Here is a 72089-nt window from a genome sequence, read left to right as displayed (position 1 = left end):
TAAGAATAATATGCTTTATGGTGGTGAGTATGTATTGAATTCTTCATTGCTTTCATTTTGTTTGATATATCATTTACCCTAAAAGAAATTATCCTAAATATTATTCATGTTTTTTGATAAAATTAACTCAATGTTGCAAAATCAAAATTTGTGAGAATAATAAAAGAACAAGGTTGTGTAAGAAAATAAAATAAAATAAAAATGAGATGTTATTGCAAAAGATGAATGTACCAAATTTTTAATGTCTATCAAAACAAGGAGGAAGTCACTTTTTCCCATTCATTAAAAAAGTTCCATTGAGATGGAACCCAGTGCCAAAACTACCCATCAACCTTCACACCACTTCACACCTCTTGGTAGATTTTCTTTAAAGTTCGTGTGAAAAACTTGGACCATGGTATGGATGCAAGTCCCCCAAACCTGTGCACACTTCAATCCAAGCGTACACGTTATTGCATAAAAAGAATCACCATCTTTAACACGGAGGGGTCAGTAGTTTTCTCTGGTGCAAATTCCTCCCATCCGCAACTGTTGTCACCGCCTACTATTGAGTTTTATACAATAGTCAAATACAACAGTGTTGGTTAAAGAGGAGATGCATTTTTTAAGGCACCTGGACAGGAAGCAGTTTGGTAAACACAAAAGCCACTAGAAGCCGATTTTCGCAACACGGCATCGTCGATCGAGGGATTGCTAAAGTAGGGTTCAAAGGTAAACGGAGTAATTGTGGAGGGAGTCAACTTCATCATTTGGGGGGTGCGTCATCATTTTAAACCAGTTTTGTGGCTGTTAAGATCATGGACCTACAAAAAGTTTTATTTAGTATTTATGCCATTGAACTCCGGCGTGAAAGACAGCTGTGTGTGATGGTTTTAAAGTTGGCAGCAATGATGGCCTCCACGTAGCAGCATCCGCATCGCTGGCAATCAACCGCATATCGACAAAGGAAATGCATTGCTTCGCAAAGTGAGAGTCTAGCGGTGTTAGCTCAGCCTCCCACGAGAAACCCAACTCGTCGTGGGCCACACTACAATCCCTGCCAACCTTGTGAGATAACACCGCAGCACCTGCCTTCGCTGTGTTTTTTAGTCTATAACCTGACCCCATATCTCACGCTGCTCATTGTGACCCCAAAAGTGGCCCGGTGTCGCTTTACTGTTAACATTGAAATCGACAGCGATTAGTTGAGGGATTGGAGTGGTTGTGATCATACAGGCAGGATCCTTGTTTTTGTGTTGTACGTAATTGATTTCGGGTTGCTTACAGCAGGGAATCGAAATATGGTCTTCGTTCTCCCTGCATAGACTGGAGTTTCCCTGTTTGCAGACAGAGTGTCATAATTTAGATAGGGGAAAAAACAAAACTTTGTGAGGGGTTTCAATCTGTGGGCACTGAGATGGGCACTGTCGTCGTCGTCGTTATCGCGTAGTTTCTGTTAGGAAAGCATGTAGGCACCATGCTGCAGCGGTTCAATTCCCTCATCAAGGGGGTTAAGGCGCAGGTGGGTGAAGATGATTTCGAAGAGCAATTGCATGTGTCGCTTCGACCAGCGCGGTCGGTAGATTCTTCCTTGTTAGTGACGCACCAGCAGCCGCGCGGTGGCCCCGCTCTGCCGCTTGCGCGTACGCGCACAGATGAGGGCTTAGTGCGAGCCCGTCGCCGCTCCGAGATCGGCCAGACTTCTAGATTCACTGGGTTGTCGCAGCATGAAGGCGGAACTGGCTTTGTGATTGATCGTGTGCCCGAAGAGAGGTTGCCTGAGCATTATGATCCCTTGGAGAAGCTCTCGCATATTGGCATCGGAAGCTCCACAGATCACCGAGAGCAATCGAACTTAGCAGAAGAGAATCATGACCAGGACGCTGTGACTGCAAGGCCGCTGTTTCTCCCAAAGCCTGTGGCAAGGCCACAACCTGAACGTCGGGGTATATTCAGGACGAGCAGCGATGCCGTTGCGCAAAGCCGACAATCGGAGCCTTCGGGAGTTTACAGGACAAGCAGTGATGCGATAGCACAAAGCAGACAAGCGTGGCTTCCACCGAGAGTCATGGGGGCGAGCAGCGATGCTGTGGTTGCTTTGTCCCGTCGTAATACCCCAGCGGACCTCGGTCACTCGGCGGTGGTCATTCCGGATGCGCAATTAGCCAGCAGTGTGGACCTGGAGACGGTGCGAACATTCGTCTTTGCATCCGGGCCTGGGCGCACCATCAGTTCGTGGAGCACAGATAGTGCCGCAGAGCACTGCAGGTAACTGATGACTTGTGGAGACCTCTGCGACTATGTTCTGGAGAAAGAGATTTAGGTTATTAACCTGGTCCTTATCTCGGGATAGTGTGACTGATATTTATGTTGAATTCTGTGCGTGACTAGAATTTGTCAGCAGCGATCGGAGGAGCCGCTCATTGAGCTGGGATGCGCGTGTCGAGGAGAGATGGCGAAGTCGCACAAATCATGCATCGAGACATGGTTTAAGAATAAAGGGACTAATAAGTGCGAGGTTTGCCAGTGAGTTCCAATACTTTCTACCGCTATTATCTGATATGGAAATGTTCTTAGTCACGGCCGTCCTACAGAGTTAAGCGAGTCTGACAAGAAAAAGAAAAATCATTTTGTTAAGAGTTCTGATGTCACTAATGCCTTCTGCGATTTTATTTTGACATTTCTAGGTGTGTTGCGGAAAACATTCCAGCGCCAGGGACAACACCTGCGGTACGTGGAACTTCCATTGACCGTGATTGCATGAAAGTATTGGTTCTTTCTTATGATCATGATTGCCTTTGTATTTCATTTTTGTGAATTGATTGAATGCTAAATTGCTGAAATGTGGCTTTTATTTGCAACAGCCGCATTTCTGGGTGTGGCGACTTGGAGGACAGTCTGCCATTGGCGGGCAAACTCCGATGTCATCGCATGCGGGAGGAAGCAGCCAAGCGGGACTTGAGAGTGGACTGATGTTAAACCGACCCGTGCTTCTTACAGTTGTGAGGAGGCATCCGTTGGTTCTAGTTTTATGGTTGGGCGTTCTTGCATTCATGACTTACCTCTTCGTGGATTCCATCAACAAATCTACAATTGGATACGCTGCAATTCCGATAGGTTTCATCTTTGGTAAGACATTTTTTTCCTCCTTGTTCTTCACCTTTGTCTATCTCGGGGGTTCGGCTCGACCTTGCTTCCATTCTCCGCGCGCATATAACCTCGTGACCATTTGTCCACACTCTACCATTTATGCCCATTGTTGGACGTTGTAGCTTAACCCTAGTGTGGTGATGATCCCTGTATAGGAGTTCTCGTGGTACTTGGATTGGGCACGTTTATTAGGTTGGTGTTGGAATGTTGTCAAGAACGTAATGTGCAACGCAGAATCCAGCAAATGGAAATGCTGCCTTCGGTGGGGAATACGGCACAGGTATGGCCTTGACCTTATACTGGTATGTTAGCAATATTTCATTCAAGAGTGATTGATTGTCTTGTTGGCAGAGACAAAGTTCCACCGCCAGACCTGTTCTCTCAACTTTCTTTCAGCACAATAAGACAGTTGGAGTATATTTTCGTGTCCGATTTTAGTCTGCTGTTAATTTTTGGCCATATGATTGCAGAGTTGAATGCTTCCTGTATAAGGCACACAAAACAATGAAATCTAATCTATGGTGGCAACGGAGAGAGCCTTCGTTGGGTGAAAGCTCGAAACCTCTTTTCTTTTTCAAAGTGGTGAATCCTGCTGCAGTGGCTTCAGCTGGCGGTTCCTTCAATCCCGGTCGACTGATTCACGGGTTATGATTGAACCGACAGACACCGATGTTGATGTTCTTTTGCATGCTCGTTCCTCGCACAAATTTCTTTTTTGGTAACGTTGATCTTAGATAAAATCTGTTAGTCGGTGGTAATTGTTACAGCCGTTTCTGCATTGGGAGCACACCGACAGAGCCTTTAACCTCATGTTCTATGATCTATAAGAATCAAATTGTATCATGTTGGCAACAAGTAGGGGTTGTTTTTGACTAAGGTGTCTTACATTGGTATATTATAGATTTGTACATGGGGTGAGCCCTCTCTCTCCTGCACCGTATACCTAGACAAGCTTATTGGGGCAGTCTGTAGCCTTAGTTTGTGTGGATTGTATTTATTCGGCGATGGTGTTTGGGAATTCTGTTTCATGTGCTGAAAGCCCGTCATCGAGCTTCATGATGTACACCCTTCTGATTGAATTCTTAAAGTTAGTATAATCCAGTAAATAACATTGAGCCCTAGACAACAACCTTGTACTCTTCATGCTCTAACTTTAAATTTCAGATGCACAACATTTTACAAAGTCTGGATCAAAGAATGATTTCCTTTGAATGCATTTGTATAAAGTTTGTTTGCTCACCATGAAATTGTCATTGCCACAATTTTCTACTTTATCTCTTCTATCTATTTTAATGTTTGGCATGGGTTTTTGTTCGTCTTCTAATTTATGACATCATTATTTAACTTTCTTGATTATATCAAAATAATTTTTGGTATTTTTAGTCATCACATCAAATCCCTTAGAATATGGTGCCTGACTGTTGTCATATTTTTTGATGTATCTTGTTTTTGTTTTTCAATCTTCATAAAGATATCGATTCTTAATTTTATTATAATTTTTCTTCCCAATCCCAGTAATATGTTTAATTTTTTTTTTCTTATATCACATGATAATATTATGCAAAATCTTATGAGATTTAATTGGTTATATATTTAACTATGTCAGGAAAAAGCCTTGTACTATAGATCCAGAACTAAATGCATTTATGAAAATCTCTGCTGCCAAAACGGCTCCAAGTATCCAATTACACAGCTTGCATACCTTGCCACCATGATGAGCCGCACAATTAGGAATAAACGTTATTTCAATTACTGATTTGTAGCTCAAATTAAAGATGCACAATACACAACACTGCAGAATCCTGAACGTTCATGTTCACGAAAACAAGCAGGAATACACTCTTTTTCTCAACAGCATTTCCACCTGAACTACGTTCCCAAACAAATAGAGCTCTCCAGCAATCAATTCTACCGTAATGATATCCATAACGTCCCTACAGCAAATCCCATTGCCAATCATGCTTCGTTGAGCATCCTATTGGCTACACCTTGAATCCACGCTGCAAAATCTTCAATGACGTTGCACACTCATCGTTATGATGGACGAGAATGTCTCCATAGTCGGAATCTGGAGCACCTTGCATGAACCATCATCAAGAACACAAGCTGGATGAGAGGAGTCTGCTGACAGGAGCCACTGATGATATCAAGTCATTTTCCCTACCAATTAGAGTTGGAGCAGATAACATTTTTGCTCAATTGGGCTATCGCATCGCTTCCTTGATCTTAGACACTGAGCGTGAACTTTTGAAGTGCTGCATGGGAGCTTGGTGGCGGAAAACTGGCTGGCACCACAGTGACCGTTCGCCTGTGTATGGGTATAGCCGACATTGGTTATTGCTTCCTCAGCGCAACTTTGGAATGTGACGTTTTCCCTTCGCTTTATTACATGCCCTTGATACTGTATCTTGCTGCTTCGGTGTGAACCATCTACAGGGAAAATCCTACAAAGCAGCCATCCAGTTAGAGTGATGTCAACTTTGTTTTGATGCTGTCAGTCCTATTATTTAATTGTGTTTGCAGTCATCGGTGAAGCCTCGGAATCGTTCACCGAGTTTTTTTTCAAGGTTAATTATGAGCCGAATGAAAATATCATCTAGTTTCTAACGAATTTTCTCAGTGTTTTGTTTGATCTCACTTCATTCAAACTTGCTGTTGTTTGAGAGTCTGTTCACGCGTAGCAACCTGTCATAATGTGTCTATGTTACTCAACGCTTGCAAACATACCCAAACTAGTGTTGAAAGTCAACGTTCATAAATAAGCTGATATTCTGTGTGTTTTGACTAGAGGATTGTGCTGCCTTCGCAAGCAATATTGCAAGTCAACCTGCGTTGCTTAGGAACTGGTAGTGCTATCGATCTCCTTAGTCACCCTCACAAGCGCAATTAATGTGCATATTGTCACGCCGCCTCCCTCGTAGAACTGTGTCCTCGAAACCTCCGAACTCAATCGACTGGCTCCGCCATCGTGGGCCGTCGGATCTCGGTTGCCGCGCAGATTCAATCGCAACCGCCGATCTGTAATATGGGAACGAAGGGAGGGAACGTAGGGAAACCAGCCGGGGGAGGAGCAGGTTGGAGGGCGGGCAGGTTTGAACGATTCACAACTCTTACCAAAGTATGTTTCCACTTAGGAAACATTTTACATCTCCTCAGTTGGGTTGCCTTCCGCATTTGGCCCACACTGATCCACACTCTATACAGAGTGTGCTGAAGTTTGTTCAAGGGCTTGCGTCTCAATCCCAAATCCTTCAATTCTCTTTAGTATACCCCCCAAATTCCTTTAACAGCCATTATTATCACCACCACTACTTAGTAAAATCTGCTCAAGTATGTCATGTATAGCTCAGAGCTTTATTTTATTTATTTATTTGGCTTCCCAATCTTGTCTTAAGAGCTCATAGATAAACTTTCTTATGTTACGTTGCATAAGAAAGCTTTGCAAAAATACTTTTTGACCATGTTATAACGTTTTGAGACAACCATTTGTTATGATTTTCAACCATCACTCTTGCTTCAAAGAATATTTTTCGTATATAACAGCACTGAAAGTACATGACACTTTTGTTTCCAGGAAGAACTTCTACAACTCAAAAAATTAACTCGTCAATTTTTTCTTCAACACGGATATTTAATAAACAAGGATTCAAAATTGATTCCCCATGGGAGTGGTGCGCAGGGGAGGGTGGCTGGTACTCGTGGCCCCCCTGCTCTGCGGGCTGCGGGACCCTGGCGAGCTCCACTGTGAGGATCTTTCAGACTCTCTAACAGAGATGCATCAACTCGCAATGGCAGAAGCAAGTGCCCCTCCACACATGAACTAATTTACCTTCTCCCTGTGAACCCAAATTATAGTCTCTTACTATATTTGTCGACATTTTGTTCACCTTCAGACAGGTAGGCAACGACAAGGTAAATTACTTTGTTGCCATGTTGGGTGGATTATGCTTGTGACATGACAAGACCGACATGATTTGGCATTCGAAGAGAGCTTGGTCTTCAGACAGGTCTGTGATATCGTTTCTAAACTGCGCCATGAGACGATAATGAGGCAAATAAACGCCCTATGTGACGTCACCAACGAGACTTCATATTCTGGTTTTAATTTCTTCCCGTGGTCACCTCAATAGTCCTTGGCTTTGCAGGTTCTGGTGGAGGAATCTTAGCAACTATAAGTGTGAGCACGCCATCAACGCAGGAAGCAGTGATCTTGTCCAAATTAGAATTCTGAGGAAGCGTGAATTTGCGCATAAATGTGCCGGAGTTTCGCTCCATTCGGATACATTTCACTTGAGGATCTGTCTCCTCACGTTTTCGTGTGCCACCAATGACGAGGACATTATCATTCTCCATTTGTACCTGCACAACCCGCATATCGTATCAGTTCCTCTGATCTAGGGAACACTAAGTCGCAAACAACAAGTCATACCAAGAGATGATGTCCAGGATTGCTTCTAACCATGTGTTGAAACTTCATATATGCTCAGAAAGATGCATTTTCTATCAATTAGCACTCCAGTCTCGTACATGGAGTCTCGGATTATTGTGGAACACAATCTGTCTTCCTTCCGAGCTTAAAATAAGTCTCACAGTTATAAAGATAAACCACTGAAATAATTTTGTCGCGCACTATTTTTTGCGACTGCGGGTTCAACGATTTCTCCAGCTCGTCAGGGAAGCTCAAAATCTGAAACAGAGGGAAATCCATTTTTCCTCGATCCGGTCCACGAAACTCTTGGAACACTCTTCAAACCAAGCACTGGAGATGCTCAGTATCACACTCTGTCTCCTTGTTTGCCAAAAAATTCTAAACAGCTGCTCAAACCTTTCCGATGGTTAATCACGAGTAGAAGCCTAGATAATCAGTCTACAATCAACTGCAGAGAAGAAATTTGTGACAACTTCAAGTTGGACCGATGTCCTGCAAAAACCGCGAGTACTTGCTGCATTTTCCACAAACTGCTGGAGAATTAATAAAGCGACTCATAGGCAAGTCTAGAACCCCCTAGAAATCCCAAGACCCCCGCCACCCAGGTCTTGAGAATTCTAGAGTTTTCCAGAGACTTCTGAACAGAGAGATCTAGAACTTCTCGGGCCCGATTCAGGTGGCATTGTCCAGCATTCATCTGGCACGCATTGAGTTCTGAGCACAGATGGTGACGAGCATTGATATAGTCACGGATTTGCAACGCCATCCAACTTGTAATGAATTGTTTACATTTATCCATAATTTTAATAATTTCTTTTTGCTTGTTTTGGAAAATACGATAATGGGTATTATGATTGATTTTGAGTTTGTGAGATTGAAATTAGAAATTCAACATAATTTAGGCTAATTAAAACAAATTTTTATAAACTACCAGCATTATTGCAAGAACTTTTCATAAATTTACAAAGTATTAATTACTTTATTTGAATCCAGAGTAAAACATTTCCCATCCAGTTGGGAAATATTTTACATTAAGGGGATCCAGACTTAATGTTTTTGGGCAACCAGATATCATGTGTTTTTGGTTTTTGGAAACCCAAATATCATTGATCATTCAAAAATATTATCTCCTCAAATATCACCATTCAGACTTGAATACCCCCTTCAAGTTTTTGAAGCATTACTTGGTATCTTGATAACATATTAAGCAATATGAAGCCGGCCTAACATGCTGACTTAACATTTAAGAACAAACCTTTTCACTCTTTTGAATTAAACATTATACCTCCCTAGAAGGTCCCAAATCCTATAAACACTTATAAAAGAGGTCATTTTTGTATAAATGAATATATTGCTATTGTCAATTGGTTGGAAAATCCATCAAATTTCAAAAAATTATACAATTCTAATAAGACAGAGGTATGCAAGAAGCAAATGAGTAGGAATAAGCTTTGGTACAGCTAGTTGCCTATGTGAACAAGTCATCAAAGGGCAAATTCAACCTTTCTACTACAAATATGTTAGGTTGATTGCATACTTTCAAAGCCAAATTTGTAGCCGTGTATAAATGGTCAAAGGATACAAGCATTAGCATCAATGATAAGGATTAGAAACAAGGTATACTTATGATGGCTGTGAAGTTGGAGGACAATTGTCTACTCTTTGACATGATGCATGCTTTGTATAGTACAAGGCCAAATATAACTCCATTCTACAAGGATTATACTACAATAATGGATATAATGCCATTACAAAACTCTATGGTAGTGCCAATGACCAATTCACTAGATGAATTGCCAAATTTGAATCTATTGCTCAAAGAATTGCTCTTCTAAGATACTCAATAGGTTTTATTACAAGAAAAATTTGATGAATTAAAGGAAGTGTATAAGAAAGAGCATAATTTTTTGTTCACTTCTATTTTTTCCATATTCTTATCCATTTCACCAACATTGCCTTCTATGCAACATACATCACTTAGCAACATCACTATCATCATCCCAAAAAAGAAGGGTCACCTATCACAAGTTTCAAAGTCTAAAGGTAAATCTCCAAACAAGTTCTATTCAATAGCTAATACGTTTGTGGAGTGATTACGACAAAAAATTATCGTAATAATAGAGTACTTGACTTTATTAAAACAAGAAAGTAAGAGAATCAAGGTTAGGTTACAAAAAGAACTCAAAATGAAGGAGAGGCTGAAAAAAGATAAGATGACATTTAAATGAGAGAAATTGGTTGTAGAATAGGATAAGAAAGAGGTGATTTGAAAATGCAATAGAAAAGACAAGCTCTTTGATCTTATCTAGTCCAAGTTAATTCAAAGAAAAAATATATAAGAAATTAAATAGATCTTAGTTCTTTTAAAAAAACATGTGAACAAAATATTGGTTTGCAAGTTTATAATTGTATTTATTGATTTATGTTTTAAATTTTATGATTTATACTACAAGGTTGCACCATTGTCAAGCTTGAAATATGATACATTGGTCTAAATTTTAGTACATGGAATTAAGATAGAGAGATTTAAAGAATGTTTGTGAAATGGATAGAGACAAGGGAGAAACATGTGCAAGGTTTTAAGGTGGCCTCTACTATGGTGCTCAGATATTCTATTTTAGGTTGGCCTTATATTCAAGATTTTATAATAGCCTTAGGTGTAAGGTTTTATGGTAGATTTAGATGTAATATATTAAGGTGGCCTTAAAATTTAAAGAACACGTTCCTTGTAAACTATTGTTCAAGATAGTGAAACTCAATAGATTTTGTTATGTACATTGGAATAACACATTTTATTTTGTATTAATTTTCTAGTTATTCAAAAGTGTCATATTTTATTTAAAAAATAGCCAATCTTACAAAAGAATCAATCTTATAAAACTAAAAACACTTAGGACCTTTCTTGCATACAATCCAAAACTCAGCAAAAAAAAAAAAAAAAAAAAAAAAAAACACCTTTGTGGCTAGGGTTGAATTGTCTTGCTTGGCTCTAGAAATAACTTTGCATTGGCAAGTTTTTTGAAAAGCTGAAATTTTGCTCCGATATAGCCAAACACTTAAGGAATGCAATCCTTCCAATTGAGATATATTCCTAAAAACCATCCTTTTTGAATTGCATAAAACTTTGTCACTATAAAATGCAATTAAGTTATTGATACAAAGTTAGTACTATTTGAATTCTCTTTTGACATGGAGTTGGAGCTATTTAGACTTTCTTGAGAATTTGATGCATTGACCAATGACAAATGATCTTAGTTGGATGAAGAACTCACTCTAACCAAAGACATAGGAATATTGTATTATAATGGAGGTACATCAAGCAAGCTCTTGTATTTGCATATACACTTTGTCACATTGTTTTTTATTTCACAACATTACATAGAATCCACAAGATGGGAGATGTCCCTTGGTTCACAATGCCATACAAAATCTACAAGTCAAGAAAAAGTATTAAAGGACATTGTCTTACAAATCTGATGAAAAATGATGGATAGAAGCTAGAAGATGAGAAGAATCAACTCCACTTATGTTAAAGGATGTTAATCAATTCTGTAACTACGATCAAAACTAAATTACATAAGTAAAAGACAAAGTAATTTCTCACAACTAAAAACTCTTTTATAATTAAAGGCATTTTATAATTTCCATGTTTGCTAATCAATAAAAAATTTAGATATAAGCTACAACACTTGATAATATAAAGAGGTGTTGAGTTGAGAGGAGAGGAGAGGAAGGGGGGGAGAGGAGTGTGTTGATATAATCCTCCAAACACCTTATGAATTTTAAATCCTACTATATTACATCCACAATTTTGGTCTACTACAAACACTTCTTTCATATTAAAATCACTAAATACCAATAAATTACTTCTTTCAACACTTTTAATCCATATCCTTTTATATTAATTTTATACATTAATTTTAATATAGAATATTCTTATATATAGATATAATATACAAGATATATTGGCCATATAGAAATAGATAAGGTCTAGTTGTCCATTCCCTTGTTTTTCAATGTACTCTATTTTTTACAGTTCTAGAAGCCTTAGAATTATAAAATTTATTACACAATAATACAAAGACAACTAATATTGTAGGAGATTTAAAATATATATTTTTAATTTCAATTGCTCAATATAGAAAGAATACTATATGTTCAAAATCTTAGTAGTTGAAGACAATAAATCCTAAATATGGTTGCAATAAACTAATATAAATCATGCTTTGTTAAAATACCCAATGCATAATTATTTGCCACTACTTTATTCTATTTTTTTTTTAAAACGTATCGCTGCCCTTGACGTAGCACCAAAATTCTTTGATGGTTTTCAGCTAGCCTTCATAAATTCAATTGTCCACATGTTGTCCTAACTAGCTAACATATTATGAAAAATTGAACATGAAAAAATCTAGTTGACAATAAACTTTATATCCATATTACAAATGAATTAGGTATAAATTTCTTTAAGCAAAGTTCACTTATCTTTTAGAATCCCAATGCAATGTTCATTTGTAACCCATGTTTTTGCCAAATAATAATAAAACTCCTAATTTATCAATTATTCAGTGGTTGGAGACTTATAGCCAAGAATTATCATCTAGCTCACATTGTGTGCTGAGTCTTTTGGTAGGAATTGATTGTCCCATCAACTACCACAAGTTCTTTCGCATCATCAAACTCAAATAACTTCTTCTCAAACATGTTTTAAACCTCCTCCTATTATTCTTCAAACATTTCATTGAATTCTTCAATAATTGAGAAAGTAAACAACATTTCTAAGTCATGAAGGATTTGTTGTTTTTGGAGTACTAAGACATCGTGAGGTTGTCGTGTGGTATGTAGTCCAAATTTTTTAGGATTTGTTGTTATGGGAGCACAAAAGAAGGGCAAAGTTGCGGTGTGGTATGGAATGAAAGAAATTTAGAGTTTGAAATTTTTGGAAGCATAGAGGCTTGGTAAGTTAGCATAGAATCAAAAGGGGTAGAGAGTTGACGTAAGCCATATAGTTTGTGATATTTCATGCATCCCTTTTGTGATATTTTGATTAAAAAAATCATATACCTCACCATGTGGGTGATTTTGAATTATCAAGTGATATTTCAAAATATTATGTGATACTTTGAGATATCATCATAGGTGCAGTTACATCCAAAAACCTCAAGTCTGAATCCACTTAGTGGAAAAATTTAGGGATTTAGATTGCAATTTCTTTATCAAAAAGATGTGAAACGATCCTTTCATAATGTTACCGAGAAAAACTTACAATCTACAGAATTCAAGATGGTGGATTCAAGCCTGGTAATGACGACAGATTGTGAATAGTGAAAGGTGTTTTTCACATGAACTAAATCAACTTTTTTAAAATAACACATAACATATTAATAAAAAAATCCCCATGAACGACGTTCAGAATAACATTCATTTATAAATGAAATTATACAATGGTCTGACAGGGGGATTTGTTTATTTGCTTTTGATTATCTAAAAACAACACATATAACTGTATATCATTGAGATCCATGACGTAAATTTAGATAAGCCAGGCTACTTGGATTCCATAGCGGCCAGATTTTAAGTCGCCGAGCCCAATTAGGGTTTGATGCTTGTGTTTTTAAAGCTTCTGCTTCGTCACCGATTTGTGCTGCTAAAGAGGAGAATCGTAGAATCGCAGGCAACCAGGCGGACCCGCAGATGCTTCACCATGCCGCTTCGAGCTGTGCGAATCTTGGCCGTCACACCATCAATGTGAACCAGGTGATAACAGGAGATCCATGGTAAAAGTCAAAGGATGCAGAATGTAGAATTTGAAAACCAACGGACATCCCGAGGTTGGTATCCAAAAGCTTCGGTCGACGTCGCACTCTGGACGCCCTTTTCACCCGTGCTCTGGGTTTCCTACCCCTCCCTGAAAAGTCGTAGCATTTTCACATTCGCTAACCGGCTGTTGAGTTTGTCGAGAACCGCCGTGAATCATCGGACAATCTCGAAATTTTTGTGTGGGTTGTGAGAGCAGTGGCATCATTCCTGAAATAGCTAGGACGATGCTGCCATTGTCCACCAGTTCTGCGTGCTGACTTTGGCTGCTAACTCTCAAGCCCGCTCTTTGCTAAGTGCAAGAGTCGGTTGATAATTGCTCACAAACTGGGTGAGTTTCGTTGTATGGTGTTGATTCGATCAGGAGTAGCGGAGATATTGGAGGGTGTGAATGCATAGACTCACAAGTGCAAGATTGGGTACGTGAACCTTCCTTTTTGGCGTTTAAAGGATGGCCGTTGTTTAGCAAGTGACCGATTTGTGCTCAATGAGCCTCTCGAGCATGTATGTGCGCAGGGCAGCAGTATCATTGGTGTGATTTTCGGGTGGGTGGGTTCCAGGTTGTTGCCCAGCAGCTGAGCATTAGGGCTCATTCAGTTCTTTCGTGCAGGAAACCGGAGGGCATTGTGATGGGTCTAAGTTTAGTGGTTTATTGGACTTTTTTGTAGCTGTCGGTAATCGGTAGCATATTAGGAGCAGCAATAGTCAAAATCGACCATCCCTTCTATTCAGGCGGGATGATAGCTTGGGCTCCAGCGATGTGAGGAGATTGTTTCGGAGTCCCTCTTATCGTTTCTCTTGTTTAGGTTTCCTTCCTCTTTCGTTGACCTGCTGAAGGCGGATTTGAGCGCTCTATTGATGCATCAGTGTGGGCTCAGAATGCCACTCGCGAATGTGGAAGGAGAAAGAAATACTTGAATCGCAGACTAATCGCGTGATGAAGGTTCAAGGTCAGCAGCTGCAGTGACATTGTAGTGTGATGGTGTGATTGACTAATTCTTCGTGTAGCTTACGGTTTCTGGATTCAGCTGGTAGCAGTGCCTTATGGCATTGCCTGCAAATGGGTGCCTTTTATTGTTCTTTTCACTGAATAAATGAATCTTATGATGCTTGTGGGTGTTGCGAAACGTTTTGAAATTTAATGGATTGCTTTCTATGTTTTCAGAGGATGGGGGAGTTCGGTAGTTTTTCCAAAAACTTGGACGAAGAAAACGTGAAGCACGTTGTTAACGAAGAGCGGAGCTGGTTGCGAATCACTTCTACCCATGAAGTTGCGGTGGACGCCCCTGAAGATGAATACTATACGGGTGGTCCCAATTTTGAATCGGAGCATTCAGCTTACAGTTACAGGAAGAAGGAAGTAAGAATAGAACGTCCAACTGGACCACAATATAGCCATAGGCGAGTTCGTTCCGCCTCTGGTGGTCATCGAGATGTCTTGTTCGTGGATGGAGCTGCAAGCAGTGAGGAGGATGAATACATCAAAGTCGATGCCGGCCCTAAGTTAAAGGCTCAGAAGGGCGTCCGTCGGCAGTATGATCATCTCCGGCAAGAATCTTTAGATGCATATTCCGATCCTGGTTATGGCAATTGTAACGATGACCCTGGCCTCGCTTTGAAAAGTCATAGTATTGATCGTGTTAGCAATTGGTTACAGGATACTAGTTTGGGACGGGACACCCAAAACTTCGAGAATCCTCAGAATGCTTTTGGTCAGCCGTCAAAACGTCTTACACCGCGTCGTCCTCACCCTAGGACCCACGTTGCTGCCATGTACAGTTCTCCTCGCTCTGAAACTGATGGTGTCTATTACGAACCCCATGAAACGAGTACTCGTGGTTCACAACGCAACGGCATGGTGCAACGTGACCTTTTTGTTGATCAATATTCTTCTAATGCCCAGGATAATGAGGACAGCAAAGTAGCAATTCATAATATATCTGGATTCAAAACTTTGTCGCCGGGAAGCATCTATCGAGGACCAGGCGATCAAAGGCCTCTATCCTCCAAAGCATTCGATTTTGTAAAGAAGGGTGCAGAGGGGATCGCTAGTGTATCCCGAACGGCGGCAGTCGAGATTGCCAAGGTTTCTCGAACCACATCGAAGCAGGTCAAAGACAAATCCGTGGAGCTCAAGCATCTAGCAGCTCCTGTTTTGGGTCCTCTTTTTCAAGCCGTTATTGATGAAAGTCGGGAGCAGCTAAAGGAAATAGGAGGTGAGCGAGAGCATATTCAACGCGAAGCACCAACTTGTAAGTCCTTTTTGTACCAGTTCTTGAACGTAATGGACACGTAGGTTCTTAAGCTAGAATTTGTGGTGCAGTCTGGCTGAGATCATTGTTCCAGGCCTTTTGACAGCATCAGACTTTCCCATGATATCTTGAGTCGCGCAACAGAGGCCTGAAAATTACTACAATTACTGAAGTTGACTTATCTGGCTAACAGCAGCGGATTTGGAGCGCATGGCCACCCCATATGTGCAACTCATTGGAAAACATAGAGGAAGAGGAGTAGGCCTAGGACCAACGCCACAGCGACAAACGCAGCAGCCGGCTGTGGGAGGTGCTCACAGGCCCGCAATGAGGCCCATGGCGAGTGGTCGAGCAGGGAGCATGCCGCCTCAAGTTGGAGTTTCTCCCATGGGAGGTGTCCACAGGCCCGCAATGAGGCCCATGGCAAGTGGTCGAGCAGGGAGCATGCCGCCTCAAGTTGGAGTTCCTCGCATGGGAGGTGCCCACAGGCCCGCAATGAGGCCCATGGCGAGTGGTCGAGCAGGGGGCATGCCGCCTGAAGTTGGATTTCCTCCCATGGGACGTGCCCACAGGCCCGCAATGAGGCCCATGGCGAGTGGTCGAGCAGGGGGCATGCCGCCTGAAGTTGGAGTTTCTCCCATGGGAGTTTCTGCACCATGGGATTAGTTAGCCGCAATGAGAGATCACCCACAACTCTCTCCTGAGGTTATTCACCAAGTTCTACTCTTGGTCCTTGTTCTCTGCAGGACCGGACCCTTGATTGCAGCATGCAGGTCAGGAGCTTCCATCCCGTGTTCCAATCCTTCACAGCGGCAGTATCTAGTATTCGAAGTACACCATCTACAAGTAATCATCTTGTCACTCCTAGAACTTCGCCACTGACCATAGAGTAACACTCAAAATGTGTCATTTGTATTCCACATTCTCTTGTTTCATCACCTATCTCACTCTCATTGTCAATAATTCCTAACCAATTCAATCTCAGTACATTTGTTTTTATGAACTGGGCCTTCATTAAAAAGCGTTTTCTTCAGAGTTTTGTTAAGTATCTTTATGTTGGTGCTGTTGGAAATTTCTGTCGGTAGATATGCTTTGGCAATCATCATGACTCCCTTCTTGAATTTTCTTCGTATTGTGGATCACTAGATTGAGCGGTCATATTTGAAGGAATTCTATTGAGCATTGCACTTGTTCTGTTAGTATAGCTTCATCTTTGATTCTGATAGGTGTGGCACCTGCCCTGAAGCTCAAACGCATTTTGCTAAGCTGATAAATATTGTAAGATCTGTGAAGCTTGCTTCAGGAGCCCTTGAATCCTGTTTTTAGAAAAATTTATAATCAAAACTCATTCCTCTCCTTGACCATATCCCAAATGAGCGCAGGGTTGTCAAACACATTCACAGCTATACATGTATGTCCAAATGATGCATTTGGAATTTCATATTTAAAGCCATTTTATCTGGACACTTGTTTTTTACAAGAAAGCAGGTGTGGGGATGGCCAAAGAAATGGCAATCAATCGCTTATTCAATGTTCAAAGAACAAAGTTCGTAACTAAATATTTACTTCAAAAACAAAATTACATTTTAATAGGTAAGATTAATATGTGAAAGTAATGAGTATCTAAATAATTAGCAACCTTTAACAACAATGCTGTCTTAAATAATGTATTATTAACTCAAAATTTTGTCTGATAAAACACTAAACTTTTGATTCTGACAAATATAGAAACTTAGTATTTCTACACCATATTCTAGCTATTTCTACCCCAAGATGTTGCTTGACAATGCTAAATTCCATTATAATATGTCATTCCTTCACTCCACTTCTACCAACACCTAATATTCTTCCAATAATTCAATATTTGTTATCAATATGTATACAACAATATTTATTGATTAGCACCAAGTTTGTAGCTTGTTTGTTAGAGCTTTGGTCAACAAATATTTTTCTCCTTGATTTTTCTTGGTGAAGCCATTGAGGTTTGATTGGAGACAAAGAGACATTACACTAAAGTAATTTGAATTGCCAATGGATTTTCTCAACTTAAAGCATGTAAATCTCCTTGTTGCTAATGGTTGTATTATACAACACATATATAGTGGTATTGCCTTTGTCATCTAATATAATAACAAATCATTTAAATGCAATTGTTGCCAAAATGACATATTTTTGTGTAAAGATTTAGTTTGTCAATGATGCAAATTAATTAACTTGCCAATTAAGTTGTAACTATAATATGATGGTACTTCTCTTACCATCTATATGAAGCAAATTCTTCCAAATTTTTCTTTTATCTTTAATGTATTAAATTAAATTTACACAAACTAATATCAAAAACTATTCAAAGCTTGAGCTTGTAATGAAGAGCAAAAAAATCAATGACATAAAAATTACAATTTTTGTTTGTTAATATATCTTGAATACTTGCAATACAATGCTTCTACAAAAGTGGCAATATTAATTCTAATCCTTGTTTGCTTTGCTATGGCATGTTTGTTTATCATAGCCAATGCTATTACAATTATCAAAATATAGCAAGTTCAAATGCAAATAGCTTGTATGTTGTTAATAACTTAGCTTTATTCTTTGCTTCCATTGGCCTATTCTTTGGCTTTTTTAGATGTGGATTAGTAATCACCAAGATCTTTCTTATATTGCAATTTTTTATTTGTGCACATACTACTATTTGTTGAGTTAATAATCATAACAAGTACTTTTCTTCCAATATACACAAGTGCTATTGGAATTATTTAATCTTGTTGTAGTTATCATTATATAACATGACATTATATAACATAGCAACATATACAATCTTCACTTCATTTAAATGCCAATTTTGATGCACCAATATAAGATCATTGATACCATCAATTGCCACTCTTATTATTTTATAGGTGCAAGGAAGATCCATCATATTGCAAAAAATATTATAGCATAGCTATAATAAATTGTTGGCTGTTGCTTATACCAAAAGCTCATAATATTGCTTCAATAACTTGATTGCTTACATCAACACTTATCTAACCAATTGTCATAGACATATATATTTACTTCAATAGTTACTTATACGATTAAGTAGAAGTAGATAAATATAGAATAATTTCATAAAGACTTTTAGAAAAGCTTCCTAGAAGCTTCCTAGAAGCTTTACAGAGACGATTTTGACTTTAGATGTGTTTGTAGGTTAGAAACTTGGCCAAAAAGCTAACCATGTATTGGTAGCTTGTGGAACAAGTTATCTTTGTGTAGTAGCTTGTGGAACAAGTTATCTTTGTGTAGTAGCTTGTGGAACAAGCCAACTATGTGGCGCATATATAGATAACTTGCCTTGCAAGAGAAGACATGTGGCTAGAAAAGTCAACACATGTTGGAGGTCATATAGGACATCGCTATGTAGCTTTTAGTTAGATAGTATATATGGAGGTAAGAGTGAAGCCTTCTTCACTCTTGTCAACGCCTTTGTAGTCTTAGTCTTGTTTCAAGACTTTCTAGTCTTCTTGTTTTTGGCAATAGCCATTCTAGTTTTTATTACATCACCTTTTGAGTGACTTTTTAGTTCTCTTCAATGATAGAAGAGTGTATTGAGGATTCTCTTTCTTCGAAATTCATGTCTTTGATAGTTTGACAAGAGTGCTAACATATTGTTTCTATCTTGTTTTAGAAGTGAGTAGATTACTCCACTTCTATTGTTTTGTTTTTAGAGGTTACAGATTAGCGTCCTCTAATTTAACTTTTGAATTTGTTTGAGTTGTCTATGGAAGGAAAGATTATGGATGCTACTCTCAACAGAAGTGAGAATAGATTTGCAACTATGACAGATCTTCATGAGCTTGTCAACACTCGAAGAGTAGAACTCTCACGTATTTCCAACGTGAATTATGGAAGTACTATGCCTATGCTTATGGAAGAAGTTCAGAGTCTGCGGCAAGAAATTGTGCAATTGAAAGAAGCAAGTAGATCAACGTCACAACCAAATCCAGGGAGTTTTTCTTCTACAAATATGACAGGGATAAGGATTAGTATGTTTGAGAAGTTTGATAGAACAAGATCAAAATTTCAAGGATTTTCCAACAAGTCAAGCTCTATCTAAGATTGCACTCTTTTCAATATCTTGATGAATTTATCCAAGTCAGATTCATATACACACTACTATCAAGAAGTGTTCTCTTTTGGTTTGCACCTTTAATTGAAAAAGATTCACGACTCTTTTATGATTTGAATTCATTCCTACAAGTATTTACGACCACATTGACAGAAAGTGATGGAGAACGAGTAGTAGAGACCAAGCTTTTATCCTTACGATAAGGATCACGATCAGCCACTATATATGTTGCTGAATTCCAAAACCTTGCTTGCAATGTGGACTAGAACGACAAAGCACTTATCAACCAATTTTGATATGGGTTAAAGGATAGCGTCAAAGATTTGTTATTAACAATGCCAAAAGTAGAATCTTTGAAATAATTTATTACTCAAGCCATTGCATGTGACAATCATTTATTTGAAAGATGTCAAGAAAAAAGATTTGGTTAGAGAGGAATAAGTCACGTAATGGCGATAGCTCCCAAGTTTTTTAAAACGTATTTGTCAAAGCCAAAATCAATGCAAATTGATATGATATGTTTTAAACCTCTCACAAAGCAGAAAAAGACTCGACATCGCCAAGAGGGATTGTGTTTATATTGTAGAGAAGCTAAATACACTGCTCAACATTGGCTAAAGAAGCAACACAATTATAAAATGAGGAGCATAATTACCAAAGAAGATAATGTGTCGAAAAACGAGTTTCTTCAACTACAATAGGAACCGTGCGGCTGGAATCATGTATAATACCTAATAAAAGTCTTATCTTCTCCTCGGACCTCTCATCTTATTTTATAATAGAAGTATATTTAGGACCTAATAATCACAAAGTCTTTGCTTTGTTAGATTCAGGAGCCTCAGCATGTTTTATAGACAAAGATTTTGCCAAAAATCAAAAAGTATCTTTAGTGAAGAAAGTTAAATCCATACATGTAGAAGTCATAGATGGTCGTTCATTATCTTCTTGAAATGTTATCCATGAAACTATTCCTTTAGATATAGCAATTAAAGATCATAACAATATAATAGTATTTAATGTAATAAAACCTCCCTCTAATCTGGTTATTTTAGGATTATCATGGCTAGAAAAATATAACCCTCAAATAGATTGGATTTCTCGTAACCTTAACTTTTGTGATAGTATAATCCAAGATCTTATTAGTAAAGTAGAAGTACGTAAGTCTAGTACATCCAAACCTTTATTAGTAGGTACAAAAGCTTTCATTTATGCTGCAAAAGAAGGATCATTTTTTGCTATATATACTACATCCATTTCTAATGGTGAAACAACGTTGACTGGTATTCCTAACCAATATCAAGAATTCCAAGATGTTTTTGAAAAGAAAAATGTAAATATTCTTCCCGAGCATCAATCTTATGATTGTTCAATTGATATATAAGAAAGAGCTCAACCACCATTCTGACCAATCTATAGCTTATCGCAGAATGAATTGGCTGCATTAAAGGAATACATTGATAAGAATTTGGCAAAGAACTTCATATGCCATTCTAAATTTCCAACCAGGGCTTCTATCTTATTTGTGAAGAAGAAAGATAAATCTTTGCGAATGTGTGTGGATTATCGAGGACTCAATAAGATCACCATCAAAAATAGGTATCCTTTGCCTTTGATTTTAGGACTTCTTGACCAACTCAATCAAGCAATGATTTATATCAAAATAGATCTACGAGGAGCATATAACTTAGTTCGTATCATAGAAGGAGATGAATGGAAGACTGCTTTTCAAACTAAGTATCGACGTTTTGAATATAATGTCATGCCTTTTGGATTTATAAATATATCGGCCGCTTTTCAACATCTTATGAATGATATTTTTTGTGAATTTTTAGATGATTCTATTATTTTCTATTTAGATGACATTCTAATCTACTCTAAGAACACATAAGAACATGACCTTCATGTTCGTCGCATGTTATAGAAACTTAGAGATGCAGGATTATATGCCAAGTTGGAAAAGTGTATATTCCACACTATTCAAGTTGATTTTTTAGAATACATCATTTTCAATGAAGGCCTTATGATGGATTCCAAGAAAGTTCAAACTATCATAAATTAGAAGATTCTTAGAATAATATGAGATGTGTAATGCTTTTTGGGCTTTGCTAATTACTATCGAATCTTCATTAAGAATTTTTTCAAGTTGCAGCTCCACTTACACATTTGACTTGTAAAGACAAACTTGAGTGGAATAAAGAAGCAAAAGCATCATTTGATGCTATAAAGAAGGAGTTTATTTCTGTACCATGATACTTCCTAGTTTGAATTCAAGAATAATCTATTATATTTTGAAGGATGCCTATATGTTCTAAAAAGTGAAGCTCAATTACGTGTTCTTCAAGCTCATCGTGACTTTCCAGCAACAAAATATTTTGGATACAATAAAACTTTGGAACTAATATCCAGGGATTTTTGGTGGCCGCAAATGTGGAAGGCAGTCAAAGTTTTTGTACAAACTTGTAATATTTGCTCAAGGTCAAAAACTCTTCGTCATCGACTTTACAGACTTCTTCAGCCGTTATCAATTCCAGAACAACGATGGTCTTCTATTTCTATGGATTTCATCATGGATCTTTCAATCTCAAGTTCTTATGACTCTATATTCGTGATAGTAGATCATTTTATTAAGATGGCACATTTTGTACCATACACAAAATCTATCATAGGTAAAGAAACAACTAAGCTTTTCATTGATAATATCTATTGCTATCATGGATTATCAAAGGATATTATATTGGGTAGGAGAACTCATTTTATATCAAGATTCTGGGAAATCCTATTGAAGATTTTAAAGGTAAATATAAAGCTTTTTTCAACTTTTCATCCTCAAATTGATGGACAAATGAAACGGGTAAATCAAGTTTTGGAGCAATATTTGAAATGTATCATCAACTATCATCAAGATGAGTGGATAATTCTTTTACCATTGGCAGAGTTTACATATAATAATTTGATACATTCTTCTATTCAACAAACACCTTTCTTTGCCAATTATAGTTATCATCTACATCTTGATACTTTTGACTTTTCAAAAGTTGATAATCTTGCAATAAAAGATTTAGCAAATCGCTTATCAGAGCTACATACAACAATGAAGATACAATTAAAGGAAGCTTAAGAATGACAAAAGTCCAACACATATGCCTTTGCAAGGAGCAATCACAATATAATATGGGTGATAAGGTATGGTTACTTCGTTGTAATATCAAGACTACTTGTCCTTGTGATAAATTAGATTATCGTAGGCTGAGACCTTTTTCTATTTGTGAACAAATCAATCTTGTTGCCTATCGAATAAATCTACCAAAGTCTATGAAGATCTATCATATATATTACATGTCTCTTCTGGAGCCGTATAAGACAATGAATATCTTGAGAAGAAGACATATGCCACCTCCTCCTATAGAAGTGGATAATAACTAAGAATTTGAGGTGGAAGAAGTCTTAGACTCAAGATCGCACCAAAATAGGTTGGAATATCTTGTTCATTGGCACGGATATGATATTAGTGAACGCACATGGAAGCCATCAAAGAATCTTGTAAATTCAGTAAAGAAAGTTGAAGTCTTTCATCAACGACATCCATCAAAATTAAGATGAAAAATAACAAACCTTTGCTATAAAAAAAACAAGATCAAAGGAAAATAACATTCTACCTTCTATCTTTCATTATAGCTTTTGTGTATTTGTGATGAGATGGAGCACCAACAACCAGCTGATTCAATTCAAGAGCTTTCATTTGTAGACTTATCAGATGAGACATTGCGATTGTTACAACCCTTAAGATAATAGAATTGAGATAAAGATCTTCAAGAATGACATGTCCTTCCTCGAATAGATGGCGAGATATAATGTGTTTAGTATCATGACTTTCGAAGAGACTCCTGATGTTTAGTGATTTTATTAGAGATAGGAACAACTCCTGGCGGTGTTTCAAATATTTTATTTGAAGGAAGTTACGAAGGCCTCAACAATGATTAAATAAGAGGGTGGTCTTCTCGCCCTAGTATGGGACACTATAGATGGTTGAGAAGACCTATCAACCATCTTCGAAGAGGGCAAAGATTGGAGTATGTAGCAAATATATTTTGTCGTATCTTGGATTTTCTCAATATATAAAGATCGCTCTTCATGGAACTCATCCCTAAAAGAGAGGATAATTTCACGAACATATACATTTATCTCAATAGTTACTTATATGATTAAGTAAAAGTAGGTAAATATAGAATAATTTCATAAAGTCTTCTAGAAAAGCTTCCTAAGAGCTTTCTACAAGCTTCATGGATACGGTTTTGACTTTAGATGTGTTTGTAGGTTAGAAACTTGGCCAAAAAGCTAACCATATATTGGTAGCTTAAGGAAAAAGTTATCTCTGTGTAGTAGCTTGTGGAACAAGCCAACTACGTGACACATATATAGATAACTTGCCTTGTAAGATAAGACATGTGGCTAGCAAAGTCAACACATGTTGGAGGTCTTATAGGACATGGCCACGTAGCTTTTAGTTAGATAGTATATATGGAGGCAAGAGTGAAGCCTTCTTCACTCTTGTCAACATCTTTCTAGTCTTAGTCTTGTTTCAAGACTTTCTAATCTTCTTGTTTATGGCAATAGCCATTCTAGTTTTTATTACATCACCTTTTGAGTGACTTTCTACTTTTCTTTAGTGATAGAAGAGTGTATTGGAGATTCTCTTTCTTTGAGATTCATGTCCTTGACACCAATTTAGTAAAGAAGATGTGTTATAAGATGTGTGGAATGTATATTTTCTTACTTATAATTACCAACCAAAAATTTGGTAATTTTATTAGTAATGGCATATATTATTTGTTGTTGTGTAATGTGTAAGTCTTCTAATGACACTTATACATATTTCTTTAGCGCAATTGCCATGTATTTGCAATCACAACTTACCAACTAGGGATTTTAGGGTTGATAGATTTAAAATGAATAATAGACATAAATATAGAGATTTTGTGGCTTTAGAGCATATCTTTATATGTTCATGCTCATGTTTCAAGACATCTTTCGAACAACTGCATATAGTAGTTGCATAAATAAACGATTTGTGCTACATCATGTGATAAAAATATTAAAGATTTATGGTAGAAATATTTTTTTAATTCTTTCGATTTATTCATCTTCTTTTTAATCGTGGCTATTTTTGAACCATAATATTTTTTATTTTTAAAATTCACTATTTTTTTTATTAGAAGTTTATTCTTTAAATTTTTTAATTATCTTATTGATATTTTTTAAATTATTCTTCTTAAAATAAAATATAATTGATTAATAAATTAATAAAGAAGTTTATAATTATATATATATATATATATATATATATATATATATATATATTAAGTTCAAAATTTTTAATTTTATCTAAACTAAATCAAGATTTAATAGAAATTTATACTTATTAATAAAATTTTAAGTAAGATATTTGAATTTTTGGAAAAAATTCATATTTATTAATATATTTAAAATTTAAAAAATTAATTTCATTTCATCTTATATAAATCTAATTTAATTTATAAAATATTTATTTATTTTTAATTGGTTCTTTTAATAAGGTACATATTTATTAATAAAATATTGGCTTTAGCAATATGAGTATTAAGAACAACAAGATAATCAATCACATGTGCATTAAAATAAAAATTATATCTATTGAAGCCTAATAATATATTGAAACAAGTCTAAGTTTACAATACTTTGCTTGTAATTTTATTTATCTCTCTTCTTGACAAAGTGGAACACAAATTTTTATTGAAATAAAATCTAATATATCTTTGTAAGCTACAAACTTATTTTTAAAAAGATGTTTCATAAAGATATGTATTGTTATTTGCTTCATAGAATAATATTTCAATCCTTTTTGTCTTTTCTTTACATATTGCTTGATAAAATGATATTCCACATTCCAATGCTTTGTAAGACCATGATATGCTTGATTCTTAACAAAAATAATAGTGATATAGTTATTTTTATAAATGAAGATCTTCTTTGGCTTGAGAATGTCATAATTTCTTAATATTTTACAAAGTCACAAAGTCTTTGTTGATACAACAACCAAATTTGCATATTCTACTTCTATTATTAAGATAAAAATTAATAAATGCTTCTTGCTTAATCAAGTAATAATTATACTATCTAATATGTAATATTATACATTATACCATTAATACGGTACCATAAAAAATTTGAAGCTCTCTATGAGCTCTATTAATAATTTAAATTGACAAAATAATTAAAAGTATAGTTTTAAAATTTTTAAATATAAAATTATAAAGATTAAAGAAGATTTTTATTATTTATGTATTTATTAGAATCTAAAAGGGTTTATAACTTATTAAAGTTTTATTAGAGAAAAAAACATATAAATTGAATCTTAATAAGTCTTAATGGCAAATATCTTAGTTGGTTTAATATTTTTTTTCAGTGTAGAAATTAAAATTCAATTATTGAGACCAATATCTACATTGGTATTCTATTCAAATATATTACTTATAAAAAAACCTATAAATTTAAATAAGCAAATAAAAGAAATATGTGAAGGATTTATTTTTAATTTTTTAAAAATCATTTATATAAAAATTAGGATTATTGATTTATTTAAATTGATTATATTTCTCTAAAAAATAAAAAGTGAAAAAATATAGCCTTAAACTAATAATATTACTATAAAAGTATTATATATTTTTTTAGAATTTAAGTAGGATTTATTTAGAATTTTATTAGATGCTTTAGAACAATCTTTTAAGACTTTTAAAAAATAATTTTTACCACATTAGAAGGCCATTATGAAGAAATAGAATAAGATATGAAGGCCATATAAGGTGCTTAAGCTATTTGGATGTTTTTAAATACTATGATAAAGTCAAAAATTTTAAAAAATTAATTTTACTTATAAAAAATAGAATGACTAACAACTAATATAAAACTTGTAGGAATGAAGGTGCACAAGTTCCATATGGATTGTAGCACTTTGGATGTAGGTAGGACGATAAGACTAAAGCCTTGAGGCCTCTCTAAGATATCAATGTATGCTACTTGTGAACCTTAGTGAGGCTCAAATTCTTAATTTGTTAAACAAGTTATCTTTGAAAAAAATTATTCATTTAAATTTTTTATTACTTAATTTTTTTCTTTTGATTGCCATAATTATTTATGATAAATTCTTATTTTTTATTAAAAAAATATAAAAAATTACTTATTTAAAAATATATATTTTTTTATTTTAAATTTTTTATTAGATAAAAATATAATTAACAAACTCTAGCTAGTTTTATAATATATAATTATTTAATTGCAACTCTTTCACTTATTTTGTATTTTTTTTCTTTATTTCTTATTATTTGATTCTTTTACTTTACACTACTAATTATATATATTTTTTAATTAAGGCCATCTTATAATTTGGATTAAAGGATGAGTTTTATTCTTATATTCTTTGAAATGGGATCGAATTCTCTTAAAGATCTAAAATCCTTCCAATCTATAGTAATATAAATTCTATCACAAAGTAGGATAAAATGGACTAGAACAAAACTGAATAGAAGAAAACTGAAGAAAATTAAACAAAATAAAACATGAAAGACAAATACAAACCAAACTTTACTTGGAGGAAGGAACTGAAGCCATACCTGACCTAATGTCCCAAATAGCCTCAGATAGTCTTATTTATACTTTATCTAAATATCTTGGAACTTTGTAGAATATCTTTAATGATAGATTCTATTAAATAATCACCATTTTAGAATATTTTAGAAGTGGATTCCATACAATTTGTATAAAAATTTTAATAAATTTCCAAGTAAAGAAGAGTAGGCTACTATGGCAATTCCAATTATTCAACTTTGAAGGGGCATTGCTTGTAGCTCAAGTATTAGATTGCTACAAGCATTTTTGGAGCAGGAGCTTCTTCAAGTTAGGTTCTCAACGAAGCAAGCAAGCAAGTATCAAATTTATAGCTGATCCAAATTTTTAAAATTTTTTGGAATAGAAGAAGATTACTTGCCTTCAAGTACAATACAATTGAGGTTAATTCTTTCTATCTTTATCTTGTTTTTTTTCTTTTTATTCTTTACGTTCTAACTTTTTATTTAACCATTACTTTTAACTTCTAAATTTTAACTTTTAATTTATTTTAACTTATTCTTATTTCGACTTTTATCTTTTATTTTTTTATTTTTATTTTATTTTTACTTTATCTTCTACTTTCACTCTCATTTTAATTTAATTTTAATTTTTTTCTTCTATATACATGATAATTTTTATATATTAGAGTAAATAAATAAATTATTATTATCATAATTTATATTCATATGTATATATTAAAATAAATAAATAAATAAATAAAATTTAAATTTATTTAATAATAATAATAATAATAAATATTAATTAATATTAATAACTATTGCTTGGAAGGTAATAAGTTAAATTAAATTATAAATACCTAAAATTGAATTAATTTAGCAATTGTACAATTAGAAGTTCTCTATTCTATATCTTAAACTTAATGTGTAGCACTAGTTTCATAGAATGGTGGTATTTGGACTCACACACGTAGTTGTGGATGATAAAGAGTTTTATAAGTATCCAAGAAATTCTAATAGGTTTCATCTATATAAGAAGAATGCAATTCAAATTTTAATTTAAAAGTGTTTAAAGCCAATACAAAGTGCTGAAAAATACTCTTTTTAATAACCTCAACCATATAAAAACTCCAATTGCTTTATTACTTTCATAATTAGGTAATTTTGATTTTTCTTTACAAGCCCTAATCATAATCAGTGAGTTTTAACAAGTTATAATTCTTAATTTGACCATTCACTTGGTGCAAATTTCTTCACATAAATGTCACTATAAGTCTTGTACATGCTTAGAAAAATTCAGCCCTATCCAACTTATAAATTGTAAGAAAACATCCAAAAAATCACACTGATGTCACTTAGAAGCCAACTTAAAAGTTGATGTAAATGTTCCATTAGCGATTTTTCTTTGTTCAAAAATTAACTTCAGCTCAAAATTAGTGTATAGCTTGATCTTTAATTTTTTTAATACCATGCCAAATTTCACCTTATTTTAACTAGTAGATCTTCAAATATTATAGAAATTCTATCCAACTTCAAACTGCCAACTTCATATACCTTCTTGTATCAAAAACTAGATATCTTCCAATTACACCATTAGATTAACACAAAATTTTATGCACACTTAGCACATCCAATCAATTAAGTATTATAAAATTTTGAATCATAGATATAATATCAATTGCACAAATGAGCTAAGAGTGCTAACTCTAATTGTATTGCATAAATTCAAAGTCATCAATACAAATCCTAACTTAGAAACATCAATTTCAAAGTCATTTCAAATCCTATAAAAATAAGCCTTATGCCCTTGCAACAATCTTAAAGCTAGTTCTTCTAATCTACTTGCTAATTTCTAAATGCCTCCATGCTTTGCTCTAGGTGACTGTGTTAGTAGCTTGAGATTTGATTTTGACCTTGTCTTACAAACAATTGACCCTCAAGTATCAATCCAACCTATCTCAGGGATTTTTTAGCTTGATCATACCTTTAATTCAATTTTAGTATCAATCATATTAATTATTTATTTCTTCTACCTTATTTTTATTAATTTATGGCCTTTCTAAGGCAATAAAAGAATTTCTATAGCCTAAAAGGTAATATTATTAATTAATCTTTAATCTATTAGCTATTAAGATAAGAAAATAAATTAAGAAGCTTTTATAAAAGCTATGTTTAAATATCTTGAATTATTATGCAACCAAGATAATTAGATATTAATTAAAAATTTATTTTTAATTATATTATTACAATATGATTGTATTAGAATACAACACCATCTATAAAATTGAAGCTCTATAAATCAAAGAAGAAAAATTAAAAGTTATTAGTAAAGAAGATCAAACTTAATAAATATGAGAGAAAATATTTTTAGTTCTTGATAGTTTATCAAAACTTAAATTAAGATGGCTACCACTATGGTGATAAATGTAACGGCTATTAGAGGCTGCAATAAAGTTCCAAAAGCAAAAACTTTGAAAGAACAGAGTCACTTAAAAACAAAATAAGATATCTATCACTAGAATGAAGGATCTAAAAAATAAGCTATATAAAAAAAAAAGGTACAAGAAAGGCCCAAGTATACAAGAACACAATGTCAAATCAAACCAATTAAAGAATATTTCTTTTAATTAAGATAGATTCATAGGAAAAAAAAATACATGAAGTTGAAAGATGCGCTTTAAAAATCATAGATGCATATTTAATATAAGTAAATTACTTAGATACATATATTTAATTATTATCAAGGTATATAAATTTTTGGATAATAAATCATGTTATGGGAAACTTATCCACTATATCCTTATCAATACCTAGTAAAAGAACTAAGATCATTTTGGTAGGAGGCTATTGACATAATGTAACAAAAAATTTTAATGTTGCAATTTGCATATAAAATAGGGAAATATAAAGGATCTCTTATATTTTGTACTTTTTGAGTATTCTAAAAAATCTCATCTCAATTGATTTTTTAATAAATAAAAGAATTCTAGCAAAATAAATAAGATTTGGCAAAAATAAATACATACTTAAAAATATAGCAAAAAAATTATTAAATATTATACAACAAGATACCTTCAATAAGCTTATAAATTGAAGAATATAATAAGTGGTTGCTTGAAAGTCAAACACAATCCTACAATCTATATAATAACTTATATGTTAAAGAAGAATTCTAGCACTATTCTTTGGTACTAATACCTTAGACATTTTTATCTTTAAGGGCTATGCCAAGTGAGGAATTTTGAAGCTATAAAATGATTGCCAAATATTTCAATTAGAGATCTTAGCTACTCAACATGACACTTGAGAAAACAAACTCAAAAAAAAATATCCAAGGTAAGAATCTTAGAAGCAACTGAAATTCTTTAACTAATTTATTTTGATGTGATAAGAATATTTTGACTTAGATCCTGAAAGAAATACCAAATTTTACAAATTTTATATAATTTTTTAAAGAAGACATATGTTTATTTTTTTAACAAAGAATAAAATCTTAAGTATTTTACAAAGAAATAAAAAAGTCCACATGCAAGAAGATATATACCTTAAGTACTAAAAATGGTGGAGAATATACTTAATGAGAATTCAACTTATACTATGCAAAACATGGAATTTGAAGAAAATTATGTCAATTATATACTCTATATTATAATAAAGTGGCAAAACAAAAGAATCATATTTTTTTAAATATTATCTTTTGTTTTTTTAGAAAAAATAATATATTTGGTAATCTTTGAACTAAAATAGTAAACATTACATGCTACATAGTTAAGTTTTTTATATCAAAGTTATTTCCTAACAAGACGCTTAAAGAACTTTTTTCAAAAAAAAATCTTAATATATCTAAGTTCTTTGTTTTTAGCACAATAGTATATGTCCATCAATCAACTCTACAAAGAAGAAAATTAGAGCCTAAAAATTTATTGTATATTCATTTTAGTTATAATAATTATGTCAAAAGATATAGATGTTACAATTTTTACTTGAAAATAAGTAGTGACTTCTAAAAGTGTGTTATTTAAAAAGACTCTATTAACTACACAAAAAAAATTAGAAGATGAATTTATAGGAATATCTAAAACAGTTATATCCATTCTTATATTCAATAGCAACAATAATTTGAACATGCAAAAAAATCACTACCATTTCTTTCATTGATTCTTTTTTAAATATCACCATCAACCACCATTGACAACATGTTTCTAATAAGTTCTAATAACAAGCAGCAGGCTTCTTCTTCTTAACTAATATTGCCAATATTTCTACTTTGGTAATCTATACAACAACATAATCTTCTTTAATTATATATATTAAAAAAAATTCTTAAATATTTTATTGACCTTATTGAAGAAAGATGCAAACCTATTAGCTTTTAAGAAGCTCATTTTGATAATCGTTGAATCAAAACTATGGTCTTATAACTATGCTCCATTTAAAAAAATAATCAGGATATTGATACCTTTACTATCTAATAGACAACCCATCATTTTTTATTGGATTTTCAAATATAAACTTAGCTCTAAGAATCACTTTACAACTTAACTCATCTTTAAAGATAAAACTATAATAAGAAGTAATATACAAATTCACAAAGTTGATATTTTAGAAACTTTTGTTTTTACTATTTATTGAAAATCTATTTGATTTTATTACATCAATTGTGGTTCATCAAAGCTAGCCCATTTATTACTTTGATGTTATCATTATTTTTTTGAACAACAAGCTTATTAATACTATTTAGATGCTGTAATTACTAGGATATGTTGTTTCCAAAAAATAAAATTTAGTTTTTTATCTTCCTCAATCTCTTTATAGTCTTTGCTAAAGATCCTATATCCACATCAATACACATCTTTTCTACCATAGAATAATTAGGATTTATGTTAATTTCAAGATTTACTTTTATTATAATAAATCTCTCATTATCATATTAATTTACATATTGACAATCTAATTTTTATTAAATCCTATATTATTATTATTATTATTATTATATTTTTTTAATACAAATCTACATAAGAAATTTGATATGAAAGATCTTAGCTTAATGTGTAAATTTCTTGGTGTCCAAATGCCACAACTTCCTTGTAATATATTTCTATACCAAAGTAATTATGCTATTTCTATTTTTCAAAAATACAATCACTTTACTTACTATCTAAAAAATATCTAGTTTCTATTTAATATCAAATTTTTAAAAAAATTAAAACTCCTTTCATAGATACAATGAAATATTAAGAAGTTATCAAACAACTTCTTTACCTTATAAAAACAAGACCAAATATTGGCTTTATAAAATCTTTTACAACTCAATACGTGCAATTTACAAAAATTCCATTGCAATGTTGCATAACAAATTATCAACTACTTTAACAAAAATCCATCCCTTATTCTTTGATTCTAATGGAGGGAAAAAAATCAACTTCAAAGATTTTTAGATGTAGTCTTGAAAGTGATTTAGATGACCAAAATTTCTACTAGTGATTATTTATTTATATGTAATTTCTCACCTATATCTTAGTGTTTCAAAATTATAGAACTCAACATCATAATCTTTTTACAAATTAAAATATCAAGCTTTAGGAAGGTATACATGTGAAGTATTTTACTTAAAACAATTAGAAGACAAGCTAGGATTTGGGAAAAAGAAGCCAATAACAATTTGATACAATAATTAAAGTAATATGAAAATATCAAAGAATTCAATCTTATATAAAAAAAAATAAAATACTTAAAATAAAATAATATTTGATACAATAAAAAACTAAAGATAATATAATAAAAAAATAACTTATTAAAACTAGAAATAAATTAATAAATATTTTAACAAAGGCTTCAAGAAAAACTAAATTTGAAAACTACAGATCAAAACTTAGACTCAAGTCTCTTGAAGAAATTAATTTTATCTAAAATAATCTATGGCTACTCTTTACTTCTTTAAGAGTTCAAAAAATATTATATTATGCTTTTTTGTACCCAAAAACGTTTTTCTTATAATCTTCTCAACTAATGAAGATTTGCAATTGAAAGCTTCATAGAACAACATAGAATTTTTGAAGTGATTGTTTTTGTAACTATTCAAAGATTCTTGCCTTACTGCCAAAGTTGTAGTAGAAGTCTCCTTTTTTATTGACACCTCTTCATCAGCATCAATAATATTATTAATACAAAATATACAAAGCTTTGCAATAAGACAAAAGTCAAAGCATATAACAAAAAAATGAAATAATTTCTTAAGAGACACAAAGACAACAAGACATGAAACTAATGATAAGACAAGGACTTACATACAAATTCAAAAAATCACATTTTTAGTTATATGATATATTTAAACATTAAAATATATTAATAATAAAAACTCCTATAATTTTTTTTTTGATAACTAAAGAGCAACAATAAATGAATGTAGAGGAATGAATATAAGAGGAAGTATTGGAAAATGACAAATGTTTGAAGATGATAAGTACCTTTGATTAGAAGATAATAAAAGTTAGAAGATAATAAATGTACTTGGCTGAAAGATATCAAAGGATTGAAAGACCATAAGTACACTCATTTATCTACAAAATTACACAATTGATCTCCTAGCTTATGATGACTATATTATTATATTACTCTATATGTAAAATTTATCCATTCCACTTTTTGTTGATCACTTGTATTGTATTTTACATTGTATGTCTCTAAATCAATAGTACCTTTCTATAAATACTATTACATCTACAATACCATGGACATGCTTATTCTTGTGTAAAAAAGATTGCATAAGGACCTTACAAACAATATACAATTCATATGTAGATACTTTATTTTTTTCACCCTTGATCTTCAATCCTTTGACACCAATCAATGACTCCACCTCTTATATTATATGCATCAAAGCATTTTCTAATTTTTGATGTTATTTAATGAGCACACAACCAAAGGTAGATGAGCTAGCAACTACAACAACTTCCTTAATCTCAAAAGATATAAAGTTAGCTTTATCATTACATGTGCCTTGTATGAGTCTATCATGCAAAAGATGGATCTAATCAATTCCATTGTCATCTAAATTAAACTTACAACTTTTTGAACATAAGGTCACAATTAGCAAGAATATATCACATATTCAAAGAATTCAATATATGTCTTTGTAGACCACATGAATATGCTTATTTTTAAGATTCACAACTATAAGGTACATATCACCTAAATCTTGTGATTTGTTGATATTACTATTATAATCTTGGAATTAGATTGTTGTATACTCATTAAAATTAACAGGCTTATTTTTGTTACATTGGATATGTACACCTATTGCATTGTCAATACAAATGTAATAATATAAGTAAAAAAAAAATACAATTATTTTTTATAACTTGCATGATGCTTACTTGGTTGTAAAAAACACCAATACCAACACCAATACTTATTATACCACTACTATTAGTTCTAGAATACTCTACATTACTCTACTAGTGTCCTTTCTATTTGCAAGCTCTACAATTACTTTTGGACTTATCAATCTTTAGTTTTTGCTTTTACTATAGATGTTGTTTCTTTAAAGGTTAATTTTTTCTTCAATACACTGCTAAGATAAAAATCAAAGAGCTATATTTATACTTCTTTTAAATCCTCTTCTAAAGAAATATGGATTAGACAACTTCCTTCATGATTTCATATCGTTTTATTAATGTAATTGATTAAACAAGAGGATTCTATGACTTTGGTAATATAATAAGCATAAAAAAAATCCATACTTTATTTGCTTGTTTAATGTGTTTTTTTTTTTTTTTTTTTTTTCTTCTTCTATTTCTTTCTTAAAAGATAAAATATACTATATTCTCTATTAATTAATCCTCAATAATTAATCAAAATTTCAGAAAATTGACTTTATTCTATAGTGCATAATGAACAATATCTAATTTCTAAGAATTAATTGCTTTTCATTTAATTTTATTAGTTAAGAGTAATATGTATTTTTCATAGTTTTTATCCTAAGTTTTATGAATTTTTTATTTACTTTTATCAATTAAAATTAATTTAACAAAATTATAAAAATTAATGATTTTTAAGTATTTCATATTTTTAACAATTTTTTCTAAATCAATTTGTGAGTACATGGAACATTGCTTGAGGCAAGGATTAAAGATTTGTATGCCAATTGTGAAGCTCAGATATTGATATTTTGCATGGGGATGACAAATAACACGACTCTTTCATCACTGTTTGATCAAGCATTTCAGACACATGAAGGCTTACAAATGATCTGAATCTGTAATATTCTCCTTTGCAAACTGCCCGTCACAGTTTAATTCGAAAGGGCCAATTAGTATCCTTATATTTTCTGAGCCTAATTGCAACCATTCACCAGCTTGCCCAGTCGAATCTAACTCCAAAATAGGATCCAAATAATAACCACAAGACGTAAATCAAGTCTCATCTTCAATTGGGAACATATTTATAATCCTTATTTACATCATACAATAAAAATATCAACATCCTTAATATCTGTGCATCAGCTACCTCCTCAACAACTTCACTCGGGCTAACCTAGATCAACCGTACTTGTGCAACGAAACCATGTCTTTAAGCAAGCAACTGGCGTTCAAGAGTTCAATCTAAACAACGTAACTTCGTACTGTTTTACTGGAACTAACAAATGTTGCATAAACACTCTCGTCCAAACTGAGTACTGTGATTAATCCATCTATATGTGATAGTGTAATCCATTTACGTTCACTGACAACCAGTAAGAGAGTCAACCGCTACCCATTCACACTGGTGTGATCGTCCCCACCTGTAATTCCGGCAATCCTAAAATACCAACGTGCAAATATCATCAAGTCACCTGATGCTGTGCCACACCATGGCTTTGATGGGACAAATACGTGACTCAGCATCTTACCTGAATGAAATGATTCTTGCTGCTCATATTGCAGTGGTGCACTAAAACTACATGACATCTGCGTTCGATCAAGCTTTCATATCAAGCACTGACTAGTTAGCTTAATCTCTTTGATTTGATGATCTCGTCCTCCCTCACCTCCTTCGAAATCTGCCGCTAGCATTAAGCCTTCATTGTCTTGGGTACTTCAATAGTTCACATGCGCGGCACGGCCGACATGCCTCGAATCACCTGCATGAACATCCAGCTTTAAGGACTTCATCTACTTTCAACAGAATTGAGTATATATATTGGCCAGAATTGGTACAGGAAGCAATGCATATTGCAAAAACATGTGAAAATAATCTGGAATAATCTAAAATAATCCGAAAATTGAGCAGATCAATAATCTTGTATTAAAGCATTATCCAATACGGTTAAGTGAATTATGTCTCACAAAAGTGCCCCCTTCACAGTTTCTCCAGAGAACGAGTACGTCTCCCGTCGTCAAATGATGAGCTCTCACAAAATCTCCTGCACCAATGTCACATTGCAGAGGATCATCACAAAATTAAGATGAAGCCTTTTTATTCGTCTCAGATGGGTTTTAGCATGGCCTCACCTGTATTCTCCAACAAGTACATGCGACTCCTGCTGTTGGGCCAGAAACTGCCACAGCCAAAACCTCATTACCATTACAAGAGCAGCAGTTATAACGCATTCAACTCATTTTTAAATACTAAAAAGTACAAGATAGAATAATTCTGTTTAACCAGTTTAATTTGCTGGTATTACCGGTAGCGGAAGGTCCACCGTTCTCTCGTGTCAAAGTCTTCCATTGTAATAAAAATCCCCTCCTTCACGGCGAGATTTGGCAAATGAGTTTCGGCTTCTCTCTGCACGTGCATTGCTCACAGCCGTGTCAAAGAAATTCATGTTCTTGCCTTTGACCCCATATCAATACGCACTAGGCAAGAAAGAGAATCATGATTAATTAACTCTAAATTAGCTTGCCTACCTTAGAGATGACTATGCGGCCAAGATTATTAACATCGCTTGGTTGCAAAAATTTATGAAGAAGGAATCGCAGCGAATCCATATTTCGTCCCTGTGACATAGTCGAGCATGTTGCATCAGTCTACCAGGCTTAATCACTTGAGCGGATCAAGTGACAGCCGATAATGAGATTAGAAAGAGATCTTCATGAAATTATCAGACTGGTAATCCTAAACCTAACTGACACTTCTGATGCTTTCGATAGAACAAAGGTGGTTTGTCATGCCGGGCACTCGGAGATCATATCTGTTGCTCTAGAATCAAGATCGTAGCGCAGGGAAGAGAAAATACGTAAACGTTTCTTTGAAATATATTTTGGTCATAGTAAAACCTACGCAGAGACCTTGCCACTTGGGACTAACTTAGTTCACAGAGAAAAATTATTTCACTGTGCAATAAAGCTTGATCACCTGCAGAGTCAACCTGAAAAACAAATCTTGATATCTTTCAATAATATGCGAAATATGGGCCCTTATTACCTGAAAATTGCTCCACATGAGAAATTCTTTTGGCAGTTTAGTTGGATGAATCTTCTTCAATTCTCTTGGGGATGAGCTGCGTCCACTTGCGTGTGAAATGTTTCGGTGATGTGGTGCAGATTTTTGCCGCAGGAAAATCCTGTGTTTTCGTGCAGCAGCCTTAGAGTTCGCAGCAGCTACCTTACCGGAAGTGGTGCACGATGGTCGTTTCAGTTGTTGATCTTCTTGGAAGCTCATGATCATGCTAGACTGCATCAACTGGTTGGCAGTAGAAATAATGCCTGGTGAGGTTGAGCTATACGAGCCTGCAGGCATTTCCGTCATCCATGCCGGGACATGACCCAATTGATTCTCTGTAGGCTGCATTGACGACTCACATTCTACGTCTGTAGAACCGCAGTTAAAGTTCTGATTCCAATCATCCATCAATGAGCAGTCCGGCTGGGTCCATTCTTGTGTTTCATGAGGAAGCATTCCAACCTGTTGTTGATCAATTCCCCACAAACTTTGGCTTTCTAGTGTGTCTTTACATGTTAATAACTGCTCCAAAATCGGTGACACCGATTCATTACTGCAGTTGCCGATGGTATCTGCGGTTGGATCTGGTGTCAATTCCTTCCACATGTCAGTTTGCAAGAAGGGGTCAAAGTAATCACAATCTGCAGTTGTTCCAGTTGATGAGTCAGAGGTCGTGAACTCAGTATATGAGCGCACAGATGTAGGTAGATTGCTTGACTCTGGTTCGGGGCCGAACGAAAGGTATGCCTTGTCACCAAGTTTACCTCTACCGAAACCTCTCAAATCCTGAGGCCATGTAATGGCAATACTTTCTTCCATCTTCGAAAAATCTTTGTATACTTGTACTCTAATGGTCTTCAAACGATCACTGCGTATAATCGACCAGTGCAAAATCCAGCCACCTCCCAACCTCCTAGGGTTCCAAGGTATCCGTACTCATTGCTGCACCTGCAACGATTAGAAAGTGTCCAAGGTTTTAGTGCAGAATAATGGCCATGCCATCACGGTGATACTCCTCTTTGAATGACTGACAAGTTAGCAAAGCAATATAATGTTCTGGAGTTGATGGTTCCCAATTCTATCTAAACTCAAACATGAACTCCTCCCCTTCCGGTTACACAAATTCCTCCGCACACAAAAGTCAATGTATGCAGCATATTCTAAACATAACAAACATTGCAGTAATACAAAAACAGTCAGTCTCGAAGACTAACACTTGCTAGTGAAACTGGCATGAACACACACAAATGTGCTCCACACCAAGAGCACTCAAGGGACCATTGACCGAGAAACTGCGCCACCTCCACGTTACCAGCGTGCATAGTTTTTTGGCCCTATAAATGCATCAATACTAGGGACAGTTCTCGCAAACACCCAACGCAGAAGGCTGAGAGGATAGATTTTGACGGCCGATACAAACTGTCAGGAGACATTGCTCAAATTCTGAAATTGGAAGCCCTTCTCTGAGCTGTCCGAGGTTGTCGTGAAAAATTCAAGCAACTCAAGAGGCGACGAGATACCTCTACAACGTCCACGCAACTGGCACGTTTGGCCTTCCACCACGTCGAAGAGATTGTCACAAAGATCCCGTCACGATACAGACAACCCAAGCCCTGTTGTACATAAGACGCCGACAACCTGCGAACTGCCTTCACAAACACTCCACCTCCCTACTCGCTTTGGTTCTGTCCCAGCAAGTGACTTGCATGCCTTCAAAACTGAAGGCCACCAGCAGCTCGGCGTACTTCCAGTCCTCTCGAACCCAGGGGCTCAAGCATCAGCACTGTGAATAATATCCCATGCATAGCTGCACATGCATTTAACCACACTGGTGGCGCAATCTCAAGTGGCAAGTTTCTAACTCGGTCCTCAGGTGGAGTGCAGAGCTGAGCTAGTGACTCAGCACCCGAATAGGACTAGAAACTCGCGACTAGACACAAGAAAGATTCGGTATTCCATTGTCACTCAAATTACCCATCCGAGGCTCACTACTATGGAACGCAGCTCATAAAACCTGCCTGCAATTACTTCCGAGAATAGTAGCAATTGAGTTAATTGGTGCTTTCATGAATGATTCATCAACGGATCTACATGGTGCTCTCTGACGTCCAAGATCATTGTCTTTGCACTTCTATGCAGGGAGAGTCTGGACTTGTCCCCACAGGATCCCCACGTAGTGCCTATCCTGCCAGCATTGATCATTGTCTCCGGAATCGTGGTCCCCAGTAATATATAGATCTTCGGCGCACTAATTTGTATGTGTGTTTGTGTGATTGTGTGTGTTTCTGTCTCCCTCTCTGCAATGTAGGGATGGTCGAGTTCTGTTCGACGTTACCCTTCTTTGCCACTGCGTTCAAGCTCTTGTCGATTGTTTGTAGACATAAATACTGATATCATCTCAAAGAACTTGAAATGTAGAATGTTTTAAGATATAGCTTGAGTTTAGTATAAACTCTGTTCATTCTTCTTTGATGAATGGTTGCAAAGTGAATATGTTTTCAACATTCCAGAGCATCATCTTCTAACATTAGCCATACCCTCATTAAACTGTTTTTTTTGGAGTGGAAGTAGACTTTTTTACTACTTCCAATTCAGCATATTGTGATGTGCTTAAATAGTGTAATATCTGTAATTCTAAGTAACTTAAAACAATATCAACCACAAATATTTTTGTAAAAAGCATGTATAGCTTATTTTATAAAATCAAAGCAATACGATGAATACAAAGAATATTTGAAACCAAAGTTGTTTGAAATCAAAGTTGAATAGGCTTCTACACAACATCCAATGACTTGTGAAAAGGCCTAATATTTTCGTTACTAAACGGAGATACAGAATTGGCATTCTATTATTGTACATGGGCAACATCAGATAAGAAATAAATGATTTCTAATTTTAGTCACTATGCAACAAGTAATAAGAAGTGAACTCTTAACTAAGAATGCTACAATTCAAAAGCACTGCATCATAATGTTCCATTGCGGAAGGCAAGCCACTGCAGCTGGTGGATGCTTTAAAGGAAACGTCAGTATACTAAGAATGTAACATTTCGGCTACTCTAAGTGATCTTTGCGACGCTGTGTGGTGGAATCTGGAAGCCACCGATGTGAGCAGCTCCCTAAAACGATAATGAAATGAATAAGCTATTATTTTATGGTACAGTTAGGACCTAGCCCATCTGACATGCACTGTAAAAATGAGGCATCCTGCAAAGCGTCGGCAAAATAATCAGTGAGGTCTCACGATTGCCAGCGTTGCCACAACAGGATCTATTGACAGAAAGAAATCCGGACATGCATCATACTTGCAATGGGAGCAGCGTGACGTCCGTTCAGAAAACAGTTGGTTCCGAACACCTTTCTTAGTGCTAATATTTATACAACACACAGATATAAGCAACGTGATGAATTCTAGAAGATTACTGGTGTGCGACAGAAAGATTTTTCCCACAAACATGTGGCCTGATCTTCTTGGAAACACCAGGGTAAGAACATCTCCCGAAGGAAGATGCCTTGCATCGAATAATTAACTGCCGCACACGGTACACGTAATTGCATTATTTCCCCATCTGATCAAACATTTTGCAGCCCATCCTCGAGGTCGTCTATCAACTCAGCGCCAGTGCTGGGGCACATGAAGTACTCACTGCGAAGAGGTGTGTCATACTGGCTGTGGACGTAGTCGATGTTTTCGGGACGATCATTCCGAGGGGATGCTACAGAAGCATATGCGATGAACTGCCATGGAATTGGGTCGCCATTCTCGTTGGTGCTCTCTTTTACAACCTCCACCACCAGGTCTTTCCGCCTAGCTAGAACTCTCACCCCGTTTAGCTCCACTTGACAGGCTTGCACCCATAGCTGCTTCAGGCTATGGCAAGACGTAGCAAGAAATTCCATGCTTCTATCTCCGAACGGACAATGACGAAGCTCGAATCTGCGCAGATTCGTACACCCTTTGGCTATGGATTCAAGACCTGCATCACTGCTGCCGCAATTGGTGAGTGTGATGATGTGAAGGTTGCCACCATACTCTCCAATGTAGCGTATGCCTTCGTCGGTGATCACCACATTTGAGAGGCCAAATCTGCTGAAGCAGAGTGCCAGTCTTCGTGCCCTTCGACATCTCATCAGAAGTGCTCTAACTCCCAAGTTTAATGTAGAGTTCCCTTCTAACTCTATAACCTGCAAGGCCCCCATTTATGTGAGCAAATTAGTGAAAGGGTTCTAAAACGAAAGCATGTATTCCCGAAAACTAAATGACCAGAAAGAAATATCCAAAAAAATTGCATAAAAAAAAGTTCAGAGACGAACAGGATGGCTGGGATGGTATTTCTGAACAAGGCATATGCGAATATCACTCAGACCAGGGCAATTGTTTGCAAGAGTCTCTAATGCTGCATTGGTCATGTCTGCCGCATAAATAATGATCTTCTCCAGTAAAAAACAACCGTTTGCCACCGCCGTCAACCCATGTTGTGTAACAAAGCCCTGTGCGTCTTGTTGAACGACCAACCTTCTCAACTTTTGGCAGTGCGTTCCGATTACCCGCAGTCCTCTGTCACCAATCACATCCGTGCACTGATCACCACACACGCGCACACAAAGCGATTTTCAGCCTTTAAAATTCGAAGGACGCGCTACTACAGACCATCTCAATGCCTATTAAAAGAACTTATAAGGAAGAAGAAGCAGAAGTATGCCTGGAAGTCCTCCAAATTTATGCATGTGCGAAGTAGGTCACTGAGCTCAGGTTGTCCGAGGTTAGCATAGGTGAGGTCCAACGTAGTCAAGCGACCAGCAATAGGCATCACCATCATCATGGACCCTTCGTCCAGGTCCAGTGGAGCCGAAATACCTTCTAGTACTCTGCATCTCCCAAATGCCTCCGCAATCTGATGAGGGTTTTCGATGTTCTGTGAATAAAACCTGCACAGAAGCCATGAAACCCTGTCAATAGCCTCATTTTTAGAAACCCAAAACTTAGTTACAACACAGAATTCGACTTTTATCTGCTGCAAAAGAGTACTATCAATGGTTTGATGGAGTTGGCTTACCTGGTGCCCAAGTGGCGCATACTGTGGTTTGCAGCTTCCACAACAGGCAAGACGCGTTCAATCTCCAAAGCCGCACTTAACTTTAGGGTATGACACTGGCCAGCCAACTTCTCAAGCACAGACTGCTCCACATGCTCCACATCCGTGAGAGAAAGGTCCAACACTTGCAGCGACTTTGCTGTATTAACTAGGGTTGTTAACCAACTGCGGTGCCCGCCATTCTGAATCTCCGATTCCGAGATGTTCAGTTCAATAAGGTTCCGGCAGGCCCGGGCGATGATCTCCAAACCGAAAGTCGAAAATCCAGAGCACTTCTCCAGCTCCAACCTCTGCAAACCCTCCCCGCACCTACTCACCAAGAGCTGGATGTCGCTATCTGAAACTGTCATGCGCTTCATCCTCAGGTGCCGGATGGGCCTGTCAAAGTTCACTAGGATCTCCATCCATGGCGTGGCGTAAGCTCCCCATACCTCCGCATGGGGAATGAGAGCAAAATCCACAATACGGGGTTTCCCTTTGATAGTGATGGACCATGCGTTGGGAAACCGGTCCTTTAAAGTCAGCGGCTGAATTGCATAGCAGTTGGAGACAAGTACCACTCCGCGTGTGTGCCCCTCGAGGACTTTCAAGCTCTTGCAGACGAGGGATATGGCACTCCTGTCTGCCGTATCCGAGATTAAGTCAACAATCTTCTCGAGAATCTCGTCTGGACATTGAAGTAAACTACAGTGCTCACTCTCCACTGTCGACCTCCTTCTTCTCCCCAGATTAGCCATCTTAAAGCCTTTCCTCAACCACTATCTAGCAGCAGAACACAATACGACTGTCCACTGTCCACACTCCCAATTCCCGAATTTCCACTGTACCACCGTCATGACTCTGTCGCCGCCATCACCCCTTCTCCGAGCTCCTATGCGGACTAAAGCTCAAGTTTCTCTACGGCGCCAGCAGGAACTCCATGATCTGCCGTACAACCAAAACGGCCATCGCTACCTCTCATCCACCCAAGACAAAACCCTTTCAAAAAGCTCGCTGAAACTCAATCGCCTCGCCAAGAAGAAACCCCAGCCGCCGAGTTTTGTGTACAAGTCAGCCACTCAGCACTCAGCACAGAAAACCCAACCCTGCTTCGCTAAATCTGATGCACCCTAATCAAACACCACACCGAATGAATAAATTCAGACTCCCGTAATTTTGGACAAGAATGTCCTTCAGAAATGAGCTTGAACACCGATTCCCGACAGTAGACCCTACGTGCGCCCAGGAGGGACGCGTCATACAACGTGCGACTTCGTCCCATCTCTTCAAATACACCGAGAGTCTGGCCCACCGTGAAATCTACGGGCAGCTACGTCCATCTGCCGTCCTCACTTCATCAGATAAAAACTCAAGCAGATACGAACTTCATCGGATTCATCGAACTTGACATCTCACGGTACCATCTGCACAATAAAAGCCAAAAAAGGGAGTTGCATTCTCTCGATCATCGTCACGGCTAGATTCTTTCTAGACTTTTAAAAATCCTCTTTTTCACGAGGTTTGACACTTACATTAATTTCATTTTACATCAAAGAACCCTTCGTAACTTGGGGTTAGGGTTAGCTTGTGTTGTGAAGAATACTGACACCGAGAGATGGTTGACTACAAAGTCCTTGAACACGCACCAAAAGAATGTTCATAGTATGGCTCAGTCTGGTTGATCAGGAACGGCTGCCCTGGGAGTCGACAAAGACGAAGATCAAGAAGGATCAGGCAAAGCAGGAAACATAATGGAAGAATTCCAGCGTCAATGGTGTTCCAACGATTGGATTGCCGCTTGGGAATTGGAACGTCCTAATTGAAAACTAGTTTGTCCTAGGTTCCATTAGGTCTATCCTGTCCGGACCTGGCTGGGATGTATGAATTTATGTTTGTTAGCAGTAAAGTTTTTTGCTTTATTTGTGTCAAAAAATAAAAAATAAAACTGGTTGACTTAATTTTCAGAGTGAAAGAATTGAAAGAGATAAGCTATATTCGGGTAATGGCTTGGCATCAGACGAGGCACGTCGTCGTAAATTGATGTACAAGCAAGAAAAACACGACAGTTTTTGTAATAAAAAAGAATCCAGAGCTTCAATCTGAAAGCAAAACAGATAAATCCGTAATGATTGGAAACCATCGGGACCCAGGTAAGGAACACTCACAAGACGATAAGATTGAGCGAGAAAAATTAGGGCAGAAGAAAATTATGACGTTTAAATGCTGCCAGAAAAAGGCCACACGTGCTTGCGTCACGGTCAGGGCAGTGTCGGACCAGCATATCCCTAGCGATACGGATGAACGAACCATATTAAGGATAGAAACCGGAAAAGTGGGTGATTGTCCCTGACGATGAGGATGCAATCTCCAATAACCGCCTCATTGATTTCTTCTCGGAAGCCACAAGGTTTGTCAATTCCGGTTCAACCCAGCAGCTTAGGCATAATGGGTTCCCCTCAAATCGCGTTCTAGTCTTTGTGCAAGCTACAATCTAGTGAAGCTTCATTTGTGATTAAAGTGTTTGGCTATGGTGTCACTTTGTTGTGAAGGATTAGTCTGCAGGAGGTGGGGCGGCATGTCGCACAGAATGTGCGCTCGATGATCATTCCTGAGAAGGTGAGTCTGCTGTTCGGAACTTATGGTGGGTTTTGAATAAACTTGTTAGTACTCCAAAGCTGGCGTTCTAAATGTGTGTCGATTTCAGTGTTTTGCGTATATGGATGATTGGGAGAGTTGATTAAGAGTTTAGCTTTTGTGGGGGTGATGTAGAATGTGACAATCTTCATTTATGATCGTCCAGGAGATGAGGACGTGTTAATGCAAGCCACTCATATCATTTTCCTTTTGAGATTGGTCTTCCGGAGCCTTTCCAAGAGTTTTCGTCATGCTGTTGATCTCCATGGATGGTTTTGGTGTTTGGTTAGTTATTCAGTTAGTTAATTTTGTTGTTTGTTTTGTTTTTCCAATGATCATGAACTGAGACTATGGATATGCTCAGTGGTGGTACTTAAAGTAAGTGGAGGTGTCTGTTGTCCACGTTTTCATGAGTTTATTTTTACTGCGCCTTACTCATGAGTCAACATGAACATCTTGTGCTCGTCAACAATGGACAGCCTTTAATGTAAATGAATTCTAGTTCCAAGCGTATTACAGAAGTACAACTGCAGTATCTTGTGTCCCAGACACCACTAATGCAACGAAACTTTGCCCAAGTTTCTTGAGGGCCTGATACCTGATGAAGTGTTGACACAGCCTCTGCCTTACCACCGGGATGCAACTCACAATCGTGGGAGGCAATGGTCCGACTCTCATTGATCACATGGCATCAAGTGTAAGGTTGTGTAACACAAGTCTCGATGCCCCATCAGTTCACTGCTGCTTTTATCAAATGATGTTCTTCAGTAAAACTTGGATCTGAAAAAAAAATCAGTGAGGAAATCCTCAAAAAATCATCACTCCAATCTCCTTCAAAGAGTATCGGACATGACGATATGAAACATGCCGTGAATGCGTGTATAGGAAAAAAATTTACAAACATCAGTCTCGAGTATGCATTCACATTTGCTGTTGCTGGAGTTCCTACTTACACAGTGGAGGCAGAATATTAGCTTCTATGCACTAAACCATCAACTCAAGTCAAAATTATTTGCTAGCAATCAGGGCAGTGAGCTTCAGAAGGTAATCTTATCAACCTGTGAATGCACGGACAAACTTTAGGTTCCATTACCACTGAGGAAGTGATTGCGATGCGGCCAATCTTAATCACCATCTTGGTATCACTATTCTCATGAGATTATTTCCACGCCTTTCCCAAATCTATTCAACGCGTGTGATAGTCCGAGCATCTCGACTCTCTAAAAGCCAGTATCTGTAAATTTAAATTGAAACTGAGGATGTGAAGCATTATCCCTTGACATTGTTCCTTTCACAAGGAATTATTTTTTCTCTGGCGTTCACTCATTCCTGTGCTTGAATGGCAAGGTTGTGTCTCTATTCTCTGGTTCATCCAGAGAGGTTCCGAACTGTCAGATACGTAACTAAAGAAGATGGAAAATATTTCCAACGAACCTGAAACTGGAGGAAAAGAAGCGAGATCCTTTTTGTTCGAACACATCCAGAGTCTCATCGATCGCAACAAAGAAGCTCAGTAGACATGGAACTCTACGTCCTCTGTCACTGCAACGTGAAGAACAAACTTTGAAAGAGAACTCTTTCAAGTGAAACTTCGATCTTCCCACGACTAAAAGCGTCCATTGGAAAGGAAATCATGACCTCTTTTAGCTCGATTACTTCCAAAACAAAAACCTAAACCCATGTCCCGCTCTTTGGCATGATCATTTTGGACAGGCTCCGGCCTGCAGGAGCGGCGCCATGGCACACTGACTCCACCGTAAACGATCCTTGGAATCATATCAGACCTTCTCCAACTGCGCCGAATTCGTCAACACTGAAGTGCTCCCTCTGATCCTGTCGAACATGATAAATAGTGTGAAGTTTTTTCAAAAGATCTGCTTAGCATGGCCTAAAAAAAATGACTGATATACAATCTGTTCATTGCTAGATTCTACTTCACCATCAACCAACTCCAAGCTATAATTTCAAGTTCACTGTTAAAATCCACACGGTGTTGTTGAAGGTGTTGCAAGTTTATCTCGAAGACTCCAACACACATATACTCAGTCTCTCATGAATGCTGCCACTGCATCAGTCCACAATGCCTGTCCATAGCACCTACCCTCCGATTCAACACAAAACTACAACATTTTGAGCTGTAAGAAAGAAAAGCGAAGTGAACCTCCCTCTGATTGATTTGTCGATTTTTCAAGATGCAAAATATTGCGTCAATGAATGGTATCACTGCTTTAAAACTTGTTGATTGTATTGAGAAAGTGGTGCACTTAAGAGCTGCTCAATGCTTGCTGAAATTAGCATCCGATTCAAACACCATGGCACATAGCAGTCTGCTGCCGAGGACTTTTGTTATGAAATACAAGCAAGTGATGAGTTTCCAGATCAACTATTGAAGAGCCACCTATTGAATGTAGTGGTTCACAAACTTCAAGTGCAGAGGGTGTAGAGCATCCCGAAGGCCCAGCTTTGCAGGAATTACTTGACTCCCACATTGATTTTCCTGAAACACTATGTGAACAAAAGGATGCTCAGAATCATAGTAAATGTGCAGAAGTAGATGATGGACCCTTTGACACAGGGTTGCATGCATGCAAAGGTTTAATAAGTATCCACGCAAGAACTTCAGGATTTGTACCGTTTCAAAGAAATGGACGCCTATTAATTGAACTGCACCTATTCTGCCCACGGTCTCACGCTTACAGACCACTGATCTCAGAGATCCAACTGACCACAATCAGCAAGCTCAATTACCTTTGATTATGAATCAAGAGCTTGACACCACTCTGATCTCTTCTAGGGAAGCATGTACAGTTGAGGCTACCGAATGCAAGCAAGAAGATCTTGAGGAGGATACGTGTAAATATCCCTTAGACTACTCCTCAAGTGAAGACGTCGGTTCCCGGGGACACGAGGATGGCACACTGCTTCAACAGCAGGATTCTAAGTCACTTGTATCAGTTGCAGGTACGTGAGATGTATTGCTGTGCATCATTCTGGTAATGTCAATCGAGACTTCAACCAATTGTCCTTATTGTAAATGCTTAATATCGCGATAATTTATGAGTTGGAGATGGATTATTATGGATTTTTAAACCATGTTGGTTGCTCATTGCAGCTGCTAATGTGGCAACGTGTTGGCTGGAGCTTCTTAGTCTGGATGTCAAAGGACGTCTCGCTGGTTAGCACAAGTCCTACCTTGGTTTTACGCATGCTGTGTTGGTCATGACCCCGTACTTTTACAAAAAAATATCTTAATACCTGTCACTTTCAAGGTAACTCAATATTGTATTTCTGCGGTTATGTGCGCAAAGAGCTGCAATTGAATCTCAATTTTTGTAATGTCTAATTTTTCCTTCTCCGAAACAAATTGCAGAAAATCACCAAGGCTCTACTTTTGTTGACGCCGATACCTCTACAGAGCCAACTATATTTGCCTGTTACTGTGAAACTTATCAAATTTTATGTCAACCTCTCTGTGCACCGCCTGAGGTTCTATAATGATCACGGTGTGGTTTGAACTGCAGCACTTACGAACAACTAGTGGAATGTGTAACTGGACGGAGACTGGTACAATGCTGAGTTGGGGACGGCGGTACTCATCCAACCATATTCTTTTTGGTGGAAACCATCAGATTGTCATGGGAGGGCATAATGAGCCCACATATATTTTTTATATTAAAGCTATAAGTTATTAAGTTATTAATTACAGGGGAATGATAAAGCAACCCAATTTTTTCACTATAGCAACCCAATTTTTTTGCTAAAGCAACCCAATTTTTTTGCTAAAGCAACCCACTCTATCTTAAACATCATTGCACCTTTGGAGCCTCCATCCTTGTTCCAAGCCGTTCCCAACCGTTGTTAAGGATGGGGGTGGGGGGTTGGGAACTTTAAAAATAGGGGCAATGGTTGGGAACAAAGAGACAACAAGGAATGAGGGAATGGTGGCAAATGAGGCATGGGGGTCAATTTAGTAAAAATTTATGTCACTTTATCATTTCCCTATTAATATGTGTATGTATATATATATATATATATATATACACACAAAAAATCTATTTTTATTCTTTAAAATGATGTCAATTGAAAGATTATTTTTAAATTTTTTAAAAAATAATTTGAAGAAATATATTGACTTTGTAGCAAAGTAGTATAAATTTAAGTGATTTATGATCTTACATGATAAAAATAAGTAAAGGAAAATTTCTATTAAGGAATCATTGATTAGTTTAAAATCTTTTAGATATTTATTTTTCTATTTTTAATTTTTTTTCTTAGTAGATAAAATATACTTCTGATACAATAAAAATTTATATTTTATATATAAAAAAATATTATTTTTATATAATTTAAATAAAACTTTTAATTAAAAAATAATAATAAAAAAGGATATTCCTAATTAATCAAATAAATAAAAAATATTTTAAATCTTAATATATGAATAATTTTTCTAAAAAAACTTAATTTATTATTATTTACTTACATAAAAAATGTAAAAGAATAAAAGAATTTAAAGTAACCTCCACTAACCAATGTAGAATTTGAAATCAAAAATACTTTTGAATAGATGGAGGGGTTGTAATGATTCTTTATTTTATATAATATATTCTTAAAGAAATCTAATCAATCAACTAAAATAAATATATCAAGAATAGTTTCTAAGATAGATTATTTTATAAAAATATATTTATTTTTCAAACTAAATATATGTATTTGTATATATACATATATGTATTTGTATATATATACATATATGTATTTTAATGTAAAACCAATACCACAGTAATATAATTGACTTTAAAAAAAATTGTTATTATTATTATCATTATTTTAGACTAATTTTTTTTATCATTATCATAAAACAACTTCATTAAATGATGCTTTGAAAAATCAATAGGCATGACTTTTTAACTTGTGAGAATTTGTATAAAAGATGAAATGAAGAATATATATATATATATATATATATACTTTTTTATTATATCTAAACTTAAATCAAATTTCTTTGTTTAATTTTTATATGCAGTAAATCATACCATAAAAGTGATGATAATTTGATTATACAAAAGATATGTAAATATCACAAAGTTTTATATTAACATAATATCTAATAGGATAACAAAAGCATAATCACAAAATTATTTTATCAAAGACTAAATTTTATTATATCAGAGTTTTCAATTAAAATACATCCATTCAAAAAAAAATCAAAAAACCAAAACATTTTTTAAAGTACAATAAGTGATAGTAGTTTTAACACTACTTCTAATAGTGTTCCCTTTTTATACAAAAGCCACACAAACAAAATTCAAAAGATTGAGATACTTGAAGGTAATAGAGCAATATATTCTATCAAGTTAAAATAAATCATACATTTTAATTTGTGTAAACAAGTGAAGACCGTGTATATAGAAACAATTCAAGCTTTTTAAATTTAAATTGATATTTCATATTTTTTAGAATACTTGAAATTTTATTCCAAGAATTAAGAATTAATTCATAGGAAAATTTAAGAACTTTTAGGGTAGTAAAAAAAAAAAAAAAAGAATAAGATTTTGGTATTAATTTTAAATAATATGATATTTCAAGCCAAACTTTTGTCTTTTACAATTTTTAACAAAATGAAATTACAAAGTGAGTAAATTTCACTATCATAAAAATTCTAAAGATCAAGTTTTATTATTTTTTTTCTTATTACAAGTTTTAATATAAAATAGTAAATAACTTACCAAAAGAATAGAATTGGTATTGTATAAGTACTTTTTTATCAATAAAATATAAAATAACATATATTAATATAAATTTTTATATTACACGAATAAGAATTTTTGAATGTATTATAATTATAAAAAATTACGAAAAAATTGAAAGAAATATTGAATTTAAATATTTTTAATTATAATAAAAAAAATTATATAAATTAAAATCTTGATGTATTTAAAATCTATAAGTTATTTTATAAAAATTTTAAAAATAAATTTCAATGAAAATTGAGATACACTTTTAAATTTATTAAATATATTATTCTTAAACATGTTTTTAATATTTATAAAGATTGATAAATAAAAATTATTTGATACCAATTAAACTAATTAACATGTCATTGGCATAAAAAATGAAATTATATTATTTTAAAAATAAATAGAATAAATTTAATTTTATTATTTTATAAATATTAAAATATAATATATCTTAAGACCATAAAAAATTGAATGAATGAATGAATGACCTTCAAAATTTTAATTCTTATTTTAAGTTGTCATCGAAATACATAATTATTCTAATATTTACTTATATAATTTAATTAGAATTAGATAAAAATAGATTTATTTTATAATATTTTTTAGAAAAGCTTCTTAGAAGCTTCATAGATGCTACTTTCACTTTACATGTGTTTGTAGTTGATTGGTAGGTTAGAAAATTGGTCAACAAGTTAATCATGTGTTGTTAGCTTGTGGAATAAGCTAACTATATGGTGTACATATAAAAAACTTACTTTACAACTAAAGTTATGTATTTTATGAAGTCAACATGTTTTAGAGGTCTTGTATAACATTGCCACATTGCTCCTATTTAAGAGTATATATGGAAGCAAAAATGAAGCCTTCTTCACTCTTGTCAATTCCTTTTTAGTCTTTAGTCTTGTTTCAAGACTTTCTAATCTTCTTATCTTTGGCAATAGCTATTCTATTTTAATACTATATCATCTTCAAATAATTTTGTAGTCTTTTTGAGTGATACTTGTATGTATTGAGGTTTTTTTTCTTTAAAATTCATGTCCTTGATAATTTGATAAGTGTTACGGACATATACATTTACTTCAATAGTTACTTATATGATTAAGTAGAAGTAAATAAATATAGAATAATTTCATAAAGTCTTCTAGAAAAGCTTTCTTGAAGCTTCATAGATGCAATTTTGACTTGAGATGTGTTTGTAGGTTAAAAACTTGGCCAAAAAGCTAACCATATATTGGTAGTTCATGGAACAAGTTATCTCCATGTAATAGCTTGTGGAATAAACCAACTATATGGCGCATACATAGATTACTTACCTTGTAAGATAAGACATGTGGCTAACAAAGTCAACACATGTTAGAGGTCTTATAGGACATCGCCACATAGCTCTTAATTAGATAGTATATATAGAAGCAAGAGTGAAGCCTTTTTCACTCTTGTCAACGCCTTTTTAGTCTTAGTCTTGTTTCAAGACTTTCTAATCTTCTTATTTTTGGCAATAGCCATTCTAATTAATATTACATCACCTTTTGAGTGACTTTCTAGTTCTCTTCACTAATAAAAGAGTATATTGAGGATTTTCTTTTTTTGAGATTCATGTCCTTGACAGTTTGACAAGAATGCTAACATATTTTTTCTATCTTTTTTAGAAGTGAGTGGATTACCCACTTCTATTATTGTATTTTGAAGGTTGCGGACTATCCACCTTTAAAATAAAATCTTGTTTTCTAACATTGATCTTTTCCTTAAAAAGAGCAGATTACCTTTCTTTGAGGGATTTGTTTTTAGAGGTTGCAGATAACCCTCCTCTAAGTTAACTTTTGAATTCATTTGAGTTGTCTATGAAAGAAAAGATTATGGATGCTACTCTTAATAGAAGTGAGAATAGATTTGCAACTATGACAGATCTTCATGAGCTTGTCCACACTTTAAGAGTGGAAATCTCATGTATTTCCAACGTGAATTATGGAAGTACTATACCTACACCTATAGAAGAAGTTCAGAGTCTACAACAAGAAGTTGTGTAGTTGAAAGAAGCAAGTAGATCAATGTCACAATAAAATCTATGGAGTTTTGCTTCTACAAGTATGACAAGGATAAGGATTAGTATGCCTGAGAAGTTTGATGGAATAATATCAAAATTTTGAGGATTTTTGCAACAAGTCAAGCTCTATCTAAGTTTCCATTCTTTTCAATATCTTGATGGATTTATCCAAGTGAGATTCATATGTACACTACTATTAGGAAGTGCTCTCTCTTGGTCTGCACCTTTAATGGAAAAAGATTCATGACTCCTTTATGATTTGAATTCATTCCTACAAGTATTTACATTCAGAGAAAATTATCGAGAATGAGTAGCAGAGACCAAGCTTTTATCTTTATGGTAAGGATCACGATCAGTCACTATATATGTTGCTGAATTCCAAAACCTTGCTTGCAATGTGGACTAGAACGATAAAGCACTTATCAACGAATTTTGATATGGGTTGAAGGATAGCATCAAAGATTTGTTATTAACAATGCCAAAAGTAGAATCTTTGAAATAATTTATTACTCAAGCCATTGCATGTGACAATCATTTATTTGAAAGACGTCAAGAACAAAGATTTGATTGGAGAGGAATAAGTCACGTAATAGCAATAGTTTCCAAGTTTTTTAAAATATATTTATCAAAGCTGAAACTAATGCAAATCGATATGATATGTTTTAAACCTCTCACAAAGCAGAAAAAGACTCGATGTCACCAAGAGGGGTTGTGTTTATTGTAGAGAAGCTAAGTACACTGCTCAACATTGTCTAAAGAAGCAACACAATTACAAAATGAGAAGCACAATTACCAAAGAAGATAATGTATCGAAAAACGAGTTTCTTCAACTATAATAGGAACCGTGCTGCTGGAATCATGTGCAATACTTAATAAAGGTCCTATCCTCTCCTCAAACCTCTCACCTTGTTTTATAATAGAAATATATTTAGGACCTAATAATTACAAAGTCTTTGCCTTGTTAGATTCAAGAGCCTCAACATGTTTTATAGACAAAGATTTTGCCAAAAATCAAAAAATATCTTTAGTGAAGAAAGTTAAATCCATACATGTAGAAGTCATAGATGGTTGTTTGTTGTCTTTTCGAAACATTACACATGAAACTATTCCTTTAGATGTAGCAATTAAAGATTATAATAGCGTAATAGTATTTAATGTAAAAAAACCTCCCAATTATTTTAGGATTATCATGGCTAGAAAAATATAATCCTCAAATAGATTGGATTTCTAGTAACCTTAACTTTTTTGATAGTATAATCCAAGATTGCATTAGTAAAGTAGAAGTACGTAAGTTTAGTATGTCCAAACCTTTACTAGTAGCTGCAAAAGCTTTCATGCATGCTACAAAAGAACGATCATCTTTTGCTATATATGCTACATCTATTTCTAATGGTGAAACAACGTCGAGTGGTATTCCTAATCAATATTAAGAATTCTAAGATATTTTTGAAAAAAAGTATGTAAATATTCTTCTCGAGCATCAATTTTATGATTATTCAATTGATCTACAAGAAGGAGCTCAACCACCATTCTGACCAATCTATAGCTTATCACAAAATGAATTGGATGCATTAAAGAAATACATTGATAAGAATTTGGCAAAGAACTTCATAAGCCATTTTAAATTTCCAGCCAGGACTTCTATCTTGTTTGTGAAGAAAAAAGACGAATATCTGCGAATGTGTTTGGATTATCGAGGACTCAACAAGATCACCATCAAAAATAGGTATCCTTTGCTTTTGATTTTATGACTTCTTGACCAACTCAATCAAGCAAAGATTTATATCAAAATAGATCTACGAGGAGCATACAACTTAGTTTGTATCAAAGAAAGAGATGAATGGAAGATTACTTTTTAAACTAGGTATGAATATTTTGAATATAATGTCATGCCTTTTGGATTCACAAATGTATCGATTACTTTTCAACATCTTATGAATGATATTTTTTGTAAGTTTTTAAATAATTCCATTGTTTGTTATTTAGATGATATTCTAATCTACTCTAAGAACACATAAGAAGATGAGCTTCATGATCGTCGTATGTTACAAAAACTTAGAGATGCAGGATTATATGTTAAGTTGGAAAAGTATGTACTCCATACTACTTAAGTTGACTTTTTAGGGTACATCATTTCTAATGAAGGCCTTATGATGGATCCCAAGAAGATTCAAAGTATTATAGAGCTGAAGATTTCAAAAATAGTACGAGATGTGTAATACTTTTTGGGCTTCGCTAATTACTATCGAATCTTCGTGAAGAATTTTTTTCAAATTGCAGTTCCATTTACACTTTTGACTTGTAAAGACAAACTTAAGTAGAATAAAGAAGTAGAAGCATCAATTGATACTTTAAAGAAAGAATTTATTTTTGCACCAATCTTATATTGCATTGGCTTTTCCAAAGCATTTTTTATAGAAACAAATGTGTCAGATTTTGCTATAGATGTCATATTATAACAAATGAGAACAGATGACAAACTCCACCCAATAGCTTTCCATTCGAAGAAATTTTTAGTAGCCAAGATTAATTATGAGATCCATGAAAAAATGCTCCTTGCAATCATAGATTCATTTCAAGAATGGCATCATTATCTAGAAGGCACTTTAAGTCCAATTACCATATATACAGACCATAAGAACCTTGTGTACTTCATGTTAGTACGTATCTTGAATCATCGTGAAGCCCGTTGGAGCAGGTCTTTATCTAGATTCAATTTGAAGATTATTTATCGACTCAAAAAATAACAAGGTCTATTGGATGCTCTTTCTAGATATTCTTATCTTGCACCAAAAGAAAGAGATGCATCTTTTGATCAATAAAGATCAATTGTCTTGAAGTCCAAGCATTTTCATCTTTAAGCTATAAAATCAACATTAACTGTTGATTCAACATTTGTGAAGCAAATTCAATCAAGCATGTCTTTTGATCTTCTTGTTCAAAATATCAAGGATACTTCTTCTAAGTCCCATGATACTTCCTAGTTTGAATTCAAGAATAATCTATTATATTTTGAAGGATGCCTATATGCTCCAAAAGATAAAGCTCAATTACGTGTTCTTCAAGCTCATCATGTCTTTCCAGCAATGGGACATTTTGGATACAATAAAACTTTGGAATTAATATCCAGGGATTTTTGGTGGCCATAAATGTGGAATGCAGTCAAAGATTTTATACAAACTTGTGATATTTACTCTAGGTCAAAAATTCCTCATCATCGACCTTACAGTCTTCTTTAGCCATTGTCATAATATGTGAAGTCTTGCTTGAGAATGCTCCAAGCACCTAGTTGTGGAAGGTAGAAAGAAAATTGTAACAACAAAATCCTAATTTTAATAGAACACTAATAGTGCTAAACAAGCTTTTATCAAATTCAGAGAAACCGCAAAGGAATTCCAATGAAATAATAAGAAATCTTACAGAAATATAAAAATGAACACAAATATCTTTCAAATACATCTCAATTCAATCTCAATTTAATCCTAGTTAAAATCCTATTAGACTTCATTCAAACTTTAGGCCTAAACTAATTAAATCTTAAATCCTAAACAAACCCAAATAAAATCCTAAATTCTAAATCAAATCCTATATTCTAAACCAAACCCTAAATCCTAAACCAAACTCTAACCAAATCTTAAACGAAATTCTAACCAAATCCTAAACAAATCCTAAACCAAATCCTAAATCTTAAATCAAATTCTAAATCTTAAACCAAACCTTAAATCCTAACTAAATCCTAACCAAATTCTAAGTCTTAAACCAAATCCTAATCAAATCCTAAACAAACCCTAAACCAAATTCTAACCAAATCCTAAATCAAACCTTAACCAAATCCTAAACCAAATCCTAAATCCTAAATGAAACCTTAATCAAACTCTAAATCCTAAATAAAATTCTAACCGAACCCTCAATCCTAAACCAAACCCTAAACAAACCCTAAACCAAATCCTAAACAAATTCTAAACTAAACCCCAACCAAACCTTAAACCAAACCCTAAATCAAATCCTAAACTATAAATGAAACCCTAACCAAACTCTAAACCAAATTCCAATCAAACCCTAAATCAAATCCTAAACCAAATCCTAAACCAAATCCTAAGCCTAAATGAAATCCTAACCAAACTCTAAATCCTAAATCAAACTCTAATCAAGTCCTAAACCAAACCCTAGTAATTCTCACGACAAATTTAAATCTCAATAATTAATGAATGAACTATTGATCTTAACTCAAATTTTGCATACTTCTTAAAAACTAAGTTGAAAACAAGCACAAAAAATTTTAAAATGATCGAAATTACCAAATAGACAATAACCTCAAAAATGTGCACGGGTATTAGTTGGCTTCCTTCTCCAATCTTAATGCCAATCTCTCATAGCCAATATCTCTTCTTTTCACAATTCGATTGATCTCAAAAATTTCATACACATAAAAAAATAAGTCTCATATCCTCTCACATAAATTTCACTCCAATTCAACTAGTAGATTGCAAGAAAACTTAAAAATCCTCACTGGACCTAAAATTCTATTTTTTGAAACCTTGACCGTCTTAAACCTCAATAATCCTCAATTCAACCATTATATTGAGCTAAGATTTGTAACAAATATTGAATACAACTATGACCATTAATCCACAAAATTTCACTTATAGATCTATTACAAAATTCTTGAAATCACTAGAAATCTCAACCCTATTTATTTCACAAATCCCGAAGTCATCTGAAAACAATCTTGACTTTGTAAAACTCTTGCAAAGTCAAAAAAACTCCAAATCATCCAAATTTAATGCTTATAAAAACCTTATCTAGTCTGCTATCAAATTCCAATATTTGATCTCCCAAAGAATCTCCGAGTTGTCGTAGGCACTCGGTTATATGCCTTATGGTCTGATTTTGATCCAGGTTGATAACCGGCCCTCCTCGGGTATCAATATCTAATTTTTCTAGGTAGTTTTTTCTAGAATTTACTCTTAACTTCCTCTTAAAGATGTCTATATCATTTATTTTTCCAATCTATCTTATTTTGCCTTATTTTTGGCCCTACAAAGTAAGTAGATGCTATTTTTTTTAAAAGGGCAGCATTACTACTAAAAGTTTTATTACCTTCCTATCTTTTATCCAAATTTTTCTACTTTTTCTTTTAACTTAGCTCTTTTATAATAAGATCCATATTAATATCTTTCACCATATGGTCATATTACAACACGACACCATTATCCATTCCAAAACAACCATGGTCTTCTGTTTCTATGGATTTCATCACAGATCTTTTAATTTCAAGTACTTATGATTCTATATTCGTGATAGTAGATCGTTTTATCAAAATGGCACATTTTGTACCATGTACAAAATCTATCACAAGTCAAGAAACAGCTAAGTGTCAAAGACAAGAACTCGATAAAAAAACAATTCAGATAAGTGAGCCTTCACTTACAGAAAGGTAACAAAATATAAATAAACAAGTATGTATATTGAAAGAGAAACTAGAATGGCTATTGCCAAAAGACAAGAAAACTAGAAACCCTTGAAACTAGACTAGAAGCAAGAAAGGAGTTGACAAGAGTGAAGAAGGCTTCACTCTTGTCTCTATATATACTATCTAACTAAGGGCTATGTGGCGACGTTCTACAGGACCTCCAATATGTGTTGACTTTGTAGGGCACATGCCTTGACTTACAAGGTAAGTTTTTCTACGTGTGGGCCACATAGTTAGCTTGATCTTCAAGCTAATAATATGTGTGGCACATGGCCAACTTGTTGACTACGTTTTTAATCCAAAAAGTCAATTAAAGACACCTATGAAATCAAAGCAGCGTCTATGAAGCTTTTAGGAAGCTATCATATTAAATACTATAGAATTAGCTTACTTTTACTTACTTTTACTTACTTCCACCTATTTGTATATGTAATTATTAGCTTACATGAGTATGTCCGTGACATTATCCCTCCTTCTAGGGACAAGTTCCATGAGGAGTAGTCATCATATATTGAGAAAATCTATGATGCGACGAATTATATTCGCCACATACTCTGATCTTTGTTCTCTTCGAAGATGATTGATAGGGCCTCTCAACCATCGGTAGTGTCCCATATCAGGGTGGAAAGACCACCCAATTATTTGATCATTGTTGAGGCCTTCATAACTTCCTTCAAATAGAACATTTGGAATATGATCAGGAGTTATTCATACCTCTAGTAAAATCACCAAACATCGGGAGTTCCTTCTCAAATCGTGATACCAAACGCGTTGTATCTCGCCATTTATTCAAAGAAGAACATGTCATTCTTGAAGATCTTTATCTCGATTACGTCATCTTGAAGGTTGTGACAATCGTAATGTCTCATCTGGCACGTCAGTAAATGAAGGCTCTTGAGTCGAATCCGTTAGTTTTTGGTTCTCCATCTCCTGAGCGTCATAAGTACAAAGAAGCTACAAACAAGGATTGAAAGTAGAATGTTATCTTGCCTAGATGTTATTTCTTTTATAAAGAAGGTTTTCATCTTGATTTTGATGGATGTCGTCAATAAAAAGCCTCGACCACCTTTGCTGTATTTGCAAGATTCTTTATTGGCTCCCATGTGCGTTCACTAATATCATATCCGTGCCAATGGACAAGATATTCTAATTTATTTCGGCACCGCCTTAAATCTAAGACTTCTTCTATTTCAAACTTTTAAGCTTAAGATCATCTTTGCCTTAGGGATTTGGCATGTCTCCATCTCACATGTATAAACTTGCAAAAACTTAGTGATGTTGCATCCTTCAAACCTCCTAAATTTGTTGATGACTCCTTGCAATGCCCTTGTGATATCTTTTTCAATTGCTTGCATTCTTTGTTGCTCTTCCATGAATATATAGAAAGCCTTAAAAAACTCACTAATATTTGATCCATCTATAATATTCGACCTATTCAAAAACCTTGATGATACATCTTCCATTTTATTCTACAAGGATCAAAAATGTTCCTTGAAATACTCCAATAAATATCTTATGATACTTCAAAATTCTCCAACATATCTATAAAGCCTTATAATACTCCATGATAATCCAAATATTACCATTGTATTTTAAGATAGACTCCAAAGCTCCAAGAATTCTAAAGCTCTAATTCACATATCACCCAAAGCTCTTCTTCCAACTTTCTTGTATTTCTTCTCCAAAATTCAAATAATCCAAGAAAACCAAATTCCTTCCACCTCAAGCGTTTCACGTCGGGTTGACCAAATATGTCGTAATATGTGAAGTCTAGCTTGAGAATGCTCCAGGCACGTGACTGTGGAAGGAAGAATGGAAATTGCAATAACAAAATCCTAATTCTAATAGAATAGTAATAATGCTCTAATTAGACTATAATAATGCTAAGCAAGCTTAATCAAATTCAAAAAAATCTCAAAGAAATTTCAAAAAAATAATAGGAATTTTTAAAGAAACATTAGAAAGAACACAAATGTCATTCAAATACATCTCAATTCAATCTTAATTTAATTCTAGTTAAAATCCTATTGAACTTCATTCAAACTTTAAGTCAAACTAATTTAATCTTAAATCCTAATAAAATCCTAAATCCTAAATCAAACCCTAACCAAACCCTAAATCCTAAATCAAATCCTAATGAAATCCTAAATCCTAAATAAATCCTAACCAAACCCTAATCTAAATCCTAAATCCTAAATCAAATCCTAATCAAACCCTAATCCAAATCTTAAACCCTAAACCAAACCTTAATCAAATCCTAATCCTAAACCAAACCCTAATCTAAATCCTAAAACCTAAATCCTAAATCAAACCCTAATCCAAACCCTAATCAAACCTTAAACCAAATCCTAAACCAAATCCTAATCAAACCCTAACCAAACCCTAAACCAAATCCGAGTAATTCCTATAATAGATTTAAACCTCAATAACTAACGAATAAACCGTTGATCTTAACAAAAATTTTGTCAAATTCTTAAAAACTAAGTTAAAAATAAGCACAAAAAAATTGAAAAGGATCGGAGTTACCAAACTGACGATAATCTCAAAAAAGTGCTCGGGTATTGGCCGGCCTCCTTCTCTAATCTTGATGCCAAACTTCTAGAGCCAATATCTCTCTTATATTTTGTTGGATTGATCTCAAAATTCTAATAGACATAGAAAAACAAGTCTAATATCCTCTTACACAAGTTTGACCCCAATCCAATCAGTAGATTGTATGAAATCTTAAAAACCCCTACTGGACCTAAAATTCTACTTTCTGAGACCTTGATCCACTTAAACCTCAATATTCCTCAATTTAACCCGTAGATTGAGCTCAAATTCACAACACATATTAAAAACAACTAAAACCATAAACCCACAAAATTTCATCCATAGATCTATTACAAAACTCTTGAAATCAGCCAAAACATAAATCCTATTTTATTTCATAAAATCCAAGTCATCCGAAACAAACCTTGACTTTGCAAAGCTATTACAAAGTCAATACAGATCTAAACCACCCAAAATCAACACCTATAGAAACCTTATTCAATCTTCTATCAAACCCCACTCTTTGATCTACTAAAGAATCCTTGAATCGCCATTAGAGCAGAGTTTTGTGCCTCGGGGTCTGATTTCGACCCAGGTTCATAACCGGTTCTCTTCGGGTATCAACTTTCGTCTTCTTGAGGTAATTTTTACTAATTTGCACTCATAACTCTTCCCTACATATGTCTATATCCTTTATTTTTCTAATCTACTTTGTTTTGCCTTATTTATGGCCTTACAAAGTAAATAGAAGCATAATTTGTAAATAGGTAGCATTAGCACCTTTAATTTTTCTACCCTTTGACTAATATCTATTTTTCCAAGATAATTTGCTACAATATTTTTGAAGTGATCCCGCAAAACATGATATTTTCTTCACCTTTTCACTTGTTATCCATATTATATCATGATACCATTTTTGGGATCTTCCAATCTATAATAGTTTGAACTTTCTTAGAATCCATCATAAGTCTATCATTTGAAATGATGTAACCTAAGAAATCGACTTGAGTAGTATGGAATACACACTTTTCTATCTTGGCATAGAGTCCTGCATCTCTTAATTTTTGTAATACATGACGAACATGAAGTTCATGTTCTTCTGGATTCTTAGAATAGATCAAGATGTCGTCTAGATAACAGACCACAAAATCGTCCAAAAACTCTCAAAAAACATCATTCATTAGATGTTGAAAAGCTACTGGTGCATTTGTAGGTCCAAAAGGCATGACGTTGTATTCAAAATGTCCATACCTAGTTTGAAATGGAGTCTTCCATTCATCTCCTTCTTTGATGCGTATTAGATTGTATGCTCCTCGAAGATCTATTTTCGTATAGATCTTAGCTTGATTCAGCTGATCAAGAAGTCCAGATATTAAAGGTAGTGGATACCTGTTCTTGATGGTAATCTTGTTGAGTCCTCAATAATCAACACACATCCGCAATGATCTATCTTTTTTCTTCACAAATAGAATTGGAGCTCCTACCGGAGATTTAGAATGGCGTATGGAATTCTTGGCTAGATTTTCTTCAATATACTCTTTGAGTTCAGTCAACTCATTTTGTGATAAACTGTAGATTGGTCCAAATGGCAGATGTGCTCTTTCTTGAAGATCAATTGAACAATCATAGGGACGATGTTCTGATAGTGTATCTGCATTCTTTTTTTTGAATACATCTTGAAATTCTTGATATTGGCTTGAAATGCCACTTGAAGTCTTTCCACCAGTACAAACAGGTGTGGCATAAATAATATATGGTGATTCTTTCATAGCAGCATGCAAGAAAGCTTTTGCACCTATAAATACGGATTTAATTGAATTGGACTTATGACTCTCTACTTGATTAACTACACTATTAGTTATACTTTTAGAAAAAGTAAGAGTTCGAGAAATCCAATCTATTTGAGGGTTGTATTTTTCAAACCACGATAAACCTAAAATGATTGGATTAGAGGGAGATCTAATGATATTAAATACTACAAAGCTATTATGACCATTGATTATTACTTCTATAGGAAGGGTTTTGTGAATAATATCTCCAAAAGACAATGGACGACCATCTATGACTTCTACATGAACAGGTTTAGTTTTCTTTACTAAAGATATGCTATGTCTTTTAGTAAATTCTTCTTCTAAGAAACACACCAAGGCTCCTGAATCTAACAAAGGCATAGGCTTTATAATATTTAGGTCCTAAAATAACATTTAATATAAAACAAGAAGAGGGCCCTGAGGAGAGAACAGGACCTTTACTAGACGTTGTGCAAGGTTCCAGCCGCATGGTCCCTATTGTACTTGGACAAACTCGTTTTCTGACATATTGTCTTTTTTCGTAGCCATACTCCTCATTTTGAGATTGCGTCATTTTTTTGGATAATGTTGAGCAGTGTGCTTTGATTCTCTACAACATAAATATAATCCTTCTTGATGAATGACGAGTCTTTTCTTGCTCAGTAAGAGGTTTGAAACGTACTGCATCAATTTGCATATTCTCTACTTTTGAATGTATGTATTGAAGAGGTGTTGATGTTGCCATTGAATTATAGTAATATTGAGGTCCACTTGTACGGTTCTCAGATCGAAATTCAAAAAGGCGTTTGTCGCACTTCACAACAAAGTTAATTGCTTGACTCAATGTTTGAGGATCAGGTAAGTTGAGCATTAATATTTTTATCTCATATTGTAATCCATAGAGAAATTGGCTAATAAGTGCAGCATCATCCCACTTGATATCAGTTACAAGTTGTCAAAATTGTGAAGCATACAATGTTACTAATCAATTACCTTGTCATAAAATATGGATTTTATTGGTTGTAACACGAATTACATCATGTTCTCTATACATGGATCGAAACTCTGCTAGAAAAGCCTCTAGATTATCCAATATTAGATCTCGTCATTTAAAAAAAGATGAAAACCACAATACGGCTAAACCTGAAAGAAGCGTACCAATGAATCTAACTTGCGATCCTGAAGTTGGATAGCTTTGGGATTGAAGTTCAATCACAAGTTACACTTGATTGATAAATCCTCGAAACTTAGATTTGGTGCCATCAAACTTCTTGAATAGGGCAATTCTTGGTTCTCTAACATTGGAAGGGCATTCCACCATAGGAGAAAGGACATGGTTTGGTGTTGATGTTGAAGTTGCTCCAACCATTTCTATATCTTCACTTCTTGCCAATCTTATTGTTCCTTGTGGTGGTAAATTGAGTTGATGCATCGCAAGCATTAACTCCCTCAATTGTTCTTGCATTTGTGCCATTACATTCTTTATTTTAACGAGTTCTGCCATGATAATACTTAGAAAAGAGAAGATGTCTAATATCGCTCAAGACAAATAGAAGAGAAAACTTGAGAACAGAAAAAACACTAAAGACAATATCAGTTTAGAAGAGTGTAATCCACGACTTCTAATATGCTTATATCTTATCAAAAAAAAGGTAAAATCCACTCTTAATCAAGATTAGACAAAGCTCTCATATTGTAGGTGCACTCTTGTGAATCTGTCAAGGACAAGAACTCGATGAAAAAGCAATTCAGATAAGTGAGCCTTCACTCAAAGAAAGGTAATAAAATATAAATAAATAAGTATGTATATTGAAAGAGAAACTAGAATGGCTATTGCCAAAAGACAAGAAAACTAGAAACCCTTGAAACTAGACTAGAAGCAAGAAAGGAGTTGACAAGAATGAAGAAGGCTTCACTCTTGTCTCTATATATACTATCTAACTAAGGGCTATGTGGCGACGTTCTACAGGACCTCCAATATGTGTTGACTTTGTAGGACACATGCCTTGACTTACAAGATAAGTTTTTCTACTTGTGGGCCACATAGTTAGCTTGATCTTCAAGCTAACAATATGTGTGGCACATGGCTAACTTGTTGACCACGTTTTTAATCCAAAAAGTCAATTAAAGACACCTATGAAGTCAAAGCAGCATCTATGAAGCTTCTAGGAAGCTTCCATATTAAATACTATAGAATTAGTTTATTTTTACCTACTTTTACTTACTTCCACCTATTTGTATATGTAATTACTAGCTTATATGAGTATGTCTGTGACACTAAGCTTTTCATTGACAATATCTATCGCTATCATGGATTGCCAAAGGATATTATAACGGATAGGAGGACTCAATTTATATCAAGATTCTAGAGAACCCTATTCAAGGTTTTAAATTTGGATATAAAGCTTTCTTCAAATTTTTATTTTCAAACTGATGGACAAACAGAATAGGTAAATCAAGTTCTGGAGCAATGTTTGAGATGTACCATCAACTATCATCAAGATGATTAGACAACTCTTTTATCATTTGCAGAGTTTGCATATAATAATTCGGTACATTCTTCCACTCAACAAACACCTTTCTTTGCCAATTATGGTTATCATCTACATCTTGATACTTTTGACTTTTTAAAAGTTGATAATCCTGTGACGAAAGATTTAGCAAATCGCTTATCAGAGCTACATATAACAATGAAGATACAATTAAAGGAAGTTCAAGAATGACAAAAAACCAACACAGATGCCTATCATAAGGAACAACCACAATATAATATGGGTGACAAGGTATGGTTACTTCGTCATAATATCAAGACTACTTTTGCTTGTGATAAATTAGATTATCATAGGTTGAGACCTTTTCCTATTTGTGAATAAATCAATCTTATTGCCTATCGATTACATCTACCAAAGTCTATGAAGAGCCACCTTGTATTTCACATGTCTCTTCTGGAGCCGTGTAAGATAGTGAATATCTTGGAAAGAAGATAAATGCCACTTCCTCTTACAAAAGTGGATAATAACTAAGAGTTTGACATGGAAGAAGTCTTAGACTCAAGGTGGCACCAAAATAGGTTGGAATATCTTGTTCATTGGCTCAGATATGATATTAGTGAACGCACATGGGAGCCATCAAAAAATCTTATAAATACAGTAAAGAAAGTTGAAGTCTTTCATCAACAACATCCATCAAAATCAAGATGAAGAATAGCAAATCTTTACTATAAAAAAAACAAGATCAAAGAAAAATAACATTCTACCTTCTATCTTTCATTGTAGCTTTTGTATATTTGTGATGACATGGAGTACTAACAACCAGCAGATTCAATTCAAGAACTTTTATTTGCGGACTTCATAGATGAGACATTGTCATTGTCACAACGTTTAAGAGGACGGAATCGAGATGAAGATCCTTAAGAACAACATATCCTTCTTCGAATAGATGGTGAGATATAACGTTGTCGTGTTGTGGTTCGGCTACTATATGAAAATAATGTAATTATGTACTTAATATATAATTTATTAAGTAACATGGTGAGAGCCATGTTAGTAGATTTTAGTTGGTTGTAGGATATAATTTGATTATTACTTTGAGAAGAGGTTGTTTAGAAAGATTACTATAGAATTTGTATAACTTTAATTTCCTTTTGATAGTGGCTTTTAAGATTGGTTTTGGTTGATAGTAACTTCTAAATATTTAGAGTCACCTTTGTTAGACATTGGTGACATTTGAAAACTTATTTTGGTTCTTTTATTTGGTGTTTAGAGCATACATTAAGTAAATCTTATAAGAAAAAGGATTGAAGAAGGATTTTGGTAGCAAAGGGAGTAATTAGGGCACCAATATAGATGAATGGAGATGAAAAATGAAAATCTCCATTCCTACTGGTCAAAAATCATGACCAATGGGCTTTGAGGAGGCTGCCCGAGGCCATATTAGGGATTAGGGTTAGTTTTTCGAGGCCATTCGAACTTTGAAGGCTAGGGTCAGAAGTTTTAGGTTTTCAGTTAAGGTTTTGGTACAAGTTTTTTGTCATTTTGGGTTTTTATGAAGAAGTTATAGGCGCTCAAAGTTTAGGTGTTAGTTTTGGACCTACTGTCACTCTTTTGAGCATAATGCACGCATAAGGATGACAATTGAGGATCGATGACCGCGACTGGAGAGAACACTTTTGCGGCTATACTTTTCATACATTTCTTACTGGATTCCAAGTTGGGATGAAGGAGTTATTGGATTTTGAAGTCAGCACATGCAATCTAAGGGTAGTAAGTAAACCGATTTACTAGTGTTTGTCTCTTGAGCTATATCTTGAGCAATTTTGTGAAGTTTTGGCTCAAAATTTCAAGGAATGTGTAATTTCATGTTAGTAAACTTTATGCATAAGTTTTATGACATTTAGAGTTCGGGTTTTTGAGATATAAGGAAAATAGTTTTTGGGTGCTTGTAAATTAGGGTTTGGAGTGTCTGCTAGGATTTCTTAGCTGCCAGAAGATCGGAAGTGAATTTGCGGTTGGTTTTTTTTTTAGTACAAGTTAAGGGTAAATTCTACCTATTTTGTAAATTTGAAACAAACTGAGCGGTTAGATCAATAGTTATGATTTTCTAAAGTTCAGGGCGAAAAAACTCTTCCCGGGAAAAATGTGTTTTGAAGGGATTTTGTTATATTTGGAGTTTTATACAAAAATAAAGGAGTTTTGGAAGCCAAGAAAAGAATCATATAAAGGTTTAAGATACACTCTCTATAGCTAGATACCCAGTGTATTCCTAGATAGCAAATCACGCCATACAACAACGTATTTGGTATTACAACCTTAGAAGGGACTTCCGATGTTTAGTGATTTTATTAGAAGTAGGAACAACTCCAGATGGTGTTCCAAATATTTTATTTGAAGGAAGTTACGAAGGCCTCAATAATGACTAAATAATAGGGTGGTCTTCTTGCCCTGTTATATGACACTATAGATAGTTGAGAGGACCTTTCAACCATCTTCGAAGAGAGCAAAAATTGGAGTATGTAGCAAATATAATTTGCCACATCTTGGACTTTCTCAACATATGAAAACCGCTTCTTATGGAACTTGTCCCTAGAAGGGGAAATAATGTCACGGACATATACATTTATCTTAATAGTTACTTATATGATTAAGTAGAAGTAATTAAATTTAGAATAATTTTATAAAGTCTTCTAGAAAAGCTTCTTAAAAGCTTTATAGATGCGGTTTTGACTTTAGATGTGTTTGTAGGTTAAAAACTTGGCAAAAAAGCTAACCATGTATTGGTAGCTTTTAGAATAAGTTATTTCTATGTATTAGCTTGTGGAATAAGTTATTTCTATGTATTAGCTTGTGGAATAAGCCAACTACGTGGCGCATACATAGATAACTTGCCTTACAAGATAAGATATGTGGTTAGCAAAGTCAATACATGTTACAGGTCCTATAGGACATCGCCATGTAGCTCTTAGTTAGATAGTATATATGGAGGCAAGAGTGAAGTCTTTTTTACTCTTGTCAACGCCTTTTTAGTCTTAATCTTGTTTCAAGTCTTTCTAGTCTTCTTGTTTTTAACAATAGCCATTTTAGTTAATATTACATCACCTTTTGAGTGACTTTCTAGTTCTTTTCAATGATAGAAGAGTATATTGAAGATTCTCTTTCTTTGCAATTCATGTCCTTGATAATAAGAGTGCTAATTAACTATTCCTATTTTATTTTAGAAGTGAGCAAATTACCTCACTTCTATTATTATATTTTAAAGGTTACAAACTATCTACCTTTAAACAAATAATTTTACTTTTTAACATTGATTTTTTCCTTAAAAAGAGTTGATTATCTCTCTTTATAGAAACTTTTATTTGATATTAGAGATTTCCAATCACCTTCTTCTAATTAATTTCTTAAATTTATTTAAGTTTTTTATAGACAAAAATATTATAGATATTATTTTTAGCTGAGGTGAAAATAGATTTATAACTATTATAGATCTTCATAAGCTTGTCAACTCTCTAAGAGTCCAAATTTTATTTATTTTTAATATTAATCATAGAAATATTATTCCCATGCTTATGGAAGACGTTTAGAATCTACATCAAGAAGTTGTGTAGTTGAAGTTAGCAAGTAAATTAACCTTATAACCAAATCTAAGAAGTTTTGCTTCTATAAGTACAATAGAGAGAATGTTAAATATATCTAAGAATTTTGATGCAATATTATCAAAGTTTTGAGGATTTTTTCAACAAGTTAAGGTTACATTCCTTCCAATACCTTAATGGATTTATTCAAGTTAGATTCATAAGTACATTTTTATCTAAAAGTACCCTTTTTTGATTTGCACAAATGATAGCAAAATATTTGCGACTTATATATGATTTGAATTCATTCCTAAAAGTACTTACAACTATAATTGAAGAAAAAGATTGAAAATGAGTAGCAAAGACCAAAATTTTATTTTCATAGTGAGCTACTAAATATGTTGTTGAATTCCAAAATCTTGATTATAATATGAATTAGAATGATAAAGACCTTATCAATTAATTTCAATATGGATTGAAAGATAATACCAAAGATTTGTTATTAATAATGCCAAATATAAAATCTTTAGAACAATTTATTGTTCAAGCTATTGTATGCGACAATGGATTATTTAAAAGGCATCAAAAACAAAGACTTGGCTAAAGAAGAACAATTCAAGTAATGACAGCATCTCTCAAGTTTTTTAAAACTTATTCATCAAGGCCAAAACCAATACAAATTGATATGGTTTATTTTAAATCTTTCTAAGAATAGAAAAAGATTTGATATTGTAATGAAGGTTTTTACTTATATTATAGAAAAGCTAAGCACATTGCTCAACATTATTTAAAGAAGCAATGCAATTACAAAATGACAATTGCTAAAGAAGACAATGTATTGAAAAATAAGTTTTCTCAGTTATAACAAGGATTTTACCATTAGAATCATGTGCAATACCAAGTAAAGGTCCTATTCTCTCCTCTAATCATTCACCTTGCTTTACAATAGATGTAAGTTTAAGACCTAAGAATCACAAAGTCTTTATATTATTAGATTCAAGAGCCTTAGTTGTTTTATAAACAAAGATTTTATTAAAAAATAAGAAATATCTATAATCAAGAAAACTAAACCCGCACATGTAGAAGCCATAGATGATCAAATAGATTGAATTTTTCATAACCTTAAATTTTTTAATAATTTAATTCAAAATCCCTTTAGTCAAGTAGAAATACATAAGTCTAGTATATCTAAATTCTTACTAAGAAGAGCAATAGCTTTCATGCATGCTATAAAAAAGGATCATCTTTTGCTATATATGCCACATCCATTTTTGATAGTGAAAAGAAATCAAGTGATATTTCTAGCCAAAATTGAGATTTTCAAGACATTTTTGAAAAAAAAAATAGAGATATTTTGCTAGAGTATTGATCTTATGATTGTTCAATTGATTTGTAAGAAGAAAATCAACCACCATTTGAACCAATCTATAGCTTATCACAAAATTAGTTGGTTATATTAAAAGAATTTATTGATGAAAATTTGGCTAAAAACTTCAAACGCCATTCACAATCTCTAATAAGAGCTCCTATCTTATTTATAAAGAAATGTGCATAGACTATCAAGGACTTAACAAGATCACTATCAAGAATAGGTATCTTCTATCTTTGATTTTAAGACTTTTTAATGAACTAAATCAATCAAAGACCTATAAAAAAATAGATCTATAATGAGCTTATAATCTGGTATACATTAAAAAAAGAGATGAATGAAAAATTCTATTTTGAATTAGGTATGGATATTTTGAATATAATATCATACCTTTTGAATTTCCAAATATACTAACTACTTTTTAATATCTAATAAATGATATCTTTTGTGATTTTTTTTAACAATTTTGTCATTTATTATTTGAATGACATCTTAATCTATTCTAAAAATCTAAAAGAGCATGAAATTTATATTTTTTGTATGTTATAAAAACTTAAAAATATAGAATTATATGTGAAGTTAAAAAAGCGTATATTCCATATTACTCAAGTTGACTTCTTAGAATATATCGTTTCCAATAAAAGACTAATGATGGATCCAAAGAAAGTCCAAACTATCATAAATTGAAAGATTTTAAGAACATTAAGAAGTGTGCAATGCTTTTTGGACTTTGATAATTACTACTATATTTTTATTAAGAATTTTTCTCAAGTTATAGCCCTATTTATATTTTTGATTTGTAAAAATAAATTTAAATGGAATAAAGAAGTTGAAGCATTTTTTGATGCTTCAAAGAAAGTATTTACTTTTGCATCAACTTTATATTTTGTTAACTTTTTGAAGGCATTTTTCATGAAAATAGATGCATCAAACTTTGCCTTGGATTCACTATTCTTATGAATGGAAGTAGATGATAAATTCCATTTAGTGGCTTTTTATTCTAAGAAATTTTCAGCAATCAAGATTAATTATGAGATCTATAACAAAGAGATCTTTGTAATCATAGATTCATTTTAAAAATAATATCATTATCTAGAAAGTACTTTGATTTTAGTAATCATATATATAAATCATAAGAGCGTCAAATATTTCTTATGAGTACATGTTTTGAATTCTCTCAAAGTTCATTAAAAAATACCTTTATTAAGATTTTATTTCAAGATCACTTATTGATCTAAAAAACAACAAGGTTTATTAGACTCCCTTTTTAGACATTTTTATCTTACACTAAAAGAAAAAAATGCATCCTTTGATCAATAAAGAATGAATCTTTTGAAACTAGAGTATTTTTACCTTTGATCAATAAAATCAATATTGATTATTAATTCAACCTTTGTTAAGAAATTCAATTAAGTATATCCTTTGATCTTCTCATTTATGATATCAAAATTACCTCTTTTAAATTTCATGATACTTCTAAGTTTGAGTTCAAAAATAATCTATTCTATTTTGAGAGATGATTTTATATTCCAAAAAAAGATATATAATTACATATTTTTTTTAAGTTTGTCATAACTTTCTAGCAATTGGATATTTTTGATACTATAAGACTTTGGAGA

General features: G+C 34.1%; 5 protein-coding genes and 1 long non-coding RNA gene across 12 annotated transcripts; 3 read left to right on the top strand and 3 right to left on the bottom strand.

The window, feature by feature from the left end:
* The first annotated feature begins 985 nt into the window (after positions 1–985).
* Positions 986–4312, top strand: LOC112295485 (uncharacterized). Its single transcript, XM_024547175.3, has 6 exons — positions 986–2247; positions 2371–2505; positions 2667–2709; positions 2844–3108; positions 3285–3409; positions 3600–4312. Exons 1-6 carry the CDS (start codon positions 1457–1459, stop codon positions 3603–3605), a joined length of 1365 nt encoding a protein of 454 aa, XP_024402943.1. The 5' UTR covers positions 986–1456; the 3' UTR covers positions 3606–4312.
* Positions 4313–7126: 2814 nt separating this feature from the next.
* LOC112295129 (17.3 kDa class II heat shock protein) lies at positions 7127–7719 on the bottom strand. Its single transcript, XM_024546338.3, has 2 exons — positions 7589–7719; positions 7127–7488 (listed from the first exon to the last, which is right to left on the bottom strand). Exons 1-2 carry the CDS (start codon positions 7604–7606, stop codon positions 7231–7233), a joined length of 276 nt encoding a protein of 91 aa, XP_024402106.1. The 5' UTR covers positions 7607–7719; the 3' UTR covers positions 7127–7230.
* Positions 7720–12101: 4382 nt separating this feature from the next.
* Positions 12102–16660, top strand: LOC112295537 (uncharacterized). Of its 7 annotated transcripts, none has more exons than XM_090244288.1 (4): positions 12108–12889; positions 13233–13315; positions 14541–15627; positions 15821–16660. In XM_090244288.1, exons 2-4 carry the CDS (start codon positions 13253–13255, stop codon positions 16291–16293), a joined length of 1623 nt encoding a protein of 540 aa, XP_090100414.1. In that variant the 5' UTR covers positions 12108–12889; positions 13233–13252; the 3' UTR covers positions 16294–16660. The 7 variants fall into 7 exon arrangements, with proteins under 7 accessions (XP_090100415.1, XP_090100414.1, XP_090100413.1 ...); XM_024547282.3 differs by lacking the exons at positions 12108–12889; positions 13233–13315 and adding exons at positions 13322–13794; positions 14254–14325; XM_024547281.3 differs by lacking the exons at positions 12108–12889; positions 13233–13315 and adding exons at positions 13322–13794; positions 14182–14325.
* A 19084-nt stretch (positions 16661–35744) lies between these two features.
* Positions 35745–39746, bottom strand: LOC112295147 (uncharacterized). Its single transcript, XM_024546368.3, has 7 exons — positions 39273–39746; positions 37735–38700; positions 37218–37307; positions 36995–37095; positions 36822–36868; positions 36657–36733; positions 35745–36451 (listed from the first exon to the last, which is right to left on the bottom strand). The coding sequence occupies exons 2-7, from the start codon at positions 38569–38571 to the stop codon at positions 36416–36418; spliced, it is 1188 nt and encodes a 395-aa protein (XP_024402136.1). The 5' UTR covers positions 38572–38700; positions 39273–39746; the 3' UTR covers positions 35745–36415.
* Positions 39747–41006: 1260 nt separating this feature from the next.
* On the bottom strand, positions 41007–44227 carry LOC112295331 (GRR1-like protein 1). Its single transcript, XM_024546762.3, has 4 exons — positions 42809–44227; positions 42455–42680; positions 42066–42332; positions 41007–41936 (listed from the first exon to the last, which is right to left on the bottom strand). Exons 1-4 carry the CDS (start codon positions 43582–43584, stop codon positions 41325–41327), a joined length of 1881 nt encoding a protein of 626 aa, XP_024402530.1. The 5' UTR covers positions 43585–44227; the 3' UTR covers positions 41007–41324.
* A 1012-nt stretch (positions 44228–45239) lies between these two features.
* LOC112295332 (uncharacterized) lies at positions 45240–45674 on the top strand. The gene is made up of 2 exons (XR_016498236.1): positions 45240–45442; positions 45596–45674. It is a non-coding gene; the product is annotated as an uncharacterized LOC112295332 (long non-coding RNA).
* The last annotated feature ends 26415 nt before the right edge of the window (positions 45675–72089 follow it).

Source organism: Physcomitrium patens, chromosome 18, assembly GCF_059467195.1.
Source record: "Physcomitrium patens ecotype Gransden chromosome 18, ASM5946719v1, whole genome shotgun sequence".
In the NCBI taxonomy this organism is placed as follows: domain Eukaryota; kingdom Viridiplantae; phylum Streptophyta; class Bryopsida; order Funariales; family Funariaceae; genus Physcomitrium; species Physcomitrium patens.
The sequence above is the reverse complement of the archived record's forward strand: the minus strand, read 5'-3'. Positions and strand labels throughout refer to the sequence as shown.

What these genes read in the sequence shown, in the direction of transcription:
- LOC112295147 (XM_024546368.3), bottom strand. Translation starts at nt 38,571, where the DNA reads ATGGAAGAAAGTATTGCCATTACATGGCCTCAGGATTTGAGAGGTTTC. An exon ending in CGGTGGACCTTCCGCTACCG is followed by an intron (nt 36,869 to 36,994) that starts GTAATACCAGCA and finishes TGGCTGTGGCAG; the next exon opens with TTTCTGGCCCAACAGCAGGA. An exon ending in ACTGTGAAGGGGGCACTTTT is followed by an intron (nt 36,452 to 36,656) that starts GTGAGACATAAT and finishes ATGTTCATGCAG; the next exon opens with GTGATTCGAGGCATGTCGGC.
- LOC112295331 (XM_024546762.3), bottom strand. Translation starts at nt 43,584, where the DNA reads ATGGCTAATCTGGGGAGAAGAAGGAGGTCGACAGTGGAGAGTGAGCAC. An exon ending in ATGCGCCACTTGGGCACCAG is followed by an intron (nt 42,681 to 42,808) that starts GTAAGCCAACTC and finishes GCTTCTGTGCAG; the next exon opens with GTTTTATTCACAGAACATCG. An exon ending in TAAATTTGGAGGACTTCCAG is followed by an intron (nt 42,333 to 42,454) that starts GCATACTTCTGC and finishes TGTGGTGATCAG; the next exon opens with TGCACGGATGTGATTGGTGA.
- LOC112295537 (XM_090244288.1), top strand. Translation starts at nt 13,253, where the DNA reads ATGCTTCACCATGCCGCTTCGAGCTGTGCGAATCTTGGCCGTCACACC. An exon ending in ACACCATCAATGTGAACCAG is followed by an intron (nt 13,316 to 14,540) that starts GTGATAACAGGA and finishes CTATGTTTTCAG; the next exon opens with AGGATGGGGGAGTTCGGTAG. An exon ending in TCAACGCGAAGCACCAACTT is followed by an intron (nt 15,628 to 15,820) that starts GTAAGTCCTTTT and finishes TCTGGCTAACAG; the next exon opens with CAGCGGATTTGGAGCGCATG.
- LOC112295485 (XM_024547175.3), top strand. Translation starts at nt 1,457, where the DNA reads ATGCTGCAGCGGTTCAATTCCCTCATCAAGGGGGTTAAGGCGCAGGTG. An exon ending in CGCCAGGGACAACACCTGCG is followed by an intron (nt 2,710 to 2,843) that starts GTACGTGGAACT and finishes TATTTGCAACAG; the next exon opens with CCGCATTTCTGGGTGTGGCG. An exon ending in TCCGATAGGTTTCATCTTTG is followed by an intron (nt 3,109 to 3,284) that starts GTAAGACATTTT and finishes ATCCCTGTATAG; the next exon opens with GAGTTCTCGTGGTACTTGGA.